At 51.2% G+C, this 70,842-nt stretch overlaps 1 protein-coding gene across 1 annotated transcript; it reads right to left on the minus strand.

Moving 5' to 3' along the window:
• Positions 1-20,338: 20,338 nt before the first annotated feature.
• Positions 20,339-58,273, minus strand: CLCF1 (cardiotrophin like cytokine factor 1). Its single transcript, XM_032794997.1, has 3 exons — positions 58,209-58,273; positions 27,711-27,877; positions 20,339-21,498 (listed from the first exon to the last, which is right to left on the minus strand). Exons 1-3 carry the CDS (start codon positions 58,234-58,236, stop codon positions 20,995-20,997), a joined length of 699 nt encoding a protein of 232 aa, XP_032650888.1. The 5' UTR covers positions 58,237-58,273; the 3' UTR covers positions 20,339-20,994.
• Positions 58,274-70,842: the final 12,569 nt, after the last annotated feature.

Below are 70,842 nucleotides of genomic sequence, written 5' to 3' on the forward strand. Positions count from 1 at the left end.
CCTACCCCTGCTCTATAAATTCCAACTCTGAAACCACCTATGGTGATTGTAGCTTGTTAGCACAGGTATTAGGGCATCATTAGACTTCACTCTGCCATAGTGTCACTTCCTGGAACTACAGGAAATGATCCACCTTTTCACTACCTCAGAACAAGGACTTAGCCTGCCTCTTTGCAAAATCTCCCAGAAAATGATCCACACTACACCACAAACTTGAGCAAAGTACTTACCACAAAGCATGTGGCCATAACAAAAAAGCACCATTTTTTCTCTTTTTAGATTAAATACCCCCCTCCCCCCCACAATCCCAAAATCAGTGATGCATGATTGTGTTGTGGTTAGGGTGACCCGCTCCCCCAGGGTATACTCAGCACAGCTCTGTTAACCAGCTGTTGCACAATAAGGAAAATAACAGTTTATTGAGCCCAAACCTAAAGCATAAAAGAATTTTAAGCAAAATGACTCAAACGTTCATGCTGGGACAATGGGTAATAAAATGCAAATAAGTTTAGGCTCACTCTGTCTCTTTCCCCAGACACTAAAAGATGGCACCAGAGAGCCCCATGGAGCATCTGTCCCTTTGGTATTCTCAAGCAGCTCTGGGCTGCTCTTCCCCATGCCCACCAACAGGTGGCAGCAGTGAGCTCCCCCTCTAGAGCATCAGGCCACAGGCCTAACAGGTTGATTGGCCAAGCTCTGCAATAGATTGAGTCAAAATGGTGCCACAATGCATCATGGAAGTTGTAGTTGGGTTGCCTTATGCTCTCATTCTCTTCTATGGGCTCTCTGGCTAGACTACATTTCCCATGAAGCACCATAGCCTGGGATATTTATTATAGGTTGTTCACACCAGTGGGTGGCAAACTGAGTCAGAGCTGCCTACAGCATGAGATGGGGTAGTGGGTGTTTACTTAGCATGTGTATGGCTATATATAGTCAAGTTGGTTTGCCATGCTTTCCCATGCTGATACTGGAATCCCCTTCCCTCTAAAAAGCTCTCCTTGTTTCATACACAGACTCAGTGCTCATGTGGGGGGAAGTATTTACCTATTAAGGATGCCTAATGGAGATGTTTAGTGATCCCAGAAATTCTGGGGAGGGGGGGCTCAAGCCAGGAGTATATGTTACTTTTCAGAAGGAGTCTCTAGATCAGGGATCAGCAACCTTTGGCATGCAGCTTGCCAGGGTAAGCCCCCTGGCAGGCCAGGCTGGTTTGTTTACCTGCCACGCCCACAGGTCTGACTGACAGCGGCCACCCTTCTTTCAGCCTCCATTGGCCTGGAGCGGCAAACAGGCACAGATGCTCCTGGAGAGGAACAGATGCTCCATGGGGCTTTCTGCTGCCATCATAGGTTTTTGGCCAGTAGGAGCTGCGATCAGTCGAACCTGCAGACGCAGCAGGTAAACAAACTGGCCCAGCCCACCAGGGGGCTTACCCTGGCGAGCTGCATGCCAAAGGTTGCCAATCCCTGCTCTAGATATTTGAATTTCCACTAAGTGCTTCAGCCAACACCCAGCAGCTGGGGTTATAAACTCTGTTTTTTCAGGGCTCCTGTATTCTGATCAAATATTGATGCAGACCCTTTGTGTGGCAAAATTTCATATGTAACCCCAATTTTCTTGCCAAAACCAGAGCACTTCTGAGCAGCCCTGATTGGACAGCTGCCATTGCCCTCACCCACGTGGTCCCAGCCAGGCCAGGGAGCGATGCCACAAAGGAAGAAAACTCAAAGGTGTCTTCTACAATCACAGATGGGATCACAAACCCCAAAATGCTTCCAGCAATCTGATGATGATGGTGGGTGCAGTTAAGTGATTTGGGTGCTTTAGCAACACATCTGCTTTGCTTTTGATTGTAATCTCAGCTGGGGAATTCCCTGGGGCTCCCACGGCGAAGAAAACTGAATGAAAAGACCTAAAGAAGGCAGGATGCAGTGGGGTGACAGGGAGTGTGATAAATGAAAAGGGGGGTAGCTCCCTTTTATGGACCCAGACAGCCCGTTATCTATAAACCCCCCCCTTAGTAGTTGTTCTCTACTTGCTTCACCTGTAAAGGGTTAAATTGTGTCTTTGCATAGGTAAAAGGAAGGGAGTGGGCACCTGACCAAAAGAGCCAATGGGAAGGCTAGAACTTTTTTAAATTGGGAAAAAACTTCCCCTTTGTTTCACTCTGAGAACACCACAGACAGGCAGAGACAGGGCTGGAACTATGCTGTAAGAAGGTTGGGGCCACGTATGAAAAATCTCCTGAATCATACCTAGAAACTACTCGCTTGAAACCCCTAGATATGTAAGTAAATCAGGAAATGTCTAGAAAGGCACGGTTAGGTTTATTTCTTTATGGCTTGTGGACTCTGCCATGCTAACCCCAAATGCTTTCATTTTGCTTGTAACCTTTGGGCTGAACCTCAAGAAGGTTATTCCTGATGCTGAATTTTTGTAAGTGGGTTTTTTTAAATCTAGCAATAGCCCAAGTTTTCAAATGTATTTCTTTCTTTTTATTTTTAATAAAATTTACCTTTTTACAAACAGAATTGGATTTTGTGTCTTAGGAGGTTTGCACACCTGTTGTTTAATTAGCTGGTGACAACCATAGATTTCCTTTGTTTTCTTTCTCAGCTCTTCCCTAGAGGTGGAGTGAAAAGGCTTGGGGGTACCCCACAGGAAGGAATTCCCAAGTGCACCTTTCTCAGTTCTCAAAGGAGTTTTTGCACTTGGGTGGTGGCAGCATCTACTCATCCAAGGTCAGAGAGAAGCTGTAACCTTGAGGTTTTTAATAACAGCCTGGAGTTGCCAGTATTAATTTTTAGACTACTTGCAGGCCCCCACCTTGGCACTCGAAGTGCCAAAGTGGGAAATCAGCTTTCTCAGGGAGTATATGGGAGTGCTACTCTGTTGAGGGAAGTTGAGAACATGGCAATTGTGAAGGACTTGGACACAACACACTGAGTTGGCTATTCCGGAGGAAAGGGGCAGAGGAGGAGCAGAACAAATGCAAGAGGCAGGTTTTTGTAGATTTACGGAGTGGAAGATCATTGAACTGTTGCTGGGATATCTGGAAGATAGGAGCAGCAAAGGGAAGCTGGGATAGGGAATGTGCTAAAAATCAAGGGGTAGGGTCCACTCAGGAAGGCAGGTTATGGGTTTCAGGAGAGTAGGACAGACCCTATCAAGCTGGCTCTGGGAGAAGACAGACCCTGTGGGATGGGAGCTGGGGGATGTTATTGGTCCAACTAGGCCCAACACCAATCCCTGGAGAAGCTCAACTCCCTCCCTTGGGCTGGGGGCAGGTCCAGCGCTGGGTTGTGGAGGATGAAGTGGTACAGGCTGGGCTGGCGCTGGAAGACCTGACTCTTCTGCAGCCTCTTTCTAGGGTGGTGGTCCAGGGCCACATGGCAGTAGCTGGGATAGCTCCATGCATGCATCCACTTGACCATGACATTCATCAGCACCTGCATGTAGTCCTGCCCACAGTGCTGGGGGAGGGTGTAGCCATGTGCCATGGTACCTAAGGAGTCCATGAGGCACCAGCTGACAGGGTGGCCAATCGCATCCAGGAGGCAGAAACCGGGAAGTGTCAGATCAGGTTGGCCAGGTACCACTGGCTCTGCTCAGTCCCCCCATCAGGCCACATCTCATTCAGCGGGGCAGAGTGGGAGACGTCCAGGGACAAGAGCCTCATGGCAAAGTCCAGCCTAGGGGAGCAGGAAGCAGCAGGAACCAGGCCACAAGGTCCATGATCAGGAGTCAAACCCCCCAGAATCTTGATATTATTTACCAAACAGATGACACTGACATTCTGGTCTGTCATGGGAGAGTTGAACTCCCCCTGCCCTGTGTGTGTGACAAGTATTGTGGCCAACATGTCCAAACATAGGACTGTGATTTTGGTTCCCACTGGAGGGACACAGGGCTTTTCCCTCTAGGGCAGTGGTTCCCAAACTGGGGTTTGTGAACCCCTGGGGCTTCGCAAAAATGTTAGAGGGTTCTCGGGAAAAAATTGCCTAACGCTGGACAGAGCTGTCCCTAGGAACCCTGGGCAGCAAGGGCCAGCAGCCCGGAGCCCCTGGACTTCCAAGACCTAAGCAGATCATAGAATATCAGGGTTGGAAAGGATGTCAGGAGGTCATCTAGTCCAACCCCCTGCTCAAAGCAGGACCAATTCCCAACTAAATCATCCCAGCCAGGGCTTTGTCAAGCCTGACCTTAAAAACCTCTAAGGAAGGAGATTCCACCACTCCCTAGGTAACCATTCCATTGCTTCACCACACTCCTAGTGAAAAAGGTTTTCCTAATATCCAACCTAAACCTCCCCAACTGCAATTGAGACTATTACTTCTTGTTCTTCATCAGGTACACTTGAGAACAGTTAGATCGATCTCTTTGGAACCCCTTTCAGGTAGTTGAAAGCAGTTATCAATCCCCCTCATTCTTCTCTTCTGCAGACTAAACAATCCCAGTTCCCTCGGCTCTTCTCATAAGTCATGTGCTCCAGCCCCCAATCTTTTGTTGCCCTCGCTGGACTCTTTCCAATTTTCCACATCCTTCTTGCAGTGTGGGCCCCAAACTGGACACAGTACTCCAGGTGAAGCCTCACCAATGTTGGATAGAGTGAAATGATCACATCCCTCGATCTGCTGTATGGCTGCCCTACTTATATAGCCAAAATGCATTAGCCTTTCTGGCAACAGGGCACCACTGTTGACTCCTATCCAGGTTCTCATCCACTGAAACCCTAGATCCTTTTCTGCGAACTGCTGCTTAGCCACTCAGTCCCTAGTCTGTAGCATTGCATGGGATTCTTCTGTCCTAAGTGCAGGACTCTGCACTGTCCTTGTTGACTCAGCAGGTTCTTTTGGCCCAGTCTCATATTGTCTAGTCCCTCTGTTCCTATCCCTACCCTCCAGTATATCTACCACTCCTCCCAGTTTAGCCATTCTCTGCAACTTGCTGAGATGCAGTCCACGCCATCCTCCAGATCATTAATGAAATATTGAACAAACTGACCCCGACCGACCCTTGGGGCACTCCGCTTGAACCGACTGCCAACTAGACATGGAGCCGTTGATCACTACCCGTTGAGCCAACGATCTAGCCAGCTTTCTATCCACCTTATAGTCCATTTGTCCGCCCATACTTCTTAACTTGTGGCAAGCATACTTGTGGAACTGTATCAAAGCTTTCCTGAAGTCAAAGAACAACACATCCACTGCTTTCCCTCATCCACAGACCCATTTCTCCTCATAGAAGGCAATTAGGTTAGTCAGGCATGACTTGCCCTTGGTGAATCCATGCTGACTGTTCCTGATCACCTTCCTCTCCTTTAAGTGCTTCAGAATTGATTCCTTGAGGACCTGCTGCATGATTTTTCCAGGGATTGAGGTGAGGCTGACTGGCCTGTAGATCCCCACATGATCCTCCTTCTCATTTTTAAAGATGGGCACAACAGTAGCCTTTTTCCAGTCATCTGGGACCTTCGCCATGAGATTTCAAAGATAACGGCCAATGGCTCTGTAGTCACATCCACCAACTCCTTAAGCACCCTTGGATACAGCGCAGCCATTCCCATGGACTTGTGCTCATCCAGCTTTTCTAAATAGTCCCGAACCACTTCTTTCTCCATGGAGGGCTGGTCCCCACCTCCCCATGCTCAGTGCAACAGTCTGGGAGCTGATCTTGTTCATGAAGACACAGGCAAAAAAATCATTGAGTACATTAGCTTTTTCCACATCCTCTGTCACTAGGTTGCCTCCCTCATTCAGTAAGGGGCCTACACTTTCCCTGACTTTCTTCTTGTTACTAACATACCTGAAGAAACCCTTCTTGTTACTCTTAACATCTCTTGCTAGCTACAACTCCAAGTGTTATTTGGCCTTCCTGATTTCACTCCTGCATGCCTGAACAATATTTTTTATATTCCTCCCTGGTCATTTGTCTAAGCTTCCACTTCTTGTAAGCTTCTTTTTTATGTTTAAGATCAGCAAGGATTTCACTGTTAAGCCAAGCTGGTCACCTGCCATATTTAGTATTCTTTCTACACATCGGGATGTTTTTTTCCTGCAACCTCAATAAGGATTCTTTAAAATATAGCCAGCTCTCCTGGCAGGGGCGGCTCCAGGGAAAATAACAGGGGTTTTGTTGCCCCAAGCACAGCAGGCAGGCTGCCTCTGGCGGTTTGCCTCCTGCGTCCACCAAAGCCACGGGACCAGCGGACCCTCCACAGGCAAACCGCCAGAGGCAGCCTGCCTGCTGTGCTTGGGGCGACAAAATCCCTAGAGCCGCCCTTGTCTTCTGGACTCCTTTCCCCCTCATGTTATTTTCCCAGGGGATCCTGCCCATCAGTTCCCTGAAGGAGTCAAAGTCTGCTTTTCTGAAATCCAGGGTCTGCCTTCTGCTGCTCTCCTTTCTTCCTTGTATCAGGATCCTGAAGTCGATCATCTCATGGTCACTGCCACCCAGGTTCCCAGCCACTGTTGCTTCCCCTGCTAACTCTTCTCTGTTTGTGAGCAGCAGGTCAAGAAGAGCTCTGCCCCTAGTTGGTTCCTCCAGCACTTGCACCAGGAAATTGTCCCCTACACTTTCCAAAAACTTCCTGGATGCTTAGTGCCGCTGTATTTCTCTGCCAGCAGATATCAGTGATTAAAGTCTCCCATGAGAAACCAGGGAGCAATCATAGCAAGCATATCTGTCACACTGAAGAGATTTAAACTTCAAGACTCCTTATAAGAAATGGAAAGGGAGGTGGATATTTTTTGCTGTTTTTAATATTAAATAGACAGCTAGTATTGTTTTTTAAATTATTGTGAAGAACAAGTTTAAGCTTTGTTGTAAGATGCGTTGTTTGCCTGGACTGCTCAAGACCTGAATGCTTATGTAGGCGGAACTCTTTCAGTAGGCCTTTTAAATACCTTCATGCTGTTTCATATCTGATACTCCTTGATGAAACATAGGAGCCTTGATACAGGCTAGGAAGGTGAGATCTTGGAAGAGTGTTGCCATTTTCATAATGTAATAAAAATACTGTAATGATAAATAGTGTTTAATAAGCATGTCATAAAACAAATTTTATATTCCCACAATCAACACTTTTATAATTTATACTCAGGTAAAGGAGAAAAATCTCTGGAAATATTCATTTTTAGGAGAGGGTTCACAAGACTTGACAATTTAGTCAAAGGGGTCACAGGTTGTTAGACTTTGGGAGCCACTGCTCTAGGGGGCACTGGCTCAGAGCCAGCCTCAGGCAGGGGACAGGCTAGCTTGGAGGTGGGGAAGGGAGGGAATGGGACACAGGGCCTTTCCCCACTAACCCACATGGTGGCAGTGCTGCCTACTGTCCCTTCTCATTACAACTGAGTATCTCATTTCCCTTCCTGATAGAGACCCCCGCCCCCATCCCCAAAATGCCCCAGGGTATCTAGTTTGCTCCTCCCTGAGTCGTGGAGCTCTGAACAGGCTGTGGACAGGGAAGGTTCCTTTCCATCCTGGGCCAGGTGCGACATGGTGCAAAGATGGGGGGAGCACAGCCTCTAGCTGCCCAAGTCCTGCCAGGGCTGATGGCTGACTGAAGGAGTGCCTGGTCCTGAGAGGGCACAGAAGCCATTTGCATCAGGGTTTCCTGGCAGAGGCAAGGAGCCCTGTACAGGAGCTGAAGAGGCATTTTCCTCCCCATGGCTGACCTCACCCAATGGTTACGCTCCCTAGTCCCTGCAGGGTCCCTGAGGAAGGTTGGGCTGAGCGCCAATCTCACTGAGATTCTGCTGGTGGCAACAGGACCCCAGTTGCCCCAGGCCATGCTTGGGGAATAGCAGGGCCAGGCCTTGGGAATCCCAGTGCCATGCTGGCCAATGCTCCCACCTCTCAGGCTGCCCCTTTCCCTGCCACACCCCCCATGGGGCCCACTTGGCACAGGCAGACACTGACCAGATCTCAGGGACGGAGGTAGGTGAAGTTGCGGGATGCTTCCAGCTGGACCTCCTTAGCCTCCATGATGTTCCTGGAGGCCTCATACACCCCATTCTGGAGCCCTGCAGGGGGCAGCAACGGGCCATGAGCAGTGTGGAAAGGGACTGAATGGTGGAGAGAAAAGGGCCTAGATAGATAGAAAGAAGCCCAGCCTGGCACAGGGGATGGAAGGTGCAAGAGTCTGAGCTTCCAAGCCCCCCCCCCCCCCCCTCGCCTCCAATTCTTGGCCTTCGGGGAAGAGAAAGTTGTCAACTTTCTAACTGCACAAAACCAAACTACCTAGCCCCGCCTCTTCCCAGAGGCCTTGCCCGTGCTCTGCCCCTACCCAAAGACCCCACCCCCCACTCACTACATTCCCCCTCCCTCCATGGCTCACTCTCCCCTGCCCTCACTCACTTTCACTGGGCTGCGGCAGCAGGTTGGGGTGTGGGAGGGGGTGAGGGCTCTGGGTTAAGGCTGCAGAAGGGGGTGCCAGGCTTGGGCTGAGAGATTTGGAGTGTGGGAGAGGGCTGTGGGTGAGGCGTAGGACAGGGTGAGGACTCTGGGGTGGGGCTAGGGATGAGGGGTTCAGGGTGTGGGAGGATGCTCTGGCCTGGGGCATGGAGTTTTGGTGCAGGGGTGTGAGGGCTCTGGGTGCAAGCTCTGGGGTGGGGCCAGAGATGAGGGGTTTGGGGTTCAGGAGGTGGCTCCAGGTTTGGGGAAGCCTCAGGGTTGGGGCACAGGCTTACCTCTGGCAGCTCCCGGTCAGCAGCGCAGCAGGGCTAATGCAGGGTCCCTACCTGTCCTGGGTCTGTGCTGTGCCCTGGAAGCGACCAGCAGGTCCGGGTCCTAGACGGGGAGGCCAGGAGGCTCCGCATGCTGCTCCTGCCCAGAGGCACCGACCCCCAGCTCCCAGCCAATGGGAGTGTGGAGCTAGTGCTTAGGACAGGGGCAGCATGTGGAGCCCTGTGGCCCCCCACCTAGGACCCAGACCTGATGGCAACTTCTGGGGTGCAGAGTGATACCAGGACAGGTAGGGACTAGCCTGCCTTCACCCAGCAGCACTGCCAACTGGACTTTTAATGGCCTGGTCAGCGGTTCTGACCAGAGCTGCCAGGGTCCCTTTTTGACCAGGTGTTCTGGTCAAAAACTGGACACCCTAAGGGAAGAGGATGTGGTCAGGTGAGCTGACTCCAGCCCAGCCCTGGCATATGTTCCTGCCCCCCACAGAGCTGGCTGCCTGGGAGGAGATGAGGGCTTTGGGGCTGGCACAGTAGGGTGGAATCCTAGGGTTGGGCCCAGAGAGGACATATATGCTCAGTCACTGTGGGGGTCTCCCCAGTGTTGTGGGGCCCATGTTACCATAAATGCAGAAACCTGGCCCCAATTGATGGCCCTGCTGAGCAGGGACCAGTAGGCACCCAGGTCCCAGTAGAACAATGCATATGTGGTGGTATAGAAATCAGGGTCTTCTGCTCCATGTCTCCTCCAGCAGGTGGCATCAGAGCGAGGAACTCCCAATGGAATGACTGATCTACCTGTCCCACACCCTCACACTGAACCAGCCTGGCCCCTGCCTTGGGGCCCCCTAAAGAGGAAGGGCCCCAAATCCCAATTTCCAGGGGCCCCTAACACCAGGTGCCCCAAACCCTCATTTCCAGGGGCCCCTACCCCTGAGGGCCCCAAATCCCAATTTCCAGGGGCCCCTAACACCAGGTGCCCCAAACCCTCATTTCCAGGGGCCCCTACCCCTGAGGGCCCCAAATCCCAATTTTCCCTTCCAAGCCAACCTGGCCCCTGGAGTCCCCACCCTCTCTCAACCCCCTGAAGAGAGCCAGGCTCCCTAGGTGCACCGTGGTGGCTGAGGGGCAGCACCTTTCTGTGCGGCTGAATAAGGACAGCTTTGAACTCACAGCTTTGTCAGGAGCCTCCCAGTGTTTATTGGGGAGGTTTCCAGCATCTTATGAGCTTTTGCACATTGGTGGAGATTTTTCTTCTTTCTCCAACATGTCAGCCCCATTGGCAGTGATGGAAGAGGGTGGCCACCACAGGCTGCCCTTATTGTGAGGTGGTGGCCATTTTGACTGAGTTCAGAGGACTAAGGCCAGAGAAGACGGCTGCTCCAGGCTCTGAGGACCAGAGACAGTGGGCAGAGGAATGTGGGGAGTAGCAAGGAGAGGAGATGTGGGGGGACACTAGGGATCAGTGTGAGGGGCAGGGAGGGGGAAGGTATGTGGAGGGGGTGAGAGTTGAGGGGAGACACTGGGCCAGGCGTACATGTGGGAAAGCTGGGGGGCCTGCCTCCCCCACCTCCGAGGTTTACTCTTCTGATTTTGGGATCTGAGCCCTGAGTTGTGTCCCCTGGCCTGGTATTGCAGAGGAGACCCTAAGCGCAGAGGAGGGGGGAAAAAGGGCCCCCCACACACACACACTTGAGCCATGTGATGGCATGGAATCATGGAGGGAGCCAGAACTACCCTGGTCTTTGGCTGGGACGGAGCCTGCCCATGAAGTGACTGGCTGGCACAGCACCCACCTGTGCTGTAATTGGCTGATATGGAGCCTAACTGCCCTATGATTGGCTGGGAAGGTCCCGCTGGCTTTGCTGGGTGTACAGCAGGAATTAGGTTTGGACTTTGAGAGACAGAAGGAGCAAGTGGGGAGGGGGGACAGTTGAGAGAGTAGCCAGCACCTGGTGGGAGGTGCCTGCCTCCCCAGCCCAATCTTTAACCCATCTCCCAGGGAAGACTTCCTTCCCTGCTTTCTGTTCCATCCTGATGGGTCTCTCCCTTGGGGGCTGCTCCAGCCGCTTATCCCTGAGCAAATGAACCTTAACAGAGTCTGTGCCTGGCCCAGAGTTGGGCACAGCAATGTTCCTGCAGCTGCAAGGCACGATCGGGCATTTTCCCTGGTCATAGATGGAGGGGCCCCCAGGGAAATGCAAAAACCCTCAGAATGCACCAGGGCTGGGGGCAGAGTGAGACTATGAGAGCAGGGTCCCCCTCCCCGAGCTCTGCTAATGCCCTTCAGCCCCAGCCCTGGGCTCCCCAGCTCCAGCTCCTACTAGTGTTGTGGGCACTAGTCTGGGTCTGGCTCCCTGACTGTGGCCTGGCCTTTGGCCTGTGTATTCTTCCTATCATCAATTATTGTCTGTGCAGTACCCGGCTCTACTGGTGCTAACTAGAACCTGACCTGTCACCCACTTGGATTTCCCCTCCAACTTCAACATCCCACCATGTCTAAGGCCCACCTGAATGTGATGGTGGTGGATTCAAGTGCTTTCTTTGAGCTCATGGACTTGGATTTTGTGCAATCCTTCACATATGGTCCCCATGCAGCAAAAAAGCTCTCCAGACTTGGTGGAGTCTGTTGATGGATGACTCCTCTTATCAGGCCTGGTTACTCACCAGACTGCCCCTAGGAGGTCACCACCCTCTAGGGTCATCAAGAAACCTCTAATCTGGGCTCATCCAAACCATAAACTCTCCATTTATCCTCAGCATGCTGCCCACAAACAGCATATCCATTGGTACTGTCAGGAGTCTTGTTTCCCATAACCAACTCATGGGCCAGAAACCATCTGCACCTCTGTCTACCTTCTCAGAGAATCCAAAAGCCATTAGCTTGCATGGAATCTCAGCACCCTCCACATCTCCTATCACCTCAGCAATATCTGCTAAATACCAAGAATTCATGAACATGTTCAATAAGAAGATTGTGGACACCTTTCTGCCCCATCATAGTTACAACTGCCCCATTGACCCTCAACCAGGAGCAGAGATCCCTTTCTGCCACATCTACTCTGTCTCTGAGCCTGAGCTATACGCACTCTGGAGCTACCTTCGAGAGAACCTTCAAAAGGGCTTCATCCATCCATCCACATCTCACCAATCTTCTTGGTAAAGATGACGGATGGATCCCTGTGTGGACTACAGGGTGCTAAACAAGGTCACCATCCAGAATCAATAACCCCTTTACCTTGTCAATGAGCTTTTTGAATGACTTTGTTCCACCAAGGACTTCATGAAGTTGGACCTCTGGAGTTTATAATCTACCTTAGTTTAGGAAGGGAGATGAGTGGAAGAGCACCTTCTGTACCGGATACAGACATTAGTACCTAGTTATGCCATTTGGCCTGTGCAATGCTCTGGTGACCTTCCAGCAATGATATCTTCAGGGACATGCTAGACTATTTTGTACTTATCTGCAATGACGATAGCTTCATATTTTGGGGAGACCAGGCCCTTCACAATCATTGTGTATGCAGAGTCCTAGAGAGAATCTGTCAGAATCATCTGTATGCTAAGCCTGAGAGGTGCAAGGTTGACCAAGATATAGTTGAATTCTTTGGGTATATCATCCCAAGGAGCAAACCATTGACTCGTGCAAGATGATAGCCATATCCAACTGGGTTGCACCAAAAGACACCATGGGATACAGCAATTCCTGGGCTGTGCCAGTTTCTACAGTTGATTCATTAAGGTGTTTTCTAGCGTATGGCTGCCCTTCTGCATGAGGGAGCCCAGTTCACATGGTCTCCAGAAGCCCAATCCACCTTCAAGCAACTAAAATAGAGATTCACCTCAGTACTCATCCTGATCCCACAAAACTATTTACAGCACAGGTTGACACAGCAAATTTTATACTGGGCATGGTGTGTTATCCCAGCCAGCAGGCCTTCCCCCGACCATGGCTGACTGCACCGCTGTGCCTTCTCACATAAAAGCTAACCCAGGCAGAGAAGAAGTTGTTAGCCATCAAGGCAGCCATTGAGGAATAATGCCATTGACTGGAGGGGGCCAGACTCCTAGTCCAGATCCTTACAGATCACAAGAACCTGGAATATACCCGGACAGCCAAGCACCTTAACCAAGGTCAGATCCAATGCCTCTTCTTTGAGCAGTTCAGTTTTATAGTCACCTATTGTCTGGGGGACAGAGACAGAAAGGCTAACACATTGTCCCGTAAGGAGGAATAACTTGACTCTGCCAGGGGAAACAGCTTCCACAGTTCTTAAGGCATCCAGTTTTGTTAATGGGATAATGAACAGCAATCTGATATTTTCCATCTGTTTCTTGCTGCCTGCTGACCCATTCACCTCTCAAATCCGTCCTGCCTTGGCTGGTACTAGTACCCAACCCATTGCCAAGTTCAGATTACAGGAGGACATCCTCTACCACAAAGGCCATGTTTATGTCCCAGAGGAAAAACTTCAGTTGCAGGTCCTGAGGTTACCCTGTGATACATGTCTCATTGGTCCCTTCTGCCACTTCAAGACCTGAAATTTGGTGTCAAAGACTTTCTAGTGGCTGGATGTGTCTATCTCTGTCAAAAAGGATATAAAATCTGTCCTCTGACTGATTCTCAGCTCCATTTCCTGGCTCCCACTCCAATCACTAGGAATGACTCTTGCACCAACTACTAAGCCAGATCACCCCTATCCCAGCACAACTGGGCCCTCAATCTCAGTTACTCCATGTCTGCACAGCACCTGGCACAACAGGGTCCCAACTTCAGTGACTCCGTGTCAGGGCCATGATGGGTCCCTGACCTCAGTGACTGTCTGAGCAGGGTGTGGCACAGACTCCTCCCCTTCGGCTTAGGGGATGGCATGGGGGGGGGGGGCAGTCTGACTTGACCCTAGAGGGATGTGCCCTCTGGAAGGGGAGGCTCCCAGCATAGACAGCCTCTGCTCCTCTTCAGTGGGAGTGTCCCTCTCCCCTGGTGCCAGAGCTACTCAATGACAACTGCAGCTTTGAGCGTGACAGACAAAGCTGATACTACCCAGGCACCGAGACCCACCCTTTCCCCAGCACCTCCTGGCCAGCCTGCCTGGGGATCTCTACCTTCTGGGTCCTCCGGGACTCCCTGACCTACGGCTACATGAGAACTGTGCTGCTGGGCTGAGCTGAGCCATTCTGAGCCCCCTGCACTGCTTGGACTTCCCTGGGTCCTGTACACTGGTGATGATGGCAGAGCCTCCCTGCCCCACAGGGACTAGATGACATGACCAACTCCAAGGGGGAGGGGAGACAGCAGCACTTGCACACCATGTAACATTGGGGAATGGAAGAAGAGGTGTCCTGTATCCAAAAGATGCTTTGGGGAGAGGAGGGCTTAGCACCTGCTACTGAGCCCCTGCCCCTCCAACACAGCCCCCTTCCCTGCTCCTCATAGCACAACACCCCCTACTGTGCCTCTGCCTCGCTCTCCACAGCATAGCACCCACTACTGAGCCCCTGCCTCGCTCCCTACAGCCAGAGGTGAAAGTAAGCCGGTATGGTATGGTACGGTACAGTACAGAGTACTGGCAAGAGCTGGAACTCCATGCCAAACTGGACCAGCTTCTCCGGTGGTGATTTAAAGGCCCAGGGCTCTAGACACGTTTAAAGCACCACCCAAGCTGCTCTGCTGGAGCTCCAGCGGCACTTCAAAGGGCCCAGGGTCCCCACAGTGGCCAGAGCCCTGCTGCTGCTACCCCACTGGCGGCAGGGCTCCAGCGGTGATTTAAAGGGCCTGCAGGGCCCCTGCAGTGTCAGGAGCCCCAGGCCCTTTAAATCCCCACCCAAGTCCAGTTGCTGGAGCCCTGGCAGCCAGGCTTTGGCAGGGATTTATGGGGCCCGGGGCTCCCCACAGCAGCCAGAGCCCTGCCACTGCTACCTCAGTGGCGGCAGGGCTCCAGAGGTGATTTAAAGGGCCCAGAGCCCTGGGCTCTTTAATTCATCCTGAGCCCCAGGCTCCCAGCCACTTCTGCAGCTGGTAGCTCCAGGGTAATTTAAAGGCCTGAGGCTCCCAGCCACAGCTGGAGCCCCAGGGCTTTTAAATCTTGAAAGGCCCCGCCTCTTCCATTTGAGGCCACGCCCCTGCTCCAAACTCCAGCGTACTGGTAAATCCTTTAAGTTACTTTCACCCCTGCCTACAGCATAGTGCCCCCCACTGAGCCCCCTGCCCTTCTCCCCACAGCACAGGCCCCCCCACTGAGCCCCTGCCCCACTCTCAGCACCGGGCCCCCCACTGAGCCCCCTGTCCCTCTCCCCACAGCACAGGGCCCCCCACTGAGCCTTTCCAACCCACCCCCTGCAGAGTGAAGTGTGTGTAAGTGGACAGTTTAGCATCAGCTCTTTACAGTGCCCCCTACTGACCTGGTGCTGCTTCTCCTTCTGCCCCAGAGGTCCCCCTCACATCCCACCCCCGCAGTGGGGCAGGGGCTCAGCTACACACTGGAGACTGTAAAGTCAGTGCTGGAAGGGCCCCACTGCCCCCGGGCAGGTGAGTGAGGGGAAGGATCAGAGCAAGTGCTACTGGGTCGAGGGCACATGGCAGGGCCTGGGGACAACCTGGTAGCATGCTGGGCTCCCTCTGTGCTAGGGAATCCCTTCCCTAGAGAGAATGAGGCACCAACAGAGCTGGCGGCGGGGAGCCCAGGGCTAGGCTAGCAGGGGACGGAGGGAGGGGCTGCAGCAGGGCGGGGGGGGGGCATCGGTAGAGTTTGGGGGTAGCCCAGGGCTGGGCTAGTAGGAGGCTGCAGGTCGGGGGCACAGGGCTGGGGGGTTCCTGGGGATATCTGCGCTGGCGAGGCACGTTATCCCATGTGGCCACTGGGTGTCACTGTTACTTCCAGGATTCGTAGTTCCCTGGCCGGGAGGAAGCGGACAGCTCGGAGTTAACCCCCTCCCCGCCGCCTCCATACTGGACACGCCGGGGGTGAAGGGGGCGGGGCGCCAGGGTCTGATTAGCTGGATTGGTTCTGGGGCGCTGGTTTCTGACTCGTTGTCCGCATGTCTCTCCAAGGCCTGCTGCAAATACAAGAGCCCCTCACGCCCACAGGACAGGGGAAACTGAGGCACAGAGCTGGGAGTGATGCCCCAAGATCACATGAGGCCCTCCCAAACCTGGTCACCAGTCATAGGTTCCCCCTTGGCCCATGTAGCCTTGCCCCCTCCCCCATAGCAGTCAAGTATCAGAGGGTAGCCGTGTTAGTCGGTATCTGAATTGGGTTGTTTTTTTTACCCACGAAAGCTTATCGCATATCGTCAGTGTTATTCTGACTCCATGCCCCATTCTTCCACAGCTCTAGACTTTGCTGCATTGTTAACTCTGAAGCTTGGTGATTCCAGATTAAATGCCTGTATTGTTAACACTTTCATAGCTGATCATTTACAAGTCTAGCTGATGTGCGCCACATCCTCCCCATCACCAAACTGCCCCCCCCCCCCCCATCTTGGGCACTGAGAGGCCCAACTGCCCCCTCCCCAATTACAGCAAAGTCATGTGCTCATTTCAAAGCTTTTTTACGTGGGCAGTTTAGGGATTTCAATATAAAGAGGATGGCCTATTAGAGCAGCACCCAGAGTCTCCAGTCAGGAGCAGGGCCCAGCACTGCACAAACACACAGAGAGGCCCCATCCTGAAAAACAGTTTCACACAGTGAAACCTATCCCAGTTCTAATCTCTGTGCTGCTCCTCACCCAGTGCTGAGATGCAGCCCCCTCTGGGGAAGAGGTGCAAGAACTGTTTATACAGGAATCTTTTGCCAACTGCTACGATACAGTCCTCTGTGGGATGGGGCACAGAGGCTGTTTATACAGGTATCCCTCACCCAGTGAGGAGATGCAGCTGCCTCTGGGGAGGGCCCCAGCATCTTTTCTACACCTGCAGATTATTTTAAGACCAGACGCTATGGTGAATGAGCGCAGCCAAATGAGGAAAGCAGGGCAACTGAAGGAGGCAGAATGGATGAACCAGAAGGGGTAGGGGAATGGGGCCCTGGGTCTGGGGCTGATGCCATAGAAGCTGGGTGGTCTACTTCCTAGGGTTAGCCTACCCTTAGCCTGCTTAGCTTCAGGACTGTGCAGAGCTTGTGGTCTGGGGGGCACAGTGACTCACTTGGGATTTTGGCCTTCACCCCCGCCCCCCCATCCCTGACCCAGGGCAGCTTCAGCTTTGTCCCCTGCCAGGAACAGGGAGGGAACTGGGGCTGAGTCAGTCGGATTCCTGGAGTCCTGGCTCCAGGGAGACAAAGGGAAGCAGCAGGGGGCACCAACCCCAGCCCCAGTCTGGCTCTGTTGGGGGTGAGGCATCCAACATGGCACTGAGTCACCACCAGCCCCCGGGGCCACCTCCCCCCTCCCCCCAAGCTGTGCTGGTGCCCCCTCAATCCCAAACTGCTGCCTCCCTCCCCACATGGGGCAGGGAGGGGCTGGGACAGAGAGACAAAAACTCCTAGGGGGAGCCATGAGAGGGTCACCCAGGATTCCCCACTCTCCCCAGCCTTCACAGGGGTCTGATATCCCAGCACCCCTCCCCCTTCTCCCCTTCCAGGGGCATGTGGAGGGTGCCAGGCTGGACCCCCACTCTGAGCCCATTGCTGACCAAGAGAAGTATGTCAGCCACAGATGAGGGGGCAGTGGGCATGAATAGCACACACAGACACACCTAGCTATGCCAGCCCCTCAACTCTGACCCACAGCCCCTGCCAGCCCAGCCCTGGGCTCCCTGCACCAGGTGTGGATTATGCCAGGCTGCAGTGTGTATGTGTGCTGCATTCCCCCCTCCCCAGCTATATCTAGGGGCTCCCCCTCCCATTGATTTGCTGCAGTTGCTGGGTGAATTTATAAGGCATGAAGGCAGCCTTGAGGCTCCACATGCAGAGCGAACCTAGCCAGCAAGAAGGGGAGAGGCTGGGGAACCTGCCTGACACTAACTCAAGTGAAAATGAGCAAGAGCCACAATTCTTTACATCAACCTCATAGGACATGTCAGGGTGTGGATGCAGGGATGTGTCACAGTGCAGGACTTACCTGTGTGGCACCTCCTGCTGATCATCTCAGGGAATTAGCATTTCCAGCCTCCAGAGTGCCTTCTGCAGGCCAGTGTCCCACTGCCACTAGCCCCTGTGTCCCTCCCAGGACCCCAGTGCCCCTTGCCTTTGGGGTGCTACCCCTTGGCAATACCCCTGCAGTCTCAGGGTCTTCCCACCCAGGGGAACCCCCAACCTTCTATCCCCATCTTGCCTCATTCATGGGTTACTGCCAGTCACCATCTAACCTCACTCACCTGGGAAGACTGCAGTGTAAAAGCCACTCATCATAGGCAAGGGGCATTTTGATCTGCTACCTCTGCCTACCTGTGGGCTACCCCCTGCAACCCCCATACCTAATTGGCCTTCTACTAGGCTGCAGCTTAGGGGGTTTCCAGGCCAGAGCTCCCTCAGCCTTCTCCTAGCCCTGCTCCACTCCAGTTACCTTCTCTCAGCTCCCTGCAGCCAAGTCCTTCCTTTTCAGTTAGAGTCTTTCTACCACTGGCTTCCCTGGCCTTTATAGGGCCAGCTGGGTTTGTTTGGGGCACGGCCCCAGCTGCAGCTGCTTCCCAATCAGCCCAGCTTTTCCCCGTGCCCCAGTCCTTTCCAGGGCTGTTTTAAGCCCTTCCAGGCAGGAGTGGGTGAACACCCCACTACAGGATGGATGGAGAGGTATATGGGGACAGATGAAGGGACATATTGGGGGAGGGAGGGAGGGAGGGAGGGATGTGTATGGGGACAGATGAAGGGACATATTGGGGGAGGGAGGGATGGAGGGATGTGTATGGGGACAGATGAAGGGACATATTGGGGGAGGGAGGGATGGACGTGTATGGGGACAGATGGAGGGATGTGTACATGGGTGATTGGATGCCTAGATGGATGGGTGTGTAGGGACTGACTCGATTAGATCCAGAAGCAGGGAGTTAGGGGGCTAGCAGGTGTTTTGTCCCCATAATCCCCATCATATTGAACTCTTTGGTGAGTTCTACACTGGTAGGAAATGCCCAATGGGCCTGAACCTCCCATTTATCCTCAGAGCAGGTGCAGCAGTGTCAGCTCCCCCAACTATGACATTTTAATTATGAAGCATAGGAGTGAGATCTAGTGGGTAGAGCTGCAGAGGCAGGCTGGGCTGTGGTGAGTGCCAGCACAACTGGGTTCCATTCTCAGCTTTGCTTTTAAGTGGCTATGACAGTGCCCTATGCCCTCCCTGTTCCTCAGTTTCCCCCTTGGACATAAGGAGCCTGCTGTCAGACACACATGGGGAGGGCTTGTTCCCTGTCAGACATATCATGTTGTACAGGCAGGAGCTGCCAGGATGGGCAAAGGGGCCTGGGACTCGCCTTTCCATCCAGCCCCACCCCTGCATCCATCTCAGAGCCACTCCCTACATTACTGTTCCATGCTGATAAGCCGTCTTCCCCCCCTCCCCCCGTCACATTCTTTCCCCACCCATAGTGCCCCAGCCATGTTGTCGCTCTTCCCCCTCTCGCATGCTCTCCTGCCTGCCCGGTTCTCCTTGACCCTACAGGTAATGCCCCTCCCTCAGGTCCCCATTTCTTTCCCTTCCTGCCAGGAAACCCCTGTTTTTACCCACAAAGCCACAGGATGGCCAACCTTCCAGGAGAACGTGTGTGACACAGCACATGGGAGCAGATCAGGACCTGGATCAGGGGCAGGAACCTGGGGAATGGATGGGGTGGGGGTGGATTGGGGTTGTATTTACATGGGTTAGGGATCTGGGGTGGCTGCTCAGTTTGTGGTAGAATCTGGGGCAGCTGATTGGGGTGCGGTGAACACTAGCAGGCCAGTGAGCTCTCAGCCAGTCCCAACTCAAGGTGCCAGTGAGCCAAGCTCATGGAGGAAGCCTTTTATTTGTTAATACAAGAATAGAAATTCTGCAATAAATACCATCTAATAAATAACATTTCCAAATAAATAAATATTAATATAGATAAACCAAGAAAAACACAACCCGACAGGGGGAATGTGGGGGTGGTAAGAAGGGTGGGGTGACAGGCCCTTAACCCTGATTCCACACCTGGAGCATGGGCAGGGGGCTGGGCAGCAGGGCCTATGCAAGGTAAAGAGCCCCCACATCTGCCCAAATGCTACATCGGCGACAATGTAAACTTTAAGGAAATGCTCCATGTGTCATGGTACGAAAGGGCGGAGGGATATTGCCCCACGCCTTCCTGGTTTAGCTCCCCTGCTTTCCTGGCCCTCATGGGTGTTTTGTCAGGAGATGGGGCCACAAGGTGCAGCAGCATTGCAACTGGAGAAATGCTGGAGGTCCGCTTTCAAACCCTGCCCCTAGTTTGGACCCCAACCTTTCCTGTTCCAAATCCCACCCCTTCCTGGTTTGGATCTCCAGACTTTCCTGTTCCCCCCTTATCCTTCCTATTTCTAATCTGTCTTGCCCCACAATGCTGCAGTGTCAGGGGGTGAGATTGCCCCATTCATAGGTGTGACTGGAGGACTGGCACTGATGGCATTGCTCACCTCAGCTCCTGCCCCCAGGCATGAGGGAAGTGATGCATGTAGGGCAGAACTAGAAGCACCCAAGGAGACATGGAGACCAGGCTGCAGGCCAGTGTCAGGGGCTCGGAACCTGAGGAAAGGCTGGGTGAGTCCAGGTCTCTGTGCATGAGAGGAGGGGTGGGGGATTGCAGCAGGGGAGGGGGACGCAGAGGAAGAATTGGATCAGACCAGAGGTACAGAGTATGATGCAGCAAGAGACAAAGCCAGACAAGGCTTAGGGCTGCCCATGGTAAATAGACAGTACTGACTGCTGCCCAGAGCACATGGGGATGGGGTTTATTGTTGCTCTGGGTGAAATGGGACAGGCTTATTGCTGTCCAGATCTGGGGGTGGGGCTTAGTGCTGCTCTGGGCTGTATTGGGAGAATGAGGGTCATTTCGCTGTTTTGGAAAGCAAATAGGTCCCTTGCTGAAAAATAAGGAAAAAGCAGGGGCAGGAGGGCACAGAGAGGGAGGGAGAAGGATGGGGACATGCTGCATGGCATCACAGATGGGGAGGAGGCTGGAAACCATGGAAGGGAGAGAGAGGGGTGAGGGGTAAGGGGTGGGAGGCACAGTGGAGCCTGGGTTGGAGGTGCGGAAGATCTGGGAGGAGGTGGAAGTCAGAGGCCCCTTATCTCGAGGCACAGCATGATGAGTGGGGTGGGAGTGGGCAGATGCCCCGCACCTTAAGGCACAGCGTGGTGATGGGATGTAGGGGGGCAGGGGTCAGAAACCCCGCATCTCGAGGCGCAGCATGAGGGCAGCAGGTGGCACCTTCTTCTTGAGGCGGTTGAAGTCCTTGGCGGAGCGCCACAGCCAGGTCTGCAGCTCCTTGAGCAGCCAGAAATCATCCATCTTCTTGAGGAAGTCATTGTGGGGGCTCGTGGCGCCTGGCCCCTGGGCCCAGGTGGGACTGGCACTGCCCAGCGGGCTGGGCAGCGGGTAGCCCAGAGAGGACATGACGCTGGCAATGCTCACCACCAGGCCCTGCAGGCTGGTGCAGAAGTGGCCCAGGTTCTTGCGCAGCTCGGCCTTGGCCACCTGCCCGTCCATGCTGCGCAGGTAGCACAGCAGGTGCGTATAGGCCCGGTAATTGGCTGCCAGCCGGGCATTGTCGTTCAGGCTGCGCCACAACTCAAAGTCCACAGTGGCACTGGGCACCATCTCGGCCCTTGTCATCCGGGGAGGGTTGAAGTCTGGCTCATTGAAGGGTGGGCCAAGGTAATTCAGCTGCAGTGGGAGAGAGAGTGGAGAGAGGGCATTAGATTCACCCAGACAGAACTCAGTGTGACCCTCGGACACTTCTGCCAGGGTCAGGCCTGACCCAAGGATGGCCAGAGACTCTGAGGGGATCAGCATGTGGACATTCCAGCTGGCACTCGGCCCTCCTAAGTGTACCCAAGGAGATGTCCACGGGAACAAGTCCCTCCTGGGAAAGCCTGGGGGTAAAGGGGAGGCACTGGAAAGGGCCAGTGATATTCAAGAGCCCTACAGCTCAGCCCTGTCCACTGCTGGAAGGAGACCTTCAGTCATGGGGCACAGTGCAGCTGGGTGATGCTGGGAGTGACCGGGGGCATGTGTGGCCCTTAGCCCAGGCCCTGCAGCTTTGGGATAGAGTGCTGCCTGGGGGGAGCACACGGTGAGCAGGTCTGAATCGGTTTCTCTCTCAGGGCCATGGGCTCCCTAAACCCTTCAGCTGCTGGTGGCTTCAAGCCCAGGAGGGCATGGCTCCTTCTGGCGTAACTGGTTGCCAAGTGGGTGCCTCTGGTGAGGAAGGGAATAGGGGGCCTGTCCCGGGCCAGGGGCAGGGGACGGGAGGCCGGGGTCTCAGCGGACTATGGCTCTGAAGTGAATTCCATGAGGATCACAGGCTTTGGCCTATGCACCAAAGAGCCCAGTGCCAGTCCATCCATCAAAGAGGATGTGGGGGGGATAAAGGCCTGTGGGATTAGAGCCCCGCAGCCCCACAGCCAGAGGGTATGGCCAAACAAGGCAGGGGCAAGGAGTCGGGGAACCCCTGTCAGGGGCAGGGGTGGGAACACTGGCACTAAAATGCCATGAGGCGGGGGAAGCACTTCTGGGCCTTGGGGGTAGTGAGTCTCAGGGACTGTGCCCCCTGGGAAGGGCTGCTTCTGCCTCATCATGAGCTGTGGAATTTCCTGTGCCCCCTGGCGCAGGCGAGGACACTTCAGAGCACGGCAGGCAGCTCTCAGGAATTCCTCCAGGGATGATGGAGGGAGGAGGGCCCTGTCTTGCAGGTGAGGCCCTAATGACGGGGCTAGGAAGCAGCAGGAGGAACCAGCTGTCAGCCCCAGGGATGAGGTAATTTACGGGCTGCTGAGTGGGGAAGTGGAGGTGAACCAAGGCCATTGGAGTGCGGTGTTGCTGGAGACGGGGGTCCAGGTGTGCCCCCCCCAGACAGTGAAAGTGGGGGGGCAAGGGGTGTGTTCTCCACCTAAGTCTATGCACAGGATGGAGGACAATGCCGGGCTGGGAAACTAGTCAGCCCCAGCACCCTCCCTCATCGCATGCAGACACACACTGACCCCACCCACGTCATGCAGACACATGCTGACTCCACTTCCCCCATGAAGACACACACTGACTCCTCACAGAAATGCTGACTTCCTTGCCGCACAGACATATGCTACCCCCTCACCCCATGCAGACACACGCTGACCCCTCACAGAAATGCTGATGCCCCACCCAACAGACACATGCTGACCCCCCTCATCCCTCACAGACACATACTGACCCTCCTCGCCCCACAGAGATACATGCTAACCCCCCATCCCATGCAGACACATGCTGACCCCCCTTACCCCTCACAGACACACACTGACCCTCCACCCCATGCAGACACACACTGACTTCCACAAACACATTCTCACATGTACATTTCACACGTGTGCACATTCTCATGCCCAGGTGCTCCCACACTCCATACATACATGCAGTGACACACACTCCCACATGCATGCCAATTATCTCACACACATACATAACACACATACCAATTTCCACACCCATGCACATCCCGCATACCTGCGTATTATCACCCTCCACATCTGAACAGTGACACACGCATACCCACACTCACCCTCATACAGACACCCCCCCACACCCCCACCCCCACACACTGACACATGTACACCAACACATACCCACATGCACCCCCCCACACACAGTCACACATGCAGCCCCAGATGAGTGCACACACCCCACACGCATGCCCATTTTCACCCTCAACACATGTACTCATTCTCTCACACATGCTTGCTAACATGCCTCCACACACGCAAATTCCCATACCCATCCTCCAAACTGCTACTCCCCTGCCTCCCCACACCCAGGGATTCCCCATCCCCCAGGATGGCATGGGGAGCAGCCCCCGCAGCAGGGGAGCCCTAGCAGGCGTTCAGGGAGAATCAAGGAGGTGTGTCAATGCCGCGGGTGGGGTGGTGCGGGCACCTGAACAATCGGACAAGCTCAGGAGATGAATTAATTTCCTCAGTGATGCCCGGAGGCGAATGGAGATGTCTCTCCCCATCCATTGCGCAAGCCTAAGCGGAAGCTGGTGGGGGCGCACGGACAAGGTGAGCACCCTAGCGTGGGGGAGGGGACGGGAGCAGAGGAGGAGACATATACAGAGGTGGGGGGGGCAGACACAGAGTGAGCTGGAGTGAAAGTGGAGAGACTGAAGAGCACTAACATGCACTGACATGTGAACATGGAAGCAGGGAGCATGCCTCACACATGTGACAGAGGGAGAGAGGTGAAACAGAGACACAAGCCAGATTTTCCCCTGCTGAGTGCCCTCCAACCCTACCCCATGACCCTAGAAGAAAGGAGAGGTCTAGCAAAGGCCAAGGACATCTCCAGGGTGCAGGCAGCTGACAAGGGATGTCATAGGGTCAGGTCCTACACTGTGGCTGCCAAGAACTCAGATAGCCCTAGACTTTAAGGCCAGAAGGGGCCACTGAGATCATCTAGTCCAGAGGTGAGCAAACTATGGCCACATCCAGCCCGCAGGACCCTCCTCCCCAGCCCGAGCTGCTGGCCAGGGAGGATAGTCCCCGGCCCCTCCCCTGCTGTTCCCCCTCCCCCGCAGCCTCAGCTCACTGCCTTGCTGGTGCAATGCTCTGAGTGGCAGGGCTATCAGCTCCTGGGGCAGCACAGCTGCAGAGCCGGGGCCTGACCCAGTGCTCTGCAGCTGTGCAGTGGCATGGCTGGCTCCAGCCAGGCGGCGCAGCTGTAGTGCCGCCAGCCACCGGTGCTCCAGGCAGCACGATAAGGGGGCAGGGAAGTTGGGGGAGGGTCTGGGGGGGAGTTGGATAGGGGTCAGGGCAGTCAGAGGACAGGGAACAGGGGGATTGGATAGGGCAGGGTCCCGGGGGGAGTCAGGAATGAGAGGAGGGGTTGAATGGGTGGTGGGGGGCAGTCAGGGGAAGGGGTTCTAGGGGTGGTCAGGGGAAAAGGAATGGGGGCATGGATGGGCAGAGGGTCTGGGGGGGCTGTCAGGGAATGGGGGGGTTGGATGGGGTAGGAGTCCTGGGGGGGGCCATCAGGGGGCCAGAAGCAATGGGGGTCGGATAGGAGGCAGGGGCTGGGCCATGCCAGGCTGTTTGGGGAGGCACAGCCTCCCCTAACTGGCCCTCCATACAATTTTGGAAACCTGATGTGGCCCTCAGGCCAAAAAGTGTGCCTGCCCCTGATCTAGTCGGATTTCCTGCATAACCCAGGCCAGAGAGCCATCCCCAGGGATTCCTGCCTCCAGCCCAGAACTATTGCACTAGAGCAGATCCTTTAGAAACAGCCCCACTGCGAGAAGAAAGAATCCAGGGAGAGGAAGCTGCTCACCAGGCCCTGTGGGAAGCTGCCCCAAAGGACGGCACATTGCTTAGTCTGGCAACCTACTGAACAATTGTATCAGTGTCCAAAATGGCCTTTTGTCCCAGAGATGCATATTTTCACCCCCAATGTTCATTTTTTCAAAATTTTCCATTTTTCATCACTCCCCCCCCCCATGAACATTTGAGGTTGGATTTTTAAAGGTTTTCCTCTCTCACCTGCATTTTCTGTGTCAAAATGGAAACACCATGAAAGGAGGAGGAGGGAATCGAACATTTTCCAACCCAAACATTTTTGAGAAAAATGTGTGAAGAATTTGGAATAAAAAATAAAAGTGCTGCTGTGTGACAGTTACTGTGAAATTGTCAATCGTATTCACGGAACCTGAGACAAGGTTGCGCCTCGTTCCCAGTTTGCGCTCTGCTGACTTCATCCATCGAATTTCATTCTGCCCTTTGCTAGTTTAAAGAGCTCTCCCGCACCAGAATCATCTTCTCATCTAGGTACTTATTGACAAGGGTCAATCACCCCTTAACCTTCTCTTTAACAACCCCAGGTAGATAAATACCATCACAAAGACTTTCCCAGAGTTCGCCTCATTCTTTTCACTCTTTCCTGAACCCTGACCAGTTTTTCTGATAATGGTTACCAGAACCAGACACGCTATTCCTGTAATGGCCTCACTAATGCCATATACAGAGGTAACACCATTTCCCTCCTCCCACTGGACATTCCTCTGCTTGTGCATCCAAGGATCACATGAGCTATAGCATTGAACTGGGAGCTCATGTTTGTTTGGTTATCTACCATGACCCCCTAGGGCTTTTTCATTCCAAGATACGGTCCCTCCTCCAGTATGAATGGCCTACACCTAGGAACAAAGAATGTATGTTCTTGTATTTGGCTCTGTTAAAACACACCTTGTTCACACGAGCCCAGTTTACCAAGCAATCCAGATCAGTCAGTCTAACTAACCTGTCCACATCAGTATTTACCACTGCCAGTTTTGGTATTATGTGCTAACTTTACCACCAGTAATTTTGTATATTTTTCCAGATCAGTGATAAAAATATCAAACAGCTTTGGGCCAAGAGGGGATCCCTGCAGGGCCCCAGTAGAAACACCCCTATTGGATGAGGATTCTCCAATTACAATTACTTTTCAGCTCTATCAGTTAGCCAGTTTCTAATCCATTTAATATGGGCTACGCTGATTTTGCACCGTACTGTTTAATCAGATTATCCTGCGGGACTAAGTCAACTGCTTCACAGATATCAATGTATGTTACATCAGCATAGTTGTCTTTACTATCAAATTTGTGATTTCATCAAAAAACAGGATATCAGGTTTGTCTGACTAGCCCTATTTTCCTGGCATTCATCATGGTACCACCCTTTAATTCTTTGTTATATCCCATTTAAACCTTTCCATGATTTTGCCCGGGATTGGTGTCAGGGTAACTGGCCTATAGTTACCCAGGGCTCCTTATAACCCATTGGCACAAAACTCTAGAGGGAAGTGGAATCTACAGGCCAGGCTGGACAATATCCATGGGAAGTTTTGGCATTGGGCATTGCCAGGGAGATGAGGCTAGAAGGGCCCATAAATCTGATCCAATATGGGGGGATACAAGGCTAGATGGGCCCAAGGGTGTGATCTGGCCCAGCACGGAGGAAGGAGATACAGATTGGATGGGCTTGTGGGTCTGGTCTGGCAGAGCAGCGGGGAGAGGGATACCAGGCTGGATAGGCCCGTGGGTCTGATGCAGGCGGTGTCCCCCGTTGCCATGGTTGGGTGCCTGTTCTGTGCGTGGTGGAGCGTGGCCCAGCTGGGGCGTCTCCCAGGCGAGTTCTGACACACGGGCCTCACCTCACCCCATGGAGAGACAGCACAACAGAGTGTAAACAGTGGGAGACTCCCCCGGTGCCCGAGGACAGGGAGTGGGCATGATGCAGGGCATCCTGCCAGGGCTAGAGCCACGCAGCGGGAAGGGTGTGAGCTGGGAGATACACATGATAGAGCAGGGCAGGTGGGTGCAGACAGGGAAAGTGGGAGCCCCAGTCCCCAGAAGGGGATGTTGGCGGGGTAGGGGCAGAGAACTGGGCCCAGAATAGAGAGGGGGCTGGGGATGAGACAGAGACCCCAATCAGGGAGAGGCAGAAGATTTGCAGCTCTTCCCTGCACTCCAAGAGCTGCCTCCTGACTCAGCCCCTAGACCACATCAGCACGATACAGAGCCAGATCCTATAACAGAACATGCCTCAGCCATTTATCATCCCTGCTCTCTCGTGTGCTGAAGGGGGGTGGAATTGAGTTACAACCCTCCCCTCCCCAGGTCTCCTGGTTGGGAGAATCACTTTTGGGAGCCTGTCATTTACCAAGACCTCCCCAAGGAGGACAGAAAAGAATCAACCCCCCACCCCTCTGGAGAGCCATCTAAGTTGGGGGAGGGGAGGAGAGCGACTGCACAGGAGGCATGGGTGGGAGAAAGGGGCAGGACGGGGAGAGCTGAGGACAGGCAGGGATAGGCAAGGAAAGGGGAGATGGGGTCACAGGGCTGTGCCCTGCTCCGTAGCCCTCCCTGTACTCACATAGGTGCTGGCGAGTGTGCGCAGCTGGTGTTCCAGATACCTGGTGAGGTCGTAGGTCTTCTGGATGGACTGGCCGGCGCCCACCTCGTCTGTGCTGTTCAAGGCGGGGATTGCAGGCAGGTTCCAGAGTGCGGCACACAGGAAGGCAAAGATCCCCCAAGAATCTCCTGCAGGGAACACAATGACCAGCTCAGGGGGCTGCAAGGGGCGCTTTGACACAGGCAAGGGCAGAGCCTACCTCTGTTGAGCCCTGCCCACCCCAGGAAGGGGTACTGGGACATTGGGTAGGAGGAGGCCTGTGATTGCCCAGACCTGCCCTCCCCAGCAGGGGGCACTGTGACACCAGAGAAGGTGGGGCTTCCTCTGCCCAGCAGGGTTATTGTGACATTGGGTAGGAGGAAGAACCTGTGGCTGCCTAGCCCTGCCCTCTCTTGCAGGGGGTGCTGTGACATGAATTTGTCTCTGGAGCTGTCACCCCACTGCTCTGCCCCAGGGCTGTGTTCAGGCTGGGTCTGAATGTGCTCTGGCTGGTGGTTGAGGAGAGGCAGGTGGGGTGCACTCTCTGGGGCCATCCAGGCCAGGTCCCCAGCCCAGGGAGGCAGGATGTCTCACATTCTCCTCCACACTGCCCTGAATGGCCTCCAGCCCCAGCTGCTCAGCCAGGTATTTTTATGGGTGTCTCACACACCTGTTTCAAATGAGCGATAAAGCTTGTAGAGCACTCAGGGAAGAGCTGGGAGCAAGAGGCAGATGCTGTGGGTGTCGGGGAGTTGAGGCCTAACAGGCCTTCTAATGTGTGCCTGGCCACCTCTACTCCTCCCTGTCTGCCCAATCCAGGGCTGAGTATCTCTTCTGGGTCCCAAACCCCAAGGGAAAGGAGGGTCAGAGGGTTCACAGCTGGAGGTAAAGGACTCTCTTACTGCTTCAGAATGTGTGATTTGGTTTGATGCTCAGCTAAACATGGGGCCAGAGCCCACTGGAGGCGTGGGGTAGTGAGTGCTGCAGGGCCCATCAGGAGCTCAGCAGCTGTCAGGGATTCAGTGTGGTTGGAGCTCTTGGGGCTTTAGGGTGTAGGGAGCCGACAAGGTCTGTAGGCTTAGAGGTTCAAGAGCATGGTGGTTTCAGGCTCCAGAACCATGCAGTGTCTCACTGCAGCTCCGCTGGGCTTGGCAGGAAGGAGATGTAAAGGGAGACATGCCTGCGTAGGCTGCTGGCTCTTGGCCATGGAGGGGACATGCCCATTACTCGTGCTGGTGCGTGAATCCTGCTCAGGAAGGTGATTCTCACCTGCGATGAATCACCCATGAGACACAAAGCCCAGGCCCTGGCCACTTGCATGCTTCATTAAAGAGCATCTTGCAGCACTTTGCCTCAGTCAGGTGTTCACGCCATGCCCTGGACCAATCCCAACCTGGGCAATTCCATTCTGCCTTCCTACACCCCTTGCACTTCTTCTGGAGATGGCATCTCCTAAACAGCATCACAGTTGAAAAACAGCTGATAAAGAGCTCCATGCCCCACTCAAGAGGAGGTTGCATCTTAGCACTGCATGAGTAATCCCTGTTTATACAGCTGCTGGGCCCCAACCCAGAGGTGGCTACATCTTGGCACCAGACAAGGGATCCTTGTATAAACAGCTGCTACATCCCCCCAGAGGCAGCTGCATCTCAGCTATTTTAACTAAGCCAAGACTAGCCAGCACTCCATGGACAATATGGCTACTCTCAACGTCATAGCATCAGCGGGTATAGCACTTGGATCCTTCTACTGATGAGGCCATGTGTGGGCCACTGAACTAATGAAGAATCCCCATTTGCTGTCAGAAGTACAGAACCTATGACATACAGCTGAACAGTTTCAATTCAGCTCAGCAGATGGCAATAGTCTCTGTCATACACCCCAACGGGAATAAAGTCAAATGAATCAGAGATGACATCAGGCTGTGACTTCATAGCATGAGATCTCTCCTTGCTCCAATGCCCCTGCAAAGCAATCAATAGGCTGACAGCTTGCTAATGAGTTATGGTAAGCTCTATGCTGACTGGCTGAGGCCTCTCTGATATCATAGCCTCCCACACGTTAACAAAAGAAACATCCCAGACATGTTGTAGAACAGCAACTGGAATTTAACTAATCACAGGGTGTGAAGGGTGAGGGCAGAGAGGGCTAGAGGTGGCAGGCAGCAAGCAGGCTTCTTCCCTCCTGCCCCTCTGCCTCAACTCCCTTTCATCCCCTCTGCACCCTGCCAGCAGTTTGAGGGCCGGAATGCACTCCTGCCAACTCTTAATCGAAAAAGTGTGTCACGCTCACAGAGTTATTTTCCAGAGCTGGGGTTGGCAGAGCCCAGTGATTTCTAACCCAGTGTGGGGAGGGGCTAGACAGCAGGGCCAGGCCAAGAGCCAGGTCAAGGAGTCACCTGCCAGAGGGTTCTGTTTCCATAGCCCCCCTTCTTCTCTGGCCCACTTCTCCCTTCACCCTCTGCTCCCTGCACAATCCCTCTCCTGCCTCCTTCCCTGGTTTCCTCTCCCGCTTGCCCCCTCCCCAGTCCCCCATCACCCTCCTCCCCCCATCTTTCCCTCCCCCCCGACCCCCTGCAGTAAACCTTCTGGCAGCCCCTCCCTGCCTGTTTGGCAGGGCAGAGCGAGCGTGCTGGAACATGGGCCCAGAGTAGAGCTGGCCTCAGTTCAGGGGAGGAAACAGGCAGCCCATTAAAGCGAGGTGTCACATGTTCCTTCACCTGGGTCACTTGGCCTGTGCAGTCGCTGTGCTTTCCCTTTAAGAGCCCAGTCTGCTTAGCTGCCTGGAAGGCACAGACCCAAAGGCTGCAGCCAGCAGCTTCCCCCGTGTTGTGCATGTGTGTATTGGGGGTTGGGGGACATGCGCTCCTACCTTGGTGCTGACCAGCTAGGGAACCGCCTGGAGAGCCAACCAAACGGCCCAGCTATCCTTACATTGCCCCCCACCCCACCCCCCGAGACATTGTAAGAGACCAATGTGCCCATCTACTCTGCTGTCCCTCAACCCCTTGCTGCACCCGATTACACCAGGGCTGGTCTAGCCCCCACCCCTCTCCATGCCATGCTGGATCAGAGCAATAAGCCCCCTAGCCCAGTACCCCATGTCCATTCCTTGTTACATTAAATCAGACAATCCCCTTTCCTACCAAGCCCAGATCAGACCTACCAGCATATTATTCCCTCTTTCCCTCCAGCCCAGCTACTACCTTTCAGACCAAAGGGCCCATCTAAGCTGGTATCTATCCCCACAGACACCAGGTTGGATCAGACCAATGGGCCCTTCTAGTCCAGTAAGTACTATTTCCCATCCTGCTGTGCTGGATCAGACCAATGGGCTCTAGACTGATATTCTGCCTCCTTCCATCTGTTTCTTACAGATGGTGCAAATCACCCAATGCACCTTTCGGCACCGTCCTGTGCCATGGTGCCTAATTCTTTCCTGTTCCCCAGCTGGGGATCAGGTCAGGCCCAGAAGTCTGAGAGTGCAGAGCCCACCTATCTCCCCTCTCTGCAATCTCCCCCTATTCTCATGAGTTTATACCCCCTCTTCTAGGAGTGCAGAGAGCTCTCTGCCTCAGGACCAAACTGCAGCAGTGAGTCCCGCAGGTGGAGGCTCAGTTAGGAACACTTGTCTGAGTGCTCCTTGACCATGGGTTAGAGTTCCATCCCAGCTCCTCGCTCACATCTCCCCACACCAGCCTGAGTCTCTCTCCTCTCCTGGCACATCCCCATGCTGGCGAGCAGGCCCTGTCTCTTCCCTATTCTGGCAGCCAAACACTTTTGGGCCTCCCCACAGACCCCACTGCATGGTACCTGGCTCTTTTCCATGCTGACTCAGGGCTTGTCAGTGCCTACAGGTAACTTCTTTGCAGCATGGAATTCTGGCTGCTAAAGCGTCCCCCCTGCGCCTACCCTGCAGCAGCTGAATTCGAGGAAAGGTCTGGAGGGAAAATGCCTCAGATTGTCCCCATGTCCTAATTAAACTGACATCACTGGCTGGTGTTAACATATGTTCCCCAAACCTCAGAAAACCAGGTGCCCCCTTCAGGTAAATACAAGTAATAGCATCTGCCTTGTGGTTAAGGGCCTACCCATATAATCTTACGCCTGAAAAATATGCTCCCCTCCAAACTCTTTCTGACATGCTCTGACCAGCAGTGAAAGAGTTAACAATGTTGCCACTTAAAGTGGCATCTTGGGCATGTGACTGAGTGCCCAGTGAAAGCAGCAGGGCAGTTCACACCTCAGCACCTTTCTCTGGGGCCCTCTGCAAACTCAGGCTGCGTCAGTTACACTTGGTTCATATTTACAAGGTTTTGTTCCCAGTTGGAAAAGCTGGAGTCTTACTCTTTTTAAATAAAAGCTGGCACCCTTGTGAACAATTGGGAGGCCTGCCTATCTGCCCAGAGCCCCCTGTTATCCCAGTCCTTGGCTTTCTTCCCTCCCCCAGATCTGCTAATGCCCCTCAATCTGGACTGGAGCCCCCCTGTTATCGCAGTCCTGGGCTCCCTCCACAGTTGTGCCAGTGCCCATCAATCCAGACGCACAGCCCCTCTGTTATCCCACTCTTAGGCTCCCCTCTCCACAGCTCAGCTGATGCCCCTTGATTCCAAACTAGTTTTTCAGCCCCCCACACTCAATACATTGGGAAACACTGTGTTAAGACTGGTCAAACATCAGCATTTATGCATCCTCCTCCTCCTTTATATGTTGCTTCTATCTGTAATACTGTGATGATAGCAGCATCTAGAGGCACCAACCAAGATCAGGCCCCATTGTGCTGGGCACTGCGCAGATACACAGCGAGTGACAGTCCCTGCCCCAAAGAACTGAGTCTTAAAAGACCAGACACACAAAAAAGGACCATTATCTTCATTTTACTGGTAACTGAGAGGTGAAGAGCCTTGCCCATGCACCCACAGGAAGTCTGTAGTAGAGTGAGGAACTGAACCCACCTCTGGTGGTTTTCAGCCTATGAGTGCAATCACAAGCCCAACCTTCCTCCTTAAATCACAGAACCAAATTCAACTCTCTCAGGCAGTCTACTCTTCCCAGTCAGTGATATACCCTTCCTTCCTATTCCCTGATCCTCTTCTCTTAGCAGCTTTTGCACAGAGGAACAGCTTTTCACACCATGCACACTTAGCCTGTGGAACTCACTGCCGCGAGATGTTACTGGAACTAAGAGCTCGGCAGGATTCATAAAAAGGTCGTGCATTTCTAGGGAGAATGAGAACATCCAATTAGAACAGCAATGATTTAAAATAGGCAAGAGCTTTGGGAGGGACCAAACCCCTCCTTCCGCAGGGCAAAGCCAACCCCCAGCTGATGGGAGCTAGAGACTATACTGGTGGGCATGTTGTCCCGTAACTCCCCACCCCAGGGTTTCCTGCAGCTCCCTTAAAAGCAGGTGGTATGGAGCACTGTCAAAGATGGGATACGAAGCTAGATGTGCCCCTGCTCTGATAACTGCTCTGTCTTTACCCATGTTGGCGGCACCCCAGGATTCCACACAAGATCCAGAGAGGGAGCTTTATTGTTAAGCCTTTCCAAGGACTCAGTGAAGCTAGAGAGGGCCCCATTATCCTGCCCACCCCCAACAGCCAGGCTGCTGTGTCCCTCTCCTACTCCCAAACAGGGGTCTCTTCTCTTTCCCATGGTAGTACTAAGAGTAAGAGGGTTCCTGCTCTGGGGTAATGCAGACCCCCCCTCACTGACACTGTTTTGTGAGTGGTTCAGCCTTGTCACTCTTGGTGAGGTCATCAGCTCCCAGGGATTTATTGCCCTCAACAACTCCAGCTGTTCTACTGCCTACTGTCTCTGGAGCAGGGCCCCTCCCTTGGTCCCCAGACTCCACATTTAACAACACTTTGCCTTTCAACAGCGCCGTCCAGACTGCAAGACCCCCATGGGCAGGGATGGAGGCTGTGAGAGGCCTCTTTAGAAAGGAATGTAGCTTCACAAATCTCATGAGTGAGCCAGTCAGGATCACTTGTGCCCCCCTCTGACAAACAGGGAAACTGAGGCACACAGAGGGGAAGGGACTTGCCCCAGGTCACACAGTGGCAGAACTTGGAGATAATCCAAGAGTCCTGCTGCCTAGTTTGGTGCCCTACCCCTTCTCTCCTTCTGCCTACGTAGTAATATCCTACAGTAGGTGGATTGGCTTCAACTGTCCTCTATCCCGAGTGGGACCTCATGGTCTTGACTCTGCCTTTATGTCTCTTTACCTTCTTGTTTTAGAAGACTGGGGACTCATACTGAACACTGAGAGTCCATCTCCACTGCATTTAAAAACACGGGCAGCAAGTCTCAGAGCCCAGGTCTATAGACGTGGGCTTGCATTACAGTGCTAAAAAGTGCAGTGTACAGACATTGTGGCTCGGGCTCTGAAGCACAGGGAGGGGGGTGGACCTTAGAACCTGTGCTCTGAAAGGATGGCCCCTCAGCTTTGTTAGGACAAGACTGAGCTCCCATAAAGGTGGGGGCTCCTCATGGGAGGAAATGCATTTACCATGCCCTTAAGGAACATGGAGACTGTTCAGGGAGAGAAGATAGATACTGTGCCATAGGAAGGTGAAGTCCTGGGAATTAGGAGGTAGAAGATGCTCTAGGACTGCAAGGACCCCAGCTCATGATGGAGTGAGCCCTTTACCTGCAGCCAGATGGCAATAGTTTTCATTTGAGGACAGAGCCCTTTTCGGATTGTAAGAGAATGGCTTGGGCCCTCCAAGAGTCGAAACAGTCCACATTGGTCAGCAGGTCATCTACCCTTCACACTGCTAAGGGAGTGTCTGTGGGTTGGGATGCAGACTCCTCCCTTGCAGTTGACTCAGGAGGCCTGAGAACAGAGGCAAGCAGATAAAGTTACTCCTTGGTCAGCTGCAATGCGATCTGGACAATAGTGCTGATGAGGCCACAAAAAGGCTCTTAGTAAAACATTGGCTCTGTCCAGTCTGCTCTTCCTTATGACTCTGGAGATCAGAGGAGGATCTAGACTGTTCTCAGTGGTACCTGATGACAGAACAAGGAGTAATGGTCTCAAGTTGCAGTGGGGGAGGTTTAGGTTGGATATTAGGAAAAACTTTTTCACTCGGAGGGTGGTGAAGCACTGGAATGGGTTATCTAAGGAAGTGGTGGAATCTCCATCCTTAGAGGTTTTTAAGGTCAGGCTTGATTTAGTTGGGGATTAGGTCCTGCTCTGAGCAGGGGGTTGGACTAGATGACCTCCTGGGGTCCCTTCCAATCCTGATATACTATGATGGGTCTCAGGTCGTTGCTCTTCTTGGAGAACAGAATATCCACTGGAGATCTGCGGAATCTCTACGGCTCCCTTCCTGAAAAGGGAATCCAGCTCTTCCAATGGGACTCTCTGGTGAGATGACTGCCTGAAGAGGCAGGGAAGAGGGGGAGGTGGCCTGGTGCAGAACTGGGTGGAATATCTGTTGTAGATGATATCTAGTACCCAGAGAGTGGAAGTAATCATGCATCAGGCACTGTGGAAGGAGGAGAGACAAGGTCAGAAGAGAGAGAATGAGGGACAAAGGACTGGTGATGTGATGTATGCAGCTCTTGATTGCACCATCAGAGTTGCTGTTTAGAGGCTGATGCTGGGGGCTGAGGATGTGTGGTGAGGAATCCTGCTCCAGTGCTGCTGAGGTTGTTGGCCAGAGCAGGTTTTGGAGGCAGGTGATATCACCTATGAGACCGTGTCCCTTGGTGCTGTGAGGGAGCCTGTCTTTCGAAGAGGCCAGGGCCTTGTCAAGTCTGTCACTCAAGAGATCCATGCCTTTAAAGGCAGGTCTTTAATTTTCCCTGGGGAGGCAGGTGTTACGCCATTGTACTTCAGCAAGGAGTACCTCTTGAGAACCATTCCTGTGGCCATTGTTCTTGCTTTGGTGTCTGAGATATCATGACCTCTCCAAGTGAAAAAGGAGCAACTATATGACCCTTGGGGTGAGTTTGCTCGTAGTTTGTTGTGTCAGATGATAGGTCTGGGGTCAACAATGAGGGTAATGGTGCCTAGTGTGGAGTAGGTGTTGAGGCTGGTACCTTCTGCATTAGTGCCAAGCCTACTGAGGCCTTAGTAGGCAGTGCCAAGTTTGTCACTTTAGAGTGAACTGCCCCCAGTGACACTGAGTGAGGGATCCGCACCATGCAGCAGGCTGAGAAGATTCCCATCTTGAGCCTGTGATTCAAGGCAGTGCTGAAGCTGAAGTGCAAATGTGTGCAGCACAGAGGCTGGTCTCGATATTCGAAGGGGTCCATCAAGGGTATCAGGCTGCAGGCACTGAAAAGCCAGAGGAGCCTCCAGTATCTCTGCTGTCTGTCATGGGGGATGAAGACATGACAGACTGTACATAAAGTTACCCAATGGGTTTCACCATGGCATAAGACGCACCAGATGTAGGTGTTTGTCTCCGGTATAATTGCTGGACAAGAGGCACGTCTCTTGAAGTTGTTGTGGGGCCCGACGTGGCCCCAGTGAGGGACAAGGGAAGGGCTATCACCAATGGAATCACCTATACTACCCTAAAACCTATCTTTTACAAGGAAAGATCAAGCTAGGGTTAGAGAGCCTCTAGCCCGAGTTCCTTTAGCTCATTGCCTCAGTCCTTTGCCGCCACCACAGAGAAGGGTATATGTCTTTACACAGAGTAAATGACATCACTGTCACACGAGATATCGCATGCACCCTCCTGTAGACATGCCTTTCTGGGCAGTTCCACAGCTGGACACCAAGGGCACTAGGCCCCACAAATAGGAAGCACAGAGGCCCTCAAAGAACCTGCCCAAGCAGAAGTTTAGATTTGGTTATGTCTAGATTTATAAAGGAAGTGGGGCAGGGTTCGCTGGAAGTAGCTCACTAGCCCTGACCTAACCATGACCCTTTCCCCCTTATCTAGACAAATCCTTAGTGGTTTGCAGGTGGGCTTAGGACCCTTAAACATATTCAGCCGGCCTAATGCAGCAGCAGAATCTCTTACGACCCCAGAGATATCTGATCCTTTGGTGTGAGCTCTCAGCCTCGCTGCCATCCAGTTCCATAGGCTAACTGCATTGTTTAATAGAGTCATCACTCTGTAGTGATGCAGGGGTAGGAAATGACCTCTGGAAATGACTTCTCGGGCCCCGCTGCCCTCCCCTTGATCTCCTGATCCCTAAGGACATGGGTTGGGCCCAGGGACGGTGCAAGGATGTTTTGCGTCATAGGCAAAACTTCCACCTTGCACCCTCCCCCCACTCCGCCCTGAGGTGCGCCCCCCCGCAGCAGCTCCCCACCCTCCACCCTCCGCCCTGAGGCACCCCCCCACCCCAGCTCACCCCTGCTCTGCGCATGAGCACGAGCACCGCGAGCATGGAATGGCTGCTTCACTTTTCCTGCCTCCCAGGCTTGCGGCGCCAATCAGCTTAGGCGCCATGAGCCTGGGAGGTGGGAGAAGTGAAGCAGCCACGGTGTGCTCGGGGAGGAGGCGGGGCAGGGGTGAGCTGGGGCAGAGAGTTCCCCTGCATGCCGCCCCCACCCTTACTTGCTGCAGGCGGCCCTCCCCGCACTCCCCTGCCCCAGCTCTCTCCGCCTAAATGCTGGTGGCGACCGGGGCGGCCGAAGATCCGGCTGCCGCGGTTGCTGCCGAAGAAAATGGCGCCCCTCAAATCCTAGCGCCGATCACCTAAATGGTTGCACCGGCCCTGGTTGGGCCTTGCTGTGTTCTCGTATCTGCCCACTGGCTGCTACTGTAGTTGCTCCTGCTTCTCCTTCAGGGCAGTGACTCTAGCAGTGGAGCCCTCAGCAGCCTCCCTGCTGCTTTGAAGGATTCGTTCCCTCCTGCTCCCCTTTCGACTGCTTCTTGCAAACATTGGCAGTTTGTTCTGCTCCCCTCCTGGCCATTTGCTTTCACGAGGCCACTGCGGGCAACACTATTCCTGCCAGCACATCAGACTCAATTACACAGCAGCGCAGTCAGTGAACCAGTGACTCCCTGACCTGACCCAGCTGGGTTACTCAGAACTCAGTCCAGAGCAGCCTCTCCTCTCAACTGCTCCACAATGAGAGACACAGAAACAATCCTTTATATGGTCTTGAGAAAGCATTTCTCCAAGGCCATTCCCGACGGGACGCCTGGACGGGTTATATTTGGGTACTCCGAGTCACCTACTATTAACGCTGTAGCAGACTTTATTGCCTTCCTAATCGCAACATCCCTGCATTCCTCATCTGTGGTGAGGAAGGCTCTAGGTTCTTTCATTAGCACCTTGCAAGGCTTTGCAGATGTGTCAGTCTCAGCACACCACCCCCGGCTACCCCAACCCTGGGCTCCGCCTCTCCCCACAGCTTTGCCAGTGCCCCTCAACCCTGACCCACAGCCATCTGCTACCCCAGCCCTGGGTTCCCCCCTACCCCTAGCTCTGCCAGTGCATCTCAACCCTGACATGCAGCCTCCTGCTGTCCTAGTCCTGAGCTCCCCACTCCCAGCTCTGCTAGCTCCCCTCAACCCTGAAACAGCCCTCTCTTTTCCTATAAACAATGTTCACTTTCATTAAAAGGCAAAGGCCCCTCTGCAGGATGTTCTTGGGGGTAAGGTGGGGGAAAACAGCCTTGGTTATGGAGCTGCCATCTTAGGCCACAGTCAGACAAAGGAAACAAGATCTGAGCAGAGGGAAGCACCAACGCCCTCTCCCTGTGACCAACCAGTATAGGTGGTGGCCTCAAGTCCTGTTCTAAAGTGTGTGTGTGGGGGGAAGAGCTGTACAGAGGGGAATCTCTGGGGGGATATACACTGGGGCTGGGGGATCCCCACTACAGGATTTCACTGGAGTAGGGGGAGGGATAGCTCAGTGGTTTGAGCATTGGCCTGCTAAACCCAGGGTTGTGAGTTCAGTCCTTGAGGGGAGCCATTTAGGGATCTGGCGCTAAAATCTGTCTGGGGATTGGTCCTGCTATGAGCAGGTGGTTGGACTAGATGACCTCCTGAGGTCCCTTCCAACCCTGATATTCTATGAGGGTGACACTGGTCAGCTCCAGAAAGGGGAGGCTCTGGGGAATACTGACTGGAGAGTGGAGGCAGAGCTCCCTTTGGCGCCTGCTCTCTGCATGTCAGCCCAGGGTAGGGCTGACTGTGCGGGATGTGGATGGGGGAGGCCAGTGCCTGGCTGGGCTCATGGATGGATTGATCCCGACAGATGTTTACAGAGGCAGAGAGAGAGCAGCCCAGCTCGAGGTGATTAGGGAGCCACAGACTAAACAGACCTCACTAATGTGACAGGGCTGGGGGGAGAATCTCCTGCAATGCCCTTGAACCTGATCCTATAGTGTGCAGGGAGGGAGGGTCTCTCTGGGGCACAGTGGGGGGTTGCGTGGGGGAAGGGGATCTCTCTGGGTTAGGGTCCAACAGGGGAAATAATGTGTGGGAAGATGGCAGGCTCTGGGGCAGGGTTGGGGTTCCCATGAGGGGAGCAGTGTGTGAGGAGGTGGGGTCTCTCTGAGGCAGGTTGTGGGGATGGTGGAGGGCCTTGGCAGGGAAGACAGGTGTCAGTAGGGTCAGGCAAATTCTATGCATCTCAGCCCTCTGCTACTCCCTTCAAGGAGAGGCATCCAGGCCAGGCTGAGATGAGCCCCAGCGGAGCATGATGGGCTGGGGTGACACATGAAATGCTCACAGGAGTCTGAGATGGGTAGGAGGCAGGGAAAGGTCCCTTGGTAAGCAATGTGGACACCATGTGAAGATCTCTCAGCTAGTATACCAATGCTAGCAGGGGTAAGAAGTGGTACTTGATAGTCAGGGGCCAGGCCTGACTTGGAAAGGGGCCAGAAGTCATACTGGGGTGTGACATGGAGAGCCCCAGCTCAGAGAGGGATCTGAGTCATATTGGGAATGATGGGGGAGCCCAACTTGGGAGGGAGGAGTCATGCTGAGTCACAAGGAGAGACCCTGACTTGGGGGAAGAGCTGTGAGTTGTATTGGGAGGTAGGAGGGAACTCCAACATGGAGAGAACCCAGGAGGAATAATGAGAAGTAAAGGGGGAGATTCCAACTCGAGGCAGGTCTGGGAGCTATACCATACTGCTAGGGGTGAGGAATCCCTTATTCAGGGATGGCCAGAGAGCCCTGTCAGGGAATGAGGGCTTGGGAGGCTTACCAGTGTGTGAGTGGGGGAGACCCCAACTCAGGGATGGGCTGAGAGCTATCCTAGGGATGAGGGGGGACCCGGACTTGGGGAGGGACTAGGAGATGTCCTGAAGTCAAAGGGGGCACCCAGACTCAGGAAGAGGCTGGGAGCCACTCCAGAAGTGAGGGGGGACCCCTACTTGAAAAGGAGTTGAGAGCTGTCCCCAGGAGTTATGGGGGGAGACTCCAACTTGGGATGCAGCTAGGAGCTGTTCTGGGTGAGGGGGGAGACCCTAATATAGGGAGGGCCCGGGAGTGGCCCACAATGACCTTTGCAGAGGCCTGCAGGAAACCGCAGCCTGGGATCCCGTCATCTTCCCTGACGTCAGGGGCAGGTTATGAAAGACAAACCAATTAGCCTGTTATTTTATAAAGGTCACGTCTCGTTTCCAAGACTTTTCCTGTCCAACTGGCACCTCGCTCAGCAGCCGAGGGAGCTGCCTTCCCCAGACTCCACTTCCCATCACAGCTCCAGGAATCTCCCCGTCATATCTCCCGTGGTGGGGGCGACAATGCTGATGCCCCTAAACCCTGACTCACAGCCTGCCTTTGCTCCCCTCCTCCACAGCTCTGCTGATGTCCCTTAATTATGACTCACAGCCACCCAACTATTCCAGGCCCAGACTCCCCCTCCCCCCCACTCCAATAATACCTCTAAATCCTACTTCACAGCCCCTCAGCTATCCCAGACCTAGACTACCCTCCCAAAAAAAAAACCAGCTCTGCCAATGCCCCTCAATCCTGACCCACAGGCCCACAGCCATACCAGCTCTAGGCTCTCCCCCACATAGCTCAACAGATGCCCATAATCCTGACTCACAGCCCCCCTGCTACTGCGATTCTTCTGTATCCCAGCAGCTGGGAGTATTTGGCTGCACTGCTGGTGGAAGTACCGGGATGGTTATTACAGGTGGAAGCTACGTGATGCCCTTTCACATTAGATTTCACAGTCAAAGATGCAAAGAGATTAAGAAACAAACTACTAGTCACGCTCCAATGACATGGGCATCTGGGAAGGAACTCTCCCTGCTGGCACCAGTCCATCTGGCTGTGCCTGCTCTGTAATGGGACCCTGCCCCCAAAAGACCCCTCACTCTGCCCCTCACATGGGTCCCCCCGTGGAACCCGGCCCCCAAATGTGGGAGGCAGGATCCTGCGCTGGAAGCTGCAAGGAAAGTAAAGCTCCTCTACACTAAACACATTGGGCCAGGAGTGAGCACATCCATCTAGCCACTTTGGTTGGCTGGGCTCTTCTCCAGTGCTGACAGGTTGAGGTGCTTTATGCAAAGACTGCTCCCCTGCAGTGAATGGGAGAGCTCCTCTGGGTGTGCGTGGGCCTGGGAGCACACAGGCAGGTTGTGTATGTGTGTACCCCTGCCTCTACAAGTGTATACAGGGGAGCTGTTCACTGGTGTGAGGCGGGGGGTGCAGGGAGGGGAGTGCTAATGTATAACTCCGCCTGCCTCCTGTGTTTGTTTTGGCCCAGTCCATAGTGGCGTGAACCCCAGCACAGAACTTTATGGCCCATTTTGACATGTTTTCCTGCTCGCTGCATGAGGGAGGGCTGCACAGACAGGGCTAGGACAAGACTCTGCGCCCATTGCAGGGTCAGGTTTCTAGAGCTTGCCTTGCACAGTGAGACCTACATTTACGCCTGCTGCGTTCCAACCCAAATACAAACACAGTGAAATGGAAGGAGAGAGAGCTGGTGAGGAGGATGGAGAGAGAGGGAACAGGAGAGAAAGAGAAAGAGCCAAGGCAGTAAAACAGAAGAGTGAGAAAGAGGGGCTGGGGAGAAGCTCCTGCACTGGGGGCCACAGCTCCCATCCAAAGCACTTTTAGGGTATGTCTACAGTGCAATTAGACCCCTGCAGCTGGCCCATACTGACTTCGGATCGGGCTAAGGGGCTGTTTAATTGCAGTGTAGATGTTCTGGTTCAGGCTGCAGCACGAGCTCTGGGACCCTCCTATCTTGCAGGGTTCTAGATGCTGGACTCCAGACCAAGCCTGAAAGTCTACACCTTAAACATCCCCTTAGCCTGAGCCCCGAAAGCCCGAGTCAGCTGGCACAGGACAAGCACAGGTTTTAATTGCAGTGTAGACGTACCCCTCCAGACCTCCTGGGGCCACGCTGCAGGTCTATGCCGAAGGGAAAAGGGGTAGGCCTAGGACTAGTGGGAGGGATGGCATTATGCTTGGGGCTGGGCCTGGTGCTGGCATTGAGAATAGGTTTGGGATAAGAATGGAATTGAGGGGGAATGAGAGTGAATGTGGTTAGGGATGGGGTCAGAGGAGGGTTGAGGTGAGAGCAAGGAAGAAATCATTGGGAATAGGGTGGAGGTGACATTGTATTTAAGGTTGGATTATAGGTGAGTGTTAGGGCGCAGATAAAACTGTTGCTAGGGTTTAGGGAAGCATTGGGGGAGGGCCCGGGTGTAGGTAAGTATTAGGGTGCAGATAAAGCTGTTTGCTGGGTTTAGGGTATAAGGAAGCATTGGGGAAGGGTCAGGGTGATTAGGGTTGGGTTTCAGTGAAAGTGTGGGTTGGATTTCTTTTCTAGTTAAGGGACAGGATGTCGGCTGGGGCAAGAGTTAATATGTTGGTGGTGGGAGGGAGTTGGAGGTGGGTTTAAGGGAATGTGAGGGTTAGTGGGATTGGCTGCAGGTTAGCGTATTGGTTGGGGTGGGATTGAGGTCTGAGTTAGGGTGAGATTAGGGTTGTGTTCACATGTGGGGTGAGGGTTAGGACACTGGCTGAAGTTAGGAGTGGACTGGACGGAATCAAGGTGAGGCTTAGGGTTAGCATGGGGTGCAACCCATTGGGTGACCTAGGTGGTCGCCTAGAGCACTAGCATTTAGAGGGTGGCATTTCAGGCCCTTCGGCGGCGACCGCGGAGGCCAGATCTTCGGATGCCCCAGTCGTCATCAGCATTTAGGTGGAGGGACCTGGGGCAGGGGGGTGCTGGGAGGACCACCTGCAGCAAGTAAGGGGTGGCGCAGCATGCAGGGGAACCACTACCCACTGCAGCTCACCTCTGCTCCGCCTCCTCCCCTGAGCATGCCACCCCGCTCTGCTTCTCTTCCTCCCAGGCTTGCAGCGCCAAACAGCTGATTTGCGCCGCAAGCCTGGGAGGCGGGAGAAGTGGAGTGGCAATGGCGTGCTCAGGGAGGAGGCGGAGCAGAGGTGAGCTGGGGCAGGGAGCTGCCGCACAGCTCCCCGGGCCAAGGGGAGCTGCCACGGGAGTGCTTTAGGGCGGAGGGCTGCTGCAGGGCTCGAGGGGGGGGGCGCAAGGTGGAAGTTTCGCCTAGGGCGCGAAACATCCTTGCACCTACCCTGAGGGTTAGGCTTCAGGCGAGGGTTTGAATGACATCAAGGCATAAGCTTGGCTCAGGAGTAGGTTAGCATTAGGCTGTGGGTTGGGGTTGGCTGAGAGTTAAGTGAGCTGGGGTGACAGCTAGAGTTGGAGTGTTGTGGTTATGGATTTAGGTATTGATAAGCATCAAGGGACATTAGGGCAGTGGCTGGGGTTAGGATGGGCGGGTTAAGTTAGGTTGTAGGCAGGGGCTGGACTGTCAGTTGGGTTTAGGATGAAGGTCCATGATCAGGTGGGGTTGGAGTTAGGGCGTTGCCTGGGGTTAGGTTTACACAACATGGTTGTCTCTGCATCTGCTTGTTACCCCTGAGCATATTTTGGGCTGAGAGAGCAGGAAAGACTGGAAGTGACCATGTGTGGGAGGGGGGGGGCCCTGGAGTCTCTTGCTCTTAGAAATGGGATGCTCATTTGTATACATAATAAAGGGTTCCCGGCTGTGCAGAAAACGGCTTGTGAAATTAACCAGACAATGGCTGTGCTTTCCAGGGATTTTTCAGTTCTGAGGTAAGCTGTGTCACGGCAGGCGAGAGGAAGAGAGATGGGAGAGGTGGGGTCAGACATAGAGGGATGGGGAACAGAGAGAGGAATGACATAGAAAAGGAATGGACATACAGAGGGGAGAAAGAATGAATGCTAGGCCTTGTCCAAACAGGAAAGTCACACCAGAGTAACTTTCCATAGATCAGGAAGATTGAGACTCAACACACAGCTGGAGGACAAAACCATGATCACAAGAACATAAGAATGGCCATATTGGCCATTTGTCCATCTAGTCCAGTATAGTGTCTGCCGACAATGGCCAGTGCCAGGTGCTTCAGAGGGAAAGAACAAAACAGGGCAATTATCAAGTGAGCCATCCCCTGTTGTCCAGTGCCAGCTTCAGGCAGTCAGAGGTTTGGGGACAACCAGAGCATGGGTCTGCATCCCTGACCATCTTGGCTAATAGCCATTGATATACCTATCTTCCAATTTAGCTTATCTAATTTTTTTTAGAATCCTGTTATACTTTTGGCCTTCACAACATCCCATGGCAACAAGTTCCACACATTGACTGAGTTGTGTGAACAAATGTTTCCTTATGTTTGTTTTAAACTTGCTGCCAGTTAATTTCATTGGGTAACCCTTGTTTCTTGTGTTATGTGAAGAGGTTGGTAACACTTCCTTATTCACTTTCTCCACACCAGTCATGATTTTATAGATGTCTATCATATCCGTCCTTAGTGATCCCTTTTCTAAACTGAACAGTCCCAATCTTCTTAATCTCTCTTTGTATAGAAGGTTTTCCAGCACCTAATAATTTTTTTTGCCCTTCTCTGTACCTTTTCCATTTCTAATATTTCTTTTTTTTAGATGGGACAACCAGACCTGCACACTGTAATCAAGTTTGGGGGTTCCATGGATTTATACTGTCGCATTATGATATTTTCTGCCTTATTATCTATCCCTTTCCTAATGGTTCCTAATATTATGTTGTTTTTTTTGACTGCTGCTGCACATTGAGCAGATGTATTCAAAGAACTATCCACGATGACTTCAAGATCTCTTTCTCGAGTGGTAACAGCTAATTTAGACCCCATTATTTTGTATGTATATAGTTGGGATTATGTTTTCCAATGTGCGTTACTTTGCATTTATTAACATTTAATTTCTTCAGCCATTTTGTTGCCCAGTCAGCCAGTTTTGTGAGATCCTTTTGTAACTCTTCACAGTCTGCTTTGGACTTAACTATCTTGAGCAATGTTGTATTGTTTGCACACTTTGCCTCCTCATTGTTTATCCTTTTTCCCAGATATGAATATGTTGCGGGGGAGGGATAGTTCAGTGGTTTGAGCATTGGCCTGCTAAACCCAGGCTTGTGAGCTTAATCCTTGAGGGGGCCATTTGGGGATTAGTCCTGCTTTGAGCAGGGGGTTGGACTAAATGATCTCTTGAGGTCCCTTCCAACCGTAATAATCTATGATTCTATGAACAGCACTGGTTCCAGTAGATCCATGGGAATCCCCACTATTTACCTCTCTCCTCTGTGAAACTGACAATTTATTCCTACCCTTTGGTTCTTATCTTTTAATCAGTTACTGAACTATGAGAGGACCTTTCCTCTTATTGCATGACTGCTTACTTTGCTTAAGAACCTTTGGTGAGGGACCTTGTCAAAGGCTTTCCAAAAGCCCAGGTACACTATATCCATTGGATCACCCTTATCCACATGTTTTTTTACACCCTGAAAGAATTTTAACAGATTGGTGAGGCATGATTTCCCTCTACAAAAACCATATTGACTCTCCCCAACATATAGTGTTCATCTATGTGTCTGATAATTCTGTTCTTTACTATAGTTTCAACCAATTTGCCTGGTAGAGAAGTTAGGCTTACCAGCCTGTAACTGCCAGGATTGCCTCTGGAGCCCTTTTTTAAAATTGCCATTACATTAGCTAAGCGATAGCTTACATACCACAGTCAGTAGTTGTGCAATTTTATATTTGCGTTCCTTCAGAACTCTTGGGTGAATACCATCTGGTCCTGGTGACTTATTACTGTTTAATTTATCAGTCTGACTATTTGATGATTTAGTAGCAAGAGTTTTTGTTGAGTCTCTTAATATATTTACAAAGCAAGGTTCTACGGCAGATTGCCCTGCAACATTAGAAATACAGGAACAAGTGAATTTCAAAATTGACCCTGGAGCGGAGCCAAGACAATCACAGATCACATATGAAAAATAATTAGTGACTGCCCAATGTTAACATAGAAAAATACAACTTAATAAAGCAGGAGCAAAATGAAGCAGGCTAAGCCCCACTGGCATTGTTAAGAACAGATAGCACTCAGAAATAATGGGACAGGAAGCCTCATGCGTGCTTAGGTTAAGGAGACGGCTGCAAATACAGATGATTAAACAGGTGTATAACTTGTCTACAGAACAGGATGCAAAAGATATTAAAGAGTTTCATGAGCTGTTTAATGGACTGGGACACATTTAAGGATATTATACATCATACTGATATAGATCCCAGTCTACCACCAAAAATACGTGCACCAAGTCAAGTCCCATTAGCACTGAGAGATAACATAAAAACTGAACTTGGCCAGATGGTTAAGTTAGGCACTGTTGGGCTAACAGTGTGGTTGCCATGTTACATTCTACATTTAAACATATTCAGGATTTCTACAGATCCAAAAGTTTTGGATAAGGCCACCAAACATGAATGCTTCCCCAGGAGGACAGCTGAGGAGCTCATGTCTAGACTTCAAAATGTAATAATAATTCACTTTTGGAAGCAAGCCAAGCATTTTGGCAGGTCCAACTCGGCAGTGAAACTGCAAAACTCTGAACGTCTGACTTCCATTTTGGTAGACATATGTTCAAACAATGTCCTTTCAGCCTTGCCTTGTGTCCTGGATCTTGGGGGAACTGGATAGCGTGGAAGTATTAATCAATGATCTGCTAAGTTGGGTTGAAAATGATCAACAAAATGTCAGGATGGGACACATTCTGCAGTGGGCCACATTATTGGAGAGGAGAAATGCCAAATTGGGCTGAATGAATTGTTTTATCTAGGACACATACTCAGTGACAAAGGAATTCAACCGGACCCAGGAAAGATGGAAGGGACTGGAAAAATAGAAAGACACAAGGAGGTCTTACATAGACTGATTGTTGGATTAGCATAGCTAAGCAAACTGATCCTTCATTTGTCGCAGTTAGGGGCTCTACTCAGAATGCTTATGGAGGGCAGTTCAGAGTGGCACTGGGATGTAACTGGCAAGAGAAAAACCTTTGGGGGAATTAAAAAATGTCACAGAAGCACCAATACTGAACTATTTTGAAATTAATAAAGAGCCTAAGATCTCAAGTGTCACCAACTCTCCTGGGACAGGAGCTGCCCTTCTGCCAGATGATCACCCAGTAGCAGATGCAGACAAAGCATGGGCTAAAACCCAACAAAATTATGCTCAATTGAAGTGGAAAAGCTGCAATTGTGCATGATTGTGAGCTGTTTCATGAGTATGTTTATGGACAGAAACCTATTGAGGTTGAGAAAGACCATAAGCCATTAAAAGCGACTTTACCGAAACCATTGTGCAAAGCAATGTCCAGGCTTCAGACAGTGATTGTAAAATTGCAAAAGAATTCATTGAGTGTGAAATGCAGACCCAGCGAGACGCTTTTTATATTAGGCACACTTTTAAACTCATATCAACAGTGAAAACAAGGAGCTACAGGAAAAGAAGTTTGAAGTAATATGAGCCATTCATTTCCAAAACAAAAGTTGACAAGTTCCAATGAGAAACACCAAATGACCCAATCTCATGAGAATAGAAGAGAAGAATTCTAGAAGGATAGTCAGTGGAAAAAGCCCAACCACCTCCAAGTATAAAAACTTATTGCAGCCAGAGATGGAATTGTTGCATCAGATGGCATTCTGTCCAAATGACATCATATCATAAGCATGAAATCACAAATGCAAAGCATCTTCCACAGTACTTATTTGGCTATTGAACCATGTAAGAATAGAGACCAAGATGCCCTGTTGTAGCCAGGCATGAATGCTGCCATTAAAGAGAACATATCTGAGCCTGAAGGCTGCAATCAATGCAGGAAAGAGAATGCAAAAGAACTAAAATCATATGAGATTCCTGAACTTCCTTGTCCAAAGTTGGTGCAGTTCTACCTGAACTTAACAGGGAAGTTAATTATTAATTAACTCTTATTAATTGACTTCTACTTAATTATTTTTTAAATTGAACTGTTGCACAAAACATCAATTGTAAATTGCACACCATAGGTTTCTAGATGAGTTAACAACAGAGGATGGATCCTATCATGAGTGACTTCTTTCAGCAATTGTCTTGGATTCTCAGTTCAAGCCCTTACCTTAGTCAAAGGGGTTAGCTGAAAAGTCAGTACAATAGCAAAGGATGTGATTTAAGAAATCCCCTGACAGATCGGAGGGATTTGTACTTAGCACTGTTAGGATACCCCTACACACCTCTCAAAGTTTCATTAGAACTACTAGATCAGAGACTCACGGGCAGGACGACAGATGCGTCAGTGGCAGCACCTAAGGAGCTTTGTGAGCCAGACAGAAAATACTATGACAGGCTTTCCAACAGTGACCCCTATTGCAAATGGGAGTGAACATTAGACTCCAAACAGAAAGTAGCCAGTAAGATACCAAAGCAACAGTTGCACCATCCACACCAACGTCATAACCACTCTAAGGGCCAATCTGACAGGAGGCATTTAAACAAAACCAAAGAGATACTGGCTCACTGCTGATGTCCTCCCTTTAGCACATCCAGAATGCTGTCAGCTCTTGAGTGCTGACAGAAGTAATGCATGCCCACTCAGTCACTGACAATGAAAAACACCAGGAGTAGCAAACACAGCTCTCTGGGGCAGATCTCCAGAGGGCTGGCTAAACAGGCCACCACGGACCAAGCCGTTCTGAGAGCAAGAACACACACAAAAATCAAACAAAAAACGAATTCCCAACCATCCCTCCTTTACCACATTCTCCTTTCTCTTTCCCATTCTCAGCCCCAGAGACCTCATTCCACCCAGTCTCCTGACCCCCCTTGAAACTACTCGCACGCCTGCCCTCAATCTCTCACTCTCCCCAGCTCCTTCTCCTCACAATACAAACATGCATTGGTCTCCCCTACTATAAAAGCCCCAGCCTTGACCCCACCTCTCCCTTCTCCCCTTATATCCAAATACACTGGGCATGCAGACTACACCCACAGTTTTAAGCTCTTTTCCTTCTTCTCCATTTTAGACCCCCTCCCACTGAAATAGCTCTCCTCAAGATCTCTAACAACCTCTTTATCACCAAACTTCAGGACCTCCACTCCAGCTTCCTCTTCCTAGATCTATGCAGGTCCAGCTTTAGGCCTATTCCATCAATTCACCCGAATCGGACCCCGTGCCTAAGAGGGCCCCATGCCCAGTGAGAATCCCTTCCCTGGCTAGAGGCGCCTTTTAATTTTTACTCACTTGGCGGCATTCCGGATCTTCGGTGGCACTTCGATGGCGGGTACTTCGCTTGCTCCAGGTCTTTGGCAGCACTTCGATGGTGGGTCCTTCAGTGCTTCCAAAGACCTGAAGTGAGTGAAGGACCCGCTGTCGAAGTGCCGCCCAAGACTCGGAGCACCGCCTGGTGAGTAAAAGCCACACGTGTTTTTTGTTTGTTTGTTTGTTTGTTTGTTTGTTTGTTTAAGCCATCCCTGCCGGGGCCCCATCAAAACTGTTCAAATTGGGCCCTGTACTTCCTAAAGCCGACCCTGGATCTATCAGCTGCCTTTGATATTGTCAGCTATTCTCTTCTTCTTATCTTATCATCCCTTAGCTTTTCTGACTTGTCCTCTCCTGGTTCTCCTCCAACATTCAGATCACCCTGTCTGTGTCTCTTTCAGTGGCTCCTCCCCCTCCTCTCTCTCTCTTGCAGTGGCTCCTGGTTTTGTCCTTGATTCCCTCCTCTTCTTCCTTAGCCCCTATCTCTGGATGATCTTAGCTACAAACAAGGCTTTTACAACCATCTTGATCATGATGACTCACAACTTCTCTCTCTAACCCAGACCTGTCTCCATCCATCCTATCTTTCCAACATCTCCTTGTGGATGACCAGCCAGCAACTCAAACTTAACATGGCCTAATCAGGGCTCCTGATCTCCTTTCCTCACCGTTCCTTCTTTTTCTGTCATGGTGGACAACACAAACATCCTCTCTGTCATTCATATTCATAACTCCAGATTCTTCCAGGACTCAGGTTTCACCCTAGACCCACTTGTCCAGGCCATGTCTTAATCTTGCCACTTCTTCTCCTATAACATCTCAAAGATCCAGCCTTTTCTCTCTGTACAGGCTGCCAAAGTTCTTGTTCAAACTTTTGTCCTCCTATACCTTGGTTACTGTAATATCCTCTTGGACTCAATGCCTCCTGCCTTGCTCACCATCACATTAATCCAGAATGTTGCCAGTAGGCTCATCTTCCTTGCCAGTCGTTCTGACCTTCCTGCCCACTTCTGTGTCCATCACTGTCTCCCCTTTCTTCAAACACTAGATTCTTGTCCTTACTGTTGTCCATCAATCAGCCCCACTCCACCTCTCCTATTGAATTTCTTATCACACGGCTTATTCCTGCCTTTGCTCTGCCAGTGATACCAGTCTTGATTGTCTGAAAATCCATCCAACTCGAGTACATACCAAGGACCTGGGATAGGGCTGTACTTGGGCAGCTATGTGGACATACTCTTTGTGTTACTTGTCTGTACAGCACCTAGCACAATGGGGCCCTGTAAGCTGACTGGAATCCTGATTGGTGGTACTGCAACAGAAATAATAAAGAGATGGCCATGTAAGAACATAAGAACGGCCCTGCTAAGTCAGACCAAAGGTCCATTTAGCCCAGTATCCTGTCTTCTGACAGTGGCCAGTGCCAGGTGCCCCAGAGGGAACAGGTAATCATCAAGTGATCCATCCCTTGTCCTTCATTCCCAGCTTCTGGCAAACAGAGGCTAGGGACTTCATCCCTGCCCATCCTGGCTAATAGCCATTGATGGATCTATCCTCCATGAATTTATCTAGTTCTTTTTTGAACCTTGTTATGGTCTTGCCTTCACAGCATCCTCTGGCAAGGAGTTCCACAAGTTGACTATGTGTTGTGTGAAAAAATGTGTGAAATGTAGTAAACAACACTTCCTTATCTACTTTCTCTACACCAGTCATGATTTTATAGACCTCAGCCATATCTCCCCTTTAGCCATCTCTTTTCCAAGCTGAGTAGTCCCAGTCTCATTAATCTCTCCTCATATGGAAGCTGTTCCATTTTTGTTACCCTTTTCTGAACCTTTTCCAGTTCCGATACATCTTTTTTGAGATGGGAAGACCACATCTGCACACAGTATTCAAGATACAGGTGTACCATGGATTTACATAGTGGCAAGATGATATTTTCTGTCCTATTATCTATCCCTTTCTTAATTATTCCCAGCATTCTGTTCCCTTTTTTGACTGCTGCTGCACATTGAGTGGATGTTTTCAGAGAACTATCCACAATGACTCCAAGATCTCATTCTTGAGTGGTAACAGCTAATTTAGACCCCATCATTTTATATGTATAGTTGGGATTATGTTTTCCAATGTGCTTTACTTTGCATTTATCAACATTAAATTTCATCTGTCATTTTGTTGCCCAGTCACCCAGTTTTGAGAGATCCTTTTGTAGCTCTTCGCAGTCTGCCTGGGTCTTAACTATCTTTAGTAATTTTGTATCATCTGCAAATTTTGCCACCTCACTGTTTACCCCTTTTTCCAGATTGTTTATTAATATGTTGAATAGGACTGGTCCCAGAACAGACCTCTGGGGGACACCACTATTTACCTCTCTCCATTCTGAAAACTGACCATTTATATCTACCCTTTGTTTCTATCTTTTAACCAGTTACCAATCCATGAGAGCACCTTCCCTCTTATCCCATGGCAGCTTACTTTGTGTTAAGAGCCTTTGGTGAGGGACCATGAGGCTTTCTGAAAATCTAAGTACACTATATCCACTGGATCCCCTTGGTCCACATGCTTGTTGACCCCCTCAAAGAATTCTAGTAGATTGGTGAGACATGATTTCCCTTTACAAAAACAACATTGACTCTTCCTCAACAAATTATGTTCATCTGTGTGTCTGACAATATTGTTCTTTGTTATAGTTTTAACCAGTTTGCCCGGTACTGAAGTCAGGCTTACAGGCTTGTAATCAGAAGCCAGGTAGGCTCAGAGAAGGCATTTACTGACAGAAGGCTGAGTAGTCCTCTCACCTGTATGGGGCTGAGCTATCAGCCCTGACCTCCAGGCCAGGTGTTTTTATATGGAATGTTATAAATGGGCTAAATGTCTCTGTGATTGTTATTTTTGGATGACATTTCATTTAATTTTCAACAAAAAAAACATGGACTCACAGCCAGATGTAACAGCCACCACTGCAGTAACTGGCTACTGATCCTGTCATGTGATGGGGAAATAACTCTTCAGAACCTTCACACAGGTCACACCACTCTGCTTGTCCATCAACACCACACACACACAGGAAATCCCCACAGATATCCCTCTGTCTCCTGTAGCTATGACACTCTTTGTAGGGAATCCCCTGTCCACCCCCCATAGCTCTTAATTTCCTGGCCGTATGATGGGATTGAGAAGTATTGGCAGAGCTGTGTGTAAGGAGAACCCAAGACTAGATTAGCTGGGGCCTACAGATTGGAACTGATGGGCACCAACACAGCTGGGCTGTATGTGTGCAAGGGTTAGAAGTCCAGGGATAGGATAGCCTAGCAGTTGAAATACAGAGGCATCAGCAGAGTTGTGTGTGTAGGGAACCCAAGGCTGGGACAGCAGAGGGTTGCTGAGATGAGGACTGAAGGCAGTGGCACAGTTAGAATCATAGAATAAATCAGGGTTGGAAGGGACCTCAGGAGGTCATCTAGTCCAACCCCCTGCTCAAAGCAGGACCAATCCCCAGACAGATTTTTCCCCCAGATCCCTCAATGGCCCCCTCAAGGATTGAACTCACAACCCTGGGTTTAAGCAGGCCAATGCTCAAACCACTGAGCTATCCTTCCTCCCCAGCCACATATTCTGTTTGCAATTGCCCAGTATTACACGATCATGGAGGGAGAGATTCTGGTAGAGCCTGTGCATCTGCAGGGGCCACATTCATCTCTCATATGTCTGGCCTTTGTAGGTTCAGATTGGGTGTAGTGAGGGTTGGGTTGGTTTTTCTGGTTTGGTTTGGGGTTTTTTGCATTTTCTAGTTCCTATCATCATATACAGTACATTCCTCTGTGCATGTGTGAGCGAGTGTGCGAGACTAAGTGAATGAATGTGTGGGTGTGAATTAGTATCTGAGTGTGAGGTTACTCCATGCCTCTCCTTTCCCTCTTCCCCCTTGTGCCTCTTGTCCCCCCCTCTGTCTCGCACACACGCCTGTCGATACATTTGGAGCCCGCTCACACTGATTGTTTACATCCTGTCTCCTCTATATGTTTATAAATATATCAGAGCACGGGAGACTCCAGCGAGGCCTGTAATTAGCTGGGCCTGGATTTCCCATCACTGGCTCCAGCCAGGAGCATGATGGAAACAAACTTGTTTAACATGGGTGCGCAGGCCCCTAATTCCATCCAGACTCGTGAGCCTGGGGAAAGGCACTTCTCAGCTCTCACTCTCTATCTCTCTCTATGTCTCTCTGTCTCTCTCTCTGTCTCTATGTCTCTCTCTATATATATATCTCTCTCTCACTCTCTATCTCTCTCTATGTCTCTCTGTCTCTCTCTCTGTCTCTATGTCTCTCTCTATATATATATCTCTCTCTCACTCTCTATCTCTCTCCCCATTCCCCACACATACAGTGAGACACAAAGACACAAACACACACAAACTGTGATTGAGACATATACAAGTGGCAGAGAGAGACCCACACACAAACTGACTGAGAGACACACCGAGTCACTGATGCATATACACACATTCATGCACCTTGCCTACACTAGGATAATAACCCATTGCTGGCAATATTTCTTTTCCTCTGCAGCCTGTGCCCCAACATTCAGTGACTTTGCCCTCATTCCCTTCCTCAGCATGGCCCATGCTCAATCCAAGCTGCTCATGTTTAACCTGCCCCTTCGGCAGATCCCAGGCCAGTGCCTGCAGCATCCCTTGATGGCCCTGAAACATATGGGCCAGGCCTGAACCCAGACAGCGCTGCAGTAGATTCCCCTGCAAAGGTCAGAATGGAGGGGAAAAGACAGTAATGATGGCAAGAGAAAGGGAGCCAAGCAACCAGACCAGCCCAGATCATGCCCTCATGCCGTGAATCAATGAGATCCTCCTGAGAAAGGCTACCAGACTTCCCTATCTAAGACTCACCAACTCTCTACCTGTACCTAGCACCTGAGGAACTCAAATTGCTCACAAACAGGGCCAAAGCCACCTTGTGCCAAGTTCACTATCTTCACAGGGTGACACTGAGGCCCAGAGAGGGGAGGAGACCTGCTCTAGGGCACAGTGAATAAAGAGAACACAACCTAGCTGTCCTGACTCAAACATTAGGGCATATTCCCTGCTTTACATGCCAGCCTGAGCTGAGGAGGGGAGAAAACCATGCAGAGGAATTTAGGAAACAAGCCAACCACAGAAACCATTGTGCCCCCCTATCTCCTCTGCCAGCAGTAAACTAACCTGGCTATGTCTTCACTGCAGAATTAACCACAGTTATCTACTCTGGAGTGAACTCCTCTTGAGTTAGCCTAGTTCAAGTGAGAACAGCTAGGTTGCGAAATAACATCCCAGTTGCACAGAGTGGTCATGTTAGCAGCTGATGAGTTGGACTAATTCGAGTGTAACCTATACTCCCTGACTGGTCAGGCCACTTAAGCGGAAAGCACCACCAAACTCAGTGAAGCGGTTTTGTGTGTGGATGGGACTTGAGTTAACTCTGCAGTGAAGACAGAATCCTCCTATATATGAAGAGAAGCTCACAATACACCACAAACCAATTCCTAAAGTGGCTCAAGTTAATGAGGCACAAAAAACCTTGTGATGTATCCTGGAAATCCTAGAGCCAAACATGTATAACTGCTGTGCCAATGTGGACATGGCTACCCAGGAATGAGGTGAGTGCAGCTCTGCGCTGTGGACAAACACAAGTGGGCTTGGCGAACCCAGACCCAGGTACACTCTGCAGTGTAGACATAACCCTAGTATCCCCTAATCTCCATGCTGCTAGCGGCAAAGCTAAGCCAAGTGTTTCAGACAGTAAGTACAGGAAATGTGTGCCTCTGTGTGTGTGTGTGCATAAACATGTTAGTGTATGTGAATGTGTGGTTGTGTGAGCATGCGAGTATGCACATGTGAAGGCGTACATCCATGAGCAGGGGAGTGTGTCTGGGCATTCAGGTGTGTGTGCGTGCTTATGTGTGCATGCATGCAAGCATCTGCACTCACATGAATACACGTGCACATGCATGAGAATGCAAATGTGACTGTGTGTGCTCATGTTAGTGTGTGCACATGCATGAGTGGGGAGACATCAGCCCATGTGGTCATGTGAGCGTGCGTGTACATACATAAGTGTATGAGTGGGAACTTGCCAGCGTGTGTGCATGGATAAGAATGCAAGTGGGAGCATGTTAGCATGTATGCACATGCATGAGTGTATGAGTGGGAGTATGTCAGCATGTGTGCATGAATGAGCATGCAAATGTGAGCATGTGTGCACAAGCATGTGCATTGTGAGCTGGGACCATGTGCGTATTGCAAGCAGGTATATGTGGGCATGGACATGTCAGCATGTGTGCTTATGCGAGTGTCTCTGCAGGCCTGAGCTTGCAAGTGGCAGCACGTCAGTGTGTATGCTCATGTGAGTGTGTGTGTACGTGCATGAGCGTGCGAGTGAGAGCATGTCAGCATGCGTGCTCAGACAAGTATGTTGTGCAGACATATAAGATGTGCCTGTCTGGATTAGCCCACCTGCCTGTGCGGCTGGAACCCAGACTCTAACGGTGGTCAGGACCTGCGCACTCTAAGCCATTTCTCAAGCATCTCCCCTAGTTAGACCCTTCACACAATGTCCTTTGTCTCTCTGATGGCTCATCGGGCTGGCCCTGGCCCTGTCGTGTGCCTCTACTCACTCACCCATGGCCAGTTTGCAGACCAGTCTTGCTGTTGATTTCAGTGGGGTCAGGTCAGGCCTGGGATGGGTAGGTTCCTCCTTGAGCAAACTTAGTGTCTTGTTGTCAGCCTCAGTGCAGCTGCCCTGGGGATAGCAAGGGAGCAACACTAGTGTGGTCAGGGCTCCAGCTTCTCCAGGTCATTGTCCTGAAGCCATGCACCTGCATGCCTGCACACGGCATGCACACACACAGACCTTGGTGACGTAGTGCTAAAATGTCAGAGCCCTGCCTACTCTAGCACTTGCATAGGTACTGAATAACTGCAGATGCAACCTGTAGTTTCTGTTTGTGCTGTTGCAGATCCCGCCTCGCATGTGGATTGGAGTTGGTGTGTTTCCATCTGTCTGCCTGTGTTTATGTTGGCATAGGTGTATGTGTGAGTGAGAGACTTTGCCAGTGCATGCACCTCTGTGGGGGTGTGTATGTGAAAGAGTTTTCCTGTGTGTGTATATAGAGGATGTGTGAGGGGAGTTTGCCTGAGTGTATGTGTGTGTGTGCGCCAGTGTATGTACATATGTGCGCCAATGTGTATGTCTGCAGCTCTCTGTGTGTGTGCATGTGTGTATGAGAGAAAAATTGCCTTGTGAGTGTAGGTGCAGGTACAGCGGGGAAGGGTTTTAATTTATGGAAAAATGTGCCACTTAGCAGGGAATAAATCCTCCCCAAGGCCAGTCCCGCAAGGAAAGCCATTTGCAATTCCCTTTAGAGGCTTTTTTTGGTTTGTGGCTAATGCAGCCCAGATGTGCGCAGGGGCTGTGCCCTTGCTGTGCCTGCCAAATAGGAGCTGGGTACATCGGTTCCTGTCAGGATCCAAGTGTTTCTGATGAGTGACAAAGCCGAGGGCTTTGAAGCTCCGAGCTTCACTGCTCATTCTAGGACTCATTCCCTTCCCTTCTCCCCAAAGACAGAAAATCCAACTTCACCCAGCATCATGTACTCGGGGAGACAGAATGGGATGGAGACAAGGTTGGATTTTGCTAGACACTTGCCCTTCTCCATCTCCCCTTCCTCTGTACATTGTTCTTCTTCCTGTTCTCAGCTTGTCTTTCCCTCCTTAATCCGCCCAGAGATTTTGGTTGTTCCTCACTCTTGGCCAAGAAACAGCCCTTACCAGCTACAGACCAGACAGACAGACAGCATGTTTCTGGGGATTGTGCATGGAGAATTCAGATTTCTAATCCTCAGAGATCTGAAGGGGCAAATCCTGCCCTGGGTTTCATTCTGTGTCTGTCTGTCCATAGATAGATAGATTTGTTAAGTCTTTCTGTCCTCACACTTTCTGGCCCTTCTCCCCCACTTTCCCCACTATGCCTTTCCTGACTCACTCCAGCACCTCCAGTCTGGAACAAAAAACAAACACAGATTTTTTTGTTGTTCAAAGAACTGACTCTGTCCAAAGGAGGAGAATCTCATGTAATCCCGTGCGCCAAACCTAACGGCATAATTGTCAAAAGAGCGAGTCTAGGAAAGTCAAGATTTTGACCTTTTAAGGGCTGTTTTTATAATTTTATTTTATTTTAATGGCAACCTCTTTCCCAGAAAGCTTGCAGTGTAGTCTGCAAAACACAAAACCCCTACTGCTTATACAAATTACACCCTCCATGCTCTGGGACTGTTCCTTTCCTTGAAAACATTTTTTGCTCCCCCACAAAGGGACTTTTCTAACTAGGTTTCAAATGTTAAAACTCCAAAGATTAACAACAAAAAAAAGAGTCATTCACAACCAAGAAAAGCTCTGGAGAATTTTGAAGGGGGAGTGCATGCCTTCCAAAGAGGGGTATTTCCTCAGTGTCCCTGAAACCTAGCTTCACGATCCATTAAAAAATGCAGTCTATTTTAGCAACCAAACCCTTTCTCTTTTTTTGGTGTAAGTGCTTAAATCAAGCCATAGGAAGTAAAAAAAATCTTTCTGCTCTAAGTCCTGGTGACTTTCATTTTCCTCTTCTCTCTGTCAGTCCTGGATTTTAATTCTCCGTGCTAAGCGGCATTTCCCCCACAGTAATCACAAACATGCATGGAAAAGAAAGAACAAGAGAAAGCAAAGAAAAAAAAGGGGGGGAAAGTCTTAAATCAATCACAAAGCCAGACAGACGTTTTAATCAAATCAAATTAGAATCAGCAGCAGTTCAGAAAAGAAAAACACGACACGCAGAGCAAGACCCCCGCCCCTACACCCCCATCCCCTGCCAAAATAGTAGAGACGCTTCGGTCTTACCTGAAATCTCCCCAGAAACATATAGCATAGTAGACTCAGATTGTGGGGTTGGGGTGGGGGAAGGAAGGCTGCAGAATTTGTTCAATACAAAACAAACTTTTTGATTAGTTATTACTCTAAACCCAAAGCCCTAAGCGAATGGCGAAGCCTCACTTTCTCCCTGTTCGTTCTGCCCTCTCTCTCTCTCTCTGTCTTTTTCCTCTTCCCTATTTGTTTTGGTTTGTGTTTGCTTGGGTGTTAGGTGGAAAAAGCTGTCTCGGATATTTTTTTTGGTGTGTGTGTGCGCAAAGTTTTAAACATGCTCTCTCGCTCTCTCCCCCTTTCCACCTCCCTTGATTTGCTCTTTTGATTGGTGTCCAGGAATGCAAGAATAAAAAAAATTGCATACACCCTCTCTCCAAGCTGCTTGCTTTTTTTTTTTTTAAATTCAAGTGTTAAGCAGAACCAGGTTGCTTTCAAGAATGTATTTGATGCAATTGTACACAAGAGCAGGCTCCATTCATTTTTCTCTTTTTCCCCTCCTCCCCCCCCCCTTGGCTCTTCAGCTTTGGGCAAAGGTAGGGAACTATGGAACTAAAGGGCGACATGCTTTTCTGAAAGCAAGACAAGGAGGAAAAATAGAGACATTTTAAAAATATATCTTAAAGGGTAGGAGGGAATGCCACCCCATCCACACACACCCCAGATCTTTGGATGTTGCAAAGCTTTTGTTAGTGGCATTTTGGAAAGAAATTGCGAAAAATTAAAGAGTGTTTCCCAAAGAGTTGTGGGTGGAGGGCGCGCTGAGTGGGGAGGGGAGATGGGAAGCAGCAGGCAAGGAGGAGGGGGAGGGCTGGCTTCCCTTTGGAGAAGGGGAGGTTGGGAAAGGTGCAGAGGTCTCCCTACCTGCTCTGAAATCCATTTGGTAAAGCCAAAGCTACACTCAGGACTTGCAGCCCTTCAAGGTAGGTTTGTGATTTAGTGCTTCCTTTCTCCAAGGGGGCTGCACAGAGTCTGCGGTCCTTTATTTTTGGCCAGGATTAATAATCCCATTTGCCAATCCCACTCATTTAGGGTTTGGTTTGGGTTGGTGTGTGGTTTTCTTTCTTTTTTTTTTAAATGAGGATATTCTTTAGTCCTCTTTTTTTTCCTGACGTGTAAAGCTTTAACCACAAGCTGAAACACCAGTCCCTGAGGGGGGGGTATAAAGGGGGGGAGAGGAGGAGAGGTAGAGGCAGATTGGCTATTCTCTCTTCTACAAAAGAAAGTTTTAGTAGGAGGGGGTGAGGTAAGCACGCGGTGCCACCCTGTGTCAGAAATGTCGGAGTGTCAGAGAGATGGGGGGTGGTGAGTGAGAGAGAAGGGTACAGTCAGAGAAAGATGGAGAGAGAGAGAGAGACAGACAGACAGATTAGATAGATGACACAAACTGTCTCAGTCTCTCCTCTCCTTTCTATAATGTTCAGCCTCTCTCTCGTCTTTCTCTCTTTTCCTCACATTCCAGACTTTTTTTTTAAAGTTTTGCCCATAAGAAGAAATCCTACAAGCCCAAAGGCAGCCCTCTGCCCTTGCCCCAGCCCAAATGCTGGACTTGGAAGAGTGATACTGTTTCATTCATTTTTTTCTCCCCTTTCTACCGACCTTTCATGGGAAACCAAATACAGTTGATTGTTGTTTTTTTTTTTAATTGTTTTCTCTAAACAAAAGAGAAAGGAAGCCGCGTGCAATGGTTTAGTCATCAGCAGGTGACTAACCCTGCTAAGCATTTCACCAGGCGACAGACACCAGAATGGGATGGATGGGGGTGAGTGCAAATATTTTGATGAAAGGAGAGTTGTGGGGTTTTGGGGGGGGTTGAATTCTGAGTCCTGTCCCCCCCCAAAGTTCACACATTTTCTATTTTTCATTCATTCTTTCTTTCTCCCTTTGTGCGTGTGTGCGGGTGTGTGTTAGATTTGTGATTCATTAATCAGCAAAAGGCATCATAGCCCCATTTCAACACAAGACCTTTCAACTGCATATTGTGACTCAGCACTAGGCTCCAACTTTTTACGAAGTTAGATGCAGAGGCAGCTTTCCCATCCACTTGGTGGTATTTTTCAAAATAAATGTCTCTGCATTCAAAATCTGAAATATTTAATAATTAAAAATATTTTGCTAAATCTAAATACAGCAGAATAAATATTTCCTCCCTAAAACAGGTGACCAATGTCCAAAAAGATGTCATCCCTCCCTCCTTCCAGGAATATTTTATGTACAATAAATACTTATGTAATATATACACACCCAATGCAAATTTAAATATATTTAAAAGTCTAATAGGTTCAGCAGACATTTATAGTCATCATTCTGTTTCTCCCTTGTTTTACATCTACACATATATTTGTGCGGGCACAAGAACTACATAACAATATGGGCTCAATCCTCAGTCCTTCCTCTGGCAAAATTCCCATTCACCAGTTTGCAAAATACATACAAAACTCATTGCAGTATTGTGTAGCACTGGTGTCCAAGTTCAGTAAGTTTTCCCTCTCTGAATAACTGCTCTAGTGAATGACATAAAAAGCTTCAAGATCTGTGTAAAAACTTAGTTTTGTTTGGTTTTAGCGGTCTGGTTTAATACAGATGCGTGACTTTTTTTCTTAAAAGATTTGCAAACAAGAATATTTATTTTTTTCATAGTCAACAGCTAAAAAAGAGTTTGTTTTTAATTAGCCTCATTTATGGGACAAGCTTTGCTCTTGGTGTCTCTCTAAACTAGATGAGAACTTTGGAAATAAACTTTGCATTTAAAATAAACTATCAAATGTTATTAAACTTGGTATGTTGGGGATATGGGAAAAGCAAAAATAAAAAACAGACAAAAAATCCCAAACCCTGTTTATTCACATTAGTAAATATTTACATTTTTTTCAAACAAGAAAAGCAGGGAGAGCTTTTTGTTCTGTAGAACAAAATACAATCAATGGATTCAAAATTATTTTCATTTGTGAACCATACTTGTTGCTGTTGTTGTTAAAACTTTACTAGTATTTATACTTTGTGGAAAAGAAAAAAACTATTACAACCCTTTTAACTTGGGGGCAGGGGGAAGAAATGCATTCACTTTTCTAAGTTTTCTTTTAACGCTTTGTGTAAAACAAAGGCACTTAGGGACACAACTTTGTCTCAGATTTTTAAACAGTGCCTGAAGCTCCCAAAAAGTAGTTTAAAATACAACCAGGGTTTTAAAACCTCCCAGGATCGCAACATTTTTGTTTAAAAGTTCTTCAACTACTTTTTCACTTTGGTGGTACTCACCACAAGAGTGTGAATAACTCAAGTTTTCTGCCATTTCTTAAACAGCAGTTCTGCTATCATTTACAACTTATTATGTATAATCATTTATATACATGTGTGTATATTGATTTATGTAACAAATACACAGATTTAAGTGAGCCTATATTGCAATATATACAATAATATTAATATCTACAACACAAATACTGACATATTTATGTACATTTCTGTATTTCTTTTTAGATAAACACAATTCTAAGTGTGTAACGTGTACACATACGCACCCAATATCTTTATTCCACCCCATGTTTTTATTAGATAAACAATACCTGACTGTAGGGAAATGTAGGTTACAGGCTGGTTAAAATGGGGGATTGTTTCCTTTGCAACATTAACAGGCAAAATGTGAGCCCAGAATGCAAGTCTCAAATTGTGTTTGTTTCGTTCTCAATCCAAGGGAATGCTTTTTTAAAAAAAACTGCTCAGAGCTGGCAGGCAGGAATGGGGCAGTGCGATATGCCACTAGGAAAGCTTTGGAGACCCCCTGATATTGCTGAGCAATTAGAGACAAGGAAATTCTTTTCTTGGCTTCGGAAAACTGGGGGTTTACCCTTCCGCAGAGGGACATTGCACAACACCAGCTTTCAGCATACATGCCTGCCAGCAACAGGTAACAAGAGACAGAGGGAGGGGAGTGGGAAGAAAAGAAAAGAAAAGAAAAGAAAAGAAAAGGTGCCTCTTTGTAAGGTTCCCCAATTCCACTCTTTTCTTCAGGACTGAGTCACACTCTATACCCCCTGTAATACCCGGGGAGGCGGTGGAATCCCCAGTAACCTAGAACAAGATCTCTGAATGTGGGACAGACTCTGGGAGCGGGGAAGAAATCCCTTTATTTCTCATTTTCTGTCATTCAGATGAAGGGGCAGAGGGACAGACAGAGCAAGGGCTGAAGAACAAACTTTGAAAGCTAGAAGCAATTCCTTTCTCAGGCACAGACTGACTGAATTGGGGTCTTTTTGCTTTTACCAAAAGGAACTGCGTCCCAGTTCCAGTCAAACAAACCCTGCCATGACTGCAGCCCTGACACAGAGCAAGAGAAGCTCACTGGATTAGCTTAATAAAATATCTTCTCATCCCAATAAAGCTACTGAAACTGATAGTAACTTTGTCCTTCCTGGAGCCTCTTCCCGTCCTTCACTCAACATAGGGAAAAGTCCCTCCCTGGAAGATGTGTTATCACAGTACCAGGGCTTGGGAAGCGGGGTCACCCTCAGCCCCTCTCACTTTTACTCTGGCTGGTATAATCTGCTCTGAGGATGTCCCAGTTTATATTCAAGCGGGGGTGGCGGGGGGGGAAAGAAGAGGCTCAGTCCCAAGTCTCTAGGTGAGGGGCAGCACTGTGGGGGAAGCTCTCTCAACCCCTACCCATGCCTGGCTATTTCCTTTATACCTCAACCTTCACTGCATCAAGGACCCCATCCCACCCCAGACATTTCCCCCACCTTGGGAACCATCTCCCCTGGATGCTGCCATCTCCACTATTTAAGCACCATGGATGCTCAACCAGTCCTGTGTAGTTCCTTGTGCATGTCAATATGGGACAGTCCCCCACAACAGTGTATTTCTGCCTGGCCTTCTTAGTGGTGCTGCAGGGTACTTGGCCTCCCCTTCCAGCAGGCTGGTAGGGAAGCCCCCGACAGCTAACGGCTGGGGAAAGAAGCACTTAAGTCTCCTGTGTCCAGAGGTCACCATGGTGGAGCCGTAATCTTAGGGAGCTGAAACACCTGAGCCAAAGGTCAGGTAGCTGTCTGAAGTCTTGGTGCTTTGGGTGCAAGAGCTAGGCTGGAGACTAAGGAAATAGATACTCTGCAACTGGGAGCGTGCTTGCCAGTGCGGACAGATGGCTCTGCTCGAGCTAATCCACTGAATCCACTGAAAATACTAGCGTGGCCTTGGCAACACAGGCGGAAGCTCAGGCTAGCCACCACTGAGAATGTACCCAGGGGGTCAGGCAGGTTTGTACTCAGGTGGCTAGCCCGAGCTACCACTCATGACTCCATGGTCACACTACTATATTTAGTGTAATAGCTCGAGCAGAGCTAGTGCGTGACTGTCTACCCACGTGGGAAAGCACGCTCCCAGTTGCAGTGTAGCTGTACCCTAGAAGGGGTCCTCCCCAGCCTTCCTTGGCACCACATGGGGCTGATGCTGCTGTGTTTTGCAGCGAAAGGGCTCTAGGCTGGAGAAGCTGGGGCTCACAATAAACTGCCTCCCCTTGGCTGGGTGGGAAGTGGTGGCTGATGGGGCAGCCATGGTGGGGGCTCGATTCCCTGAACTCAATCAAGTGTCATCCTGACCCTCGTCTGTGCGGCTGCCTGGAGCAGTGGTGCGGCTGTTAGAGTGGAGGGGAGAGGAAAGCCCTTCCTCACCCAGGGAAAGAGCTTCCCACTCCTCCCCAAGCAGTCCCAAGTGGTGTCTGGATCCTCCCCATTTTGGGGATGTTAACAAGGAAAGCTGGGTTTGGGCAGGTTCCAGCCAGGACATGGCTATTGGCACTGAGGTTTTGCTTGGCAGGGTCTGGGATGAGCAATAGGTTTGAGATGGGGGCCTCCTGGCCCCATCTGTCAAGCTAGGCCTCTCAGCACCTTGGAACTGGTGGGCTGGAGCTGCCCTGCAGACATGAGCTGATGGGAGGGTCACCCTTCCAAAGCCCCGCCCATCTTCTGGGCTCTTTGTGTTTCCCAAAGGGCTCTTGGGCAGATTATATCTAAGAATAGGGTAGAGCATCTCTGGTATGTGGCTCACGTGGGTGATACTTGGATGCCCCATGGCCCTGGCTGCTTCAGACTCTGTCTGGGAGAGACTGTTGGGTAGCACTGCTGGTGGCAGGTTTCAAGGCTGCTCCCTCCCCTTCCACCAGATCAGAGGCAGGAAGCTGGGCTTAGAACCTTGGTGTCACTTCTCACTGGACTTTCACCACAGAGAGCCCTTGGAGCTAGTCAGCAAACTCAGAGTCTGTAAAGCTCATTCCCTGTTGTTCCCTCCCAGCTGGCAGACAGCACTCCCTCCATACCGGTGCAGCAGCAGGTTCCCCCTGCTGCCCTGGGCTCCTTACAATTCCCCCTCAGGAGGCATTACAATGGAACTCTCCATTTCAACTGAGGCCATTTCAATCCTTCCCCTTTGGGACCATTACAGAGCTCATGGAGTGTAAGCCAGGATTGCTGTTCCAGCCCACCCCATTGGGATGCCAACCCATAGTCATGGCTCCCATTCTAGTCGCAGCCACTGGAGTGCCAGCCCAGAGTCAGAGCTGCCATCCCATCCTATCCGTTGGGGCATCAGTCTGGAGTCATGGCCACTGTTCCAGTCCAGCCTGATTGGGATGCCAGCCCAGGATTTTGGCCACCATTCCAGTCCTGCCCATCAGGCACTAGCCTGGAGTCATAGGGTATGGCTACATTTGAAACTTCAAAGCGCTGTAGTCCACATCCTGATGGGGTTTAGCTTGCAGCGCTGGGAGCCGTGCTCCCAGCATTGCGGCATTGTTTACACTGGCGCTTTACAGCACTGCATCTTGCAGCGCTCAGGGGTGTGTTTTTTCATACCCCTGAGCGAGAAAGTTGCAGCACTGTAAAGCGCCAGTGTAGCCAAGGCCATAGCTGCTGTTCCAGTCCCACCTCTTGGGGTGCCAGTGGAAGAGGCCATTGTTTACAGAAGGCTTCCCTGTCCTGTCTGCTCAATGACAATGGGCTGAGTTATTTCTTGGCGGCTGCTCTCCTCTTTCCTATCCAGTGCTCAGCCCATGGAGCAACTCACAACATCTAGTGAAGGGTGTTTTTAGGAAAGGAGGAAGAGATGCCCCATGCCAACAAGGGCAACTGAACCCGCAAGGCTGGTTCCCTAAGGCACTGATACCTAGCAATGTCCCAAGAGTGTACCGATCCAGCAGACCCAGGAATGGCAGCAAACACTGAATGATGATTACAGACCAGCCTTGTGAGTGGGTGACTCCAAGTGTCCTGACATAGCCCTGTCACCAGATTTCTCACACTGTCTCCAGACTCCACTCTGCATGCAATTCAACCCTATTTTTAAGGCTTCCCACAGGCTCACTCCAAGCAACTATCCATTCATCTGGAACCAGTTTCCTCTTGGTCTCTTCATAGTACTCAGACAAGTCTTCTCCTTTTTGCCTCCTACCTAAAATCCGATGTTCCTTGTGTAGAAGCCTCCCTTGATCACTCTTCCTGACTCTCTCCTCACTTGGGAACATCACAGGTAGATTCTTTAATTGTGAAGCACTTTGGGAGACAATTTGTACCCAAAACACTACACAAAACACAGGTAAGTTCAATGGCTCAGGGACAGCTTCAGGCCCTGCCCACAAGTTCCAGGCCAGCCATGAAGATAGAGCTTATATCCCATGCAGGGCCGGCGCTTCCATAAGGCGACCCTAGGCGGTTGCCTAGGGTGCCAGGATTCAGGGGGCGGCATTTTGTGCGCTCCCCACAGGGCACATGGGAGCTTCCAGTTCTGCTCCCGTCGTGCCGCCGAAGAAGCACCTTCTGCCGATGTGCCACGGAAAACAGCGGCAGGCAACTGAGCAGCTCAATGACTGCCGCTGTCGCCTGCGGCATTTCGGTGGAGGGTCCTTCTTCGGCGGCGCGATGGGAGTGGAAACAGAAGCTCCCGTGCACCCCGTGGGGCGCACACAAAATGCCGCCCCCCAAATTCTGCCTAGAACACCAGAAGCTCTGGTGCCGCTCTTGATGCCATGCTGACAGTTGTTCTAGAGACAGACAGCACAAGAACCAGGAGTGCAATGGCTATATCAGGCCCTGCCTGCGGGTTCTAGGCCAGCCATGAGCTGCTCTTCATGCAGATGAACTGTCCACAGGCCCTCCATGGAGTGGCTCAGTCCAGCCATGGTGATGGGGCTCACAGAATCAGGGATGAGAACCATGTGACAGCAGGCAGTCCCTACAGGATGTGTGTCTGAGCAGCCTGCTCCCAGTCCAGCCTGCCTCCTCTGCTTGGCGGCCGCATTGTTTAGGACATTGGTCGTCTCCATGGCACTGGGATGGGACATCCTCTGCGTGGGAGGAGATACTCACAGAGCGAAGTGCTCCACCTGGCCAGCTTGGCTCAGTGGGTAACTCACGCCCTGGCAGGCTGCCAAGCTCTCCTATCCCTTGGCAGGCGAGCTGAGCTCCCCTTGCCCGCCCCCCAGGCGCCCCACTCCTGGGCGACGTCACAGGAAGCATTGTGGGAGGCTGACCTCACTTTCTGCAGAGCGTGAGTTGCACATTCGCCCTCCAGTGGCGCCAACAGCCAGCCAAGCCTCCCACTTGTTGACCTTTCCATTGGACTCGCTCCCATCCCTGCTCACTCCATCTTCCCTCCCTTTCCCACTGACCCCTCCACTCTCCTGTCTAGACTGCGCCCATTTCTCCGTCTCATCAATTCCCCATGCCACCTACCCATCTCTAATGCCTTCTTATTAGCCCCTCTCTCTTCTCTGCTTTGAATACCCCCGAGCTCCCTCCATGCCATCATCCCACCCCTGAAGGCGTGAAAGTTGAGTCTATAGGTCCCCTTGGATATGGGAATCAGAGAAAGAAGAGTGGCCTCACAGTGAGATACATAGGGACATGTGGGACAGCAGTCTACAGATCCCCTACCCCTGAGACCAGAGAGCCAGACACTGGAACCGTCGCAGAGGGGAGATTTGGAACTCTGGCGACTCTTCAACTTCCTACTTTAAATCCTCCCCAAGCCTCTAAAATGCTCCCTCCCCAAAGTGAGAATCTGGGGCTGGGATCTCAGGGGCCCAGCCTGCAGCTCTGTTCCCTCCCACTTCCAAGGGGATTCCAGGTGACTCCGCTGAGAGCCAGCCAGGGGATTTCTCCACACACAGAGCAGACACTTGGCTTCCCCATTTCTCAGTGCTGTGATAAGCACCTGTCACCCCCTGCTGGACAAAACATGAAATGCAACAGTTTGTCAGGACCGAAAGACCAGCTGTGTCTGTCTGTCTCTCAAAACAAAGCCCACAGAAAATAACTACAGATCTATATGGATTGGCTGTTGTGTTGGTCAGGACAATCTCTGCAGGGAGCCAGTGGTTCTGAAGCGTATGTGACTTGACCCTGAGTGAGTGTGGGGGGGGGGGGGGGGACATGATGGACAGTGATGGCTGAGCCTGAGAGTGGGGTAGGGGAGCAGTACTGGAGAGTGAGGAGTGACCTTGTTTGAGTGTGGAGATGCAGTACTGGGGAGCAGTAGTACAGGGGCTGTCCTGTGAGAGTATGGCCAATGGTGCTTGGGGGGGAGCTGAATGTGGGGGGGATCAGTGCTGTGGAGCAGCAGGAGCTGACCCTGTGTGAGAGGTGGGGGAGCAGTTCTGGGGAGCAGGGAGTGCTGACCCTGTGTGATTGCAGGGGGGGTGCTGAGGGCTGTGCTGGGGAATAGGCAGGACTGACCCTGTGTGAATGAGGAGTGGGGGAGAAGGTGGTGGTGGCGCTTGGGAGAGCTGACCCAGTGTGAGTAGGTTGGTTGGTTGGGAGGGCCACGCTACGATGAGACTGACCTTGTGTGGGTGTGGGAGTCTCCCCCAGAGGGGATTATAGACTCTCCCTGACCTAACTTAAGGGCTCCACAGACTCAAGCCCCGCCACTCCTCGCCTAGTGTTAGCCTCCCTTGTGTCTAGTCAGTGCAGGATCTGGGAAGGGAGGGGTACACATGGCTTTGGACACTGCAGAGGTGTGTGCATCACGATCTCAGCCAGCTGTGTCCTATCCACAGCTCCATAAAACTATGAGTCCCGAGGCCAGGGATCCTCATGGGGATGCTCGCTCCATAGGAGCCCGGTTGCTGTTCAAGAGCTGGAACGGACACTCTAAACACCAAATCTGGTTCTTCTCTTCCTCTTGGGAGGAAAAGGGGCTGTGCCAATAGCCTCTTCCAGAGGCCACTAATGTCCAGTTCCAGTTCTTCTCCTCCTTTTGAAGGCTAAACCCAGATCCCATTGCAGGGGCACAGGGATGCAGTTCTGGTTCTTCACTTCTCTGCAGGACTGCATCCAGAGCCCATTCTATGGTGGGCACAGAAATCTCATATGTAACACGTTTGGTGCATCTGAACCCAGTTCTCAACATCCACAATCCTAATGGGAACCACCTAATGGGCTCCCAGCAGACAAGCCAAGGAGTTACTATGCCAGAGAGTTAACGAGCTAATTCAGGGACGGTGGGGACTTGGCCCTCCAGCTTCCCTGGCTGTACCTGTTCTAGAGGATTCAGAGAGGGCTCTGGACTTTAGGGTTCTCACGTCAACCTGTCATCACCTCCACCCCCCACACCCCAAACTAAGCAACACACCCTGAACATATTAACCAGAGAGAGATGGGGAAAAGAAAGGAAAAGAGGTGAGAGAGAAAGGACAGGCAATGCCTTAGACACATGTTTATGCCTCAAGGGGCCGTGAGATTTATTCCAAGCGAAGAGTGGTAGTATTAAGCATAAGGCTGCTAGGTTGTCTTAAATTAAAATAATCTCAGCATCTCTCCTCTGGCTCTGGAGGGGATTAACCCTGTGGTTCTCTTGCTTAAATCAGGATCAGGACTCCATTTCATGAGAGTGCACAGACATCCCAAACACAGAACAACAGACAGTCCCTACTTCAAAGAGCTCCAATCATTTTTAAAAGCCAACACAACAAGTGAACATGATGGATGTGAGGAGGGTAGTAATGAGGGATTCTTGCAGTTACCTAGCCTGACAACAGGCAGGTCCCACATAAGGTATTTTTTTTTGTTAGAATTCCCTATCAAACCAGATCCCTTGGACTCCCTCAAGGCTTCCTCCCAGGAACACGTGATTCTGGGCTTGCTGGCCATTATTTTTAGTGTATTTTATTTTCCCTTTCTATACAGACTCTCTACACCATGGCCTTTTACCCAACATCATTAGTTCCCATCTCTTTAGGCCCCCTCAAACTGTGGGCCAGTCCCTCAAGGTGTGTAATTCCCATATCTTTGCTGCTACACAGGGGGCCAGGATAGGTTCCGGAAGCATAGGGAAGCCACTGATCTGTTATGGAATGCCTGCTTTGATGTCCCCACCTGTGAGGGCACCAATGGGACCTAACTCCCTACTTAGGCTACCTGTCACTGGGGATGTCTTTATTGCTATTGATCTTTTGTGTGGAAGGTGCTCAGATAGGACAACAGTGATGGACAGTGTCAGCAGGGAAAAACTCCAATATGGCAAACTAGACATCTCCCCCATTCAGGAGTCAATCTCCCAACTCTACAGAAGCACTCCTAGAGTCTGGAAATGCTGAAACCCGAGGGGCTGCTCAGCTAAAGGGAATCTTCATGTAGAGCTGCTGAGAGGGGGTAGGGGACTACCAGGGCCCCAGAAGCCTGGCATCACAGAAAGGAGGGAACAGAGGTCAGCTCCATTACCAGTTGCAGCTAGCAAAAGTACCTCTGGCATAACAGTCCCTTTGTGCTGCACAGAATGCCCATTGGAGGTAACAGTCAGAGCTCCTGTTTCTCAGGGAAACAAAACTTCCTGTTAGCCCCATAGACTCAGCCCAGTGACAGGAGAAGGAACCAGAGGCTAATCTGGCTCACACATCACCAGTAGGATGGTTAGATGAGCCAAGTGCTCTTGGTTATGCTTGAGCAATCTAATGATAGCAATGGGGTTAGGGCTGTGTGGCTCACCTGGGGGCAGGACCCAAAGGTGAGGAGGGGGAGGGGAATGTGGCTGCACATTACTCACCTGAGGGTGTGACCCAAAGGTCACAGGACAGTTTGGGTGGGGACTGCACAGAAGTCAGGATATGGCCTGCTGAATCATTCTTGCTGGTGATGCTACAAGGCAGGGAAGACCTTAGCATGGGTCCTAGCTTCTGGGGAGTTTGAGGCATTTGTGTCACTGAGATGATGAGCACAGGGCCTCACGAGGTGGGTTTGACAGTCACTCACCAGAACAGAGCTGTGCAGTGAGTCATCAATCCCCTGTGCTGTGATGGGGAGGCTGTGAGGTCCTGCTCAGCTGGGGCACAGGGATGGAGCTTCAGCCCCTGACCTGATAGAGGATCCTGAGTTGGGAAGGGGCTAGGAAAGCCCTTGCAAAGGCTCCTCCTGGCCCCTTTGCTTCTTGTCCTCATCCTCAGCACGAGCAGCTTGTACCCAGATGAGGTGCCAGATGGGCTGCCACCTGGATCGTGTGCCACAAAGAGGCAGACTGTGGTTGCCCATGGAGACCACAGCTTCCAGCAAACCTGGGGTAGCAAGTTTGGAACCTGGGGAGGGAACCTGAGCCCAAAGTCTGCAAGAAGAGAATGATGGCAGCCCAGGGG

Source organism: Chelonoidis abingdonii, chromosome 4 (genome assembly GCF_003597395.2).
Source record: "Chelonoidis abingdonii isolate Lonesome George chromosome 4, CheloAbing_2.0, whole genome shotgun sequence".
Taxonomy (NCBI): Eukaryota; Metazoa; Chordata; order Testudines; family Testudinidae; genus Chelonoidis; species Chelonoidis abingdonii.

Excerpts from the sequence above, each read along its gene's own strand:
- CLCF1 (XM_032794997.1), bottom strand. The coding sequence starts at position 58,236 with ATGCTATATGTTTCTGGGGAGATTTCAG. Across the intron at positions 27,878-58,208 it reads TGTTTCTGGGGAGATTTCAG|GAGATTCTTGGGGGATCTTT; the intron begins GTAAGACCGAAG and ends TGTTCCCTGCAG. Across the intron at positions 21,499-27,710 it reads GCACACTCGCCAGCACCTAT|CTGAATTACCTTGGCCCACC; the intron begins GTGAGTACAGGG and ends CTCCCACTGCAG.